This window comes from Homalodisca vitripennis, chromosome X, assembly GCF_021130785.1.
Source record: "Homalodisca vitripennis isolate AUS2020 chromosome X, UT_GWSS_2.1, whole genome shotgun sequence".
In the NCBI taxonomy this organism is placed as follows: domain Eukaryota; kingdom Metazoa; phylum Arthropoda; class Insecta; order Hemiptera; family Cicadellidae; genus Homalodisca; species Homalodisca vitripennis.
This window is the reverse complement of record NC_060215.1, coordinates 18563046-18635134: the sequence shown is the minus strand read 5'-3', so window position 1 is coordinate 18635134 and position 72089 is coordinate 18563046. Positions and strand designations below refer to the sequence as shown.

General features: G+C 32.7%; 2 protein-coding genes across 2 annotated transcripts; one reads left to right on the top strand and one right to left on the bottom strand.

Annotated features, from left to right (window-relative positions):
• The first annotated feature begins 29641 nt into the window (after positions 1-29641).
• Positions 29642-62359, top strand: LOC124368750 (ras-like protein family member 10B). The gene is made up of 3 exons (XM_046826094.1): positions 29642-29730; positions 51440-51569; positions 55342-62359. The coding sequence occupies exons 2-3, from the start codon at positions 51507-51509 to the stop codon at positions 55999-56001; spliced, it is 723 nt and encodes a 240-aa protein (XP_046682050.1). The 5' UTR covers positions 29642-29730; positions 51440-51506; the 3' UTR covers positions 56002-62359.
• Positions 43202-44375, bottom strand: LOC124368751 (piggyBac transposable element-derived protein 2-like). The gene is made up of 2 exons (XM_046826095.1): positions 44183-44375; positions 43202-43836 (listed from the first exon to the last, which is right to left on the bottom strand). Exons 1-2 carry the CDS (start codon positions 44266-44268, stop codon positions 43623-43625), a joined length of 300 nt encoding a protein of 99 aa, XP_046682051.1. The 5' UTR covers positions 44269-44375; the 3' UTR covers positions 43202-43622.
• Positions 62360-72089: the final 9730 nt, after the last annotated feature.

The following is a 72089-nucleotide window of genomic DNA, read 5'->3' as shown; positions in this document are numbered from 1 at the left end:
CGCTTTCATCGTATTTTTAAATTCAAATATTTCTGCAATATCTTTTGCTTTAAACCAAAATTCATTATTTTCGTCAACAAATGTTAAAATTTCTTTATTATTGAATTTGAGTAGATTCACAACTGACTCCATTTAGATAGAAAAGAAATTTAACTAGTAAGTTTTATTTCGAGAATAAAGGCCAGATTCATTAACGAAAATAGTGTCAGGATGAAGATTTTGAAAGGGTCTTTGGCATAGACTCTTGTAATTTATATATTTAAAGGCTATTTTCTCGTCATTATCAATATTATTTATGATAGCTTGTCTAGTATTTTCATATTGTAAAATTTCTGCAACATCTTTAGCCTTAAACCAGATCACATTGTTTTCGTCTACAATCGTTAAGATATTCGTGTTATCGAATGTAAGTTGATTATTTCTTAGATCTATGACTGACTCCATTTAGATAGAAAAAATTTAACAAGCTATTATTTGAGTGTAAAGGTTGAAAACAGTGTCTGGATGTAATTTTTGTAAGAGTCGCGATTCGATACCCTTGAAAATGTATATCTTCTAGTCTTTTCTTGAAAGTTTAAAGGTAGTCTATTCAATAGACCCCCTTGATTCATGTCCGTTGCTTCAACAATCTTAAGTAAATTGTAGTTTTACTCTCATTTTTCAATAAATTTCCTTCAGAGTCTTGAACAGTTAAGACGATTTTTTGAATTCTTTTCATATTTTTTCTAATTGGAATATAGTCTATTTCATTCGGTTTTTCACTGATTTTTGATCCATAAGCAACATTTGGAAAGAAAGTGTACAAAATTTCCGATTCTTTGTGAAGATGTTCGGTATGATTTTCAAAACTAGGTTCAACGAGATTACAATGTACTTCAATTACATCAAACGGTCTAAATTTTGGCGTTTTATTTCCTAAATATACCTGATTTGGCTCAATAGTTTCTTGAACAAACCCTAATAAATCTACTATAATTGCTGAAAACATTATTCTTACTGGTGATTTTATTTGAATTTTATTAGAGAGATAATTTTTTTGCATTTCAAACTTGTTTTCGTCAAAGTTTAAAGATTTATCTGATTGTTTGAATGTTTTTAGATAATTTTTAAGGGAATTTTTTATTTGATCGAAGGTATAATATCCTTTGTTTAAACCATAATATTTTGTTATGTTCTTCTCACTAAATCCTATACAATAAGGAGAACTTTCACTAATATTTATTACAAAATTGTCAGAATAAAAACCGCTTAAACCGATAAAATAATTTGATTCTTCCTCTAAGTGTATAGGATGTTCCAAGTTTAAAACTAATTTAGAGCTTTCTGAAGTCAACTTGAACAGCTTCATTTTAGCTATTTAAATGGAGAAATTTTTAAAGCAAAAAGATCAGATAAAACTTCAAACGTTTGAAGAAAATAAGAAAGATCAACCAATCAGATTGTTAATTGTTGGTTCAAGTGGATGTGGAAAAAACAACTTTATTATTGAATTTTATCTACAATAGGTTGATTCCTTATTCCAATTTGTATGTTTTTAGTAAATCTTTAGAACAAGACGCCTATAAAAAATTACAAGAAAGATTTGAAAATATTGAGAAAAACTTAAACAAAAAATATCACATTTTTATAATGCTTCTGAGGACATAGTTCCGTTAAGCGAATGTAAACCCAATTCGTTAATCGTTTTTGATGATTGTATTTTGGAAAATCAGGACGTTATTAAGGAATATTTCGTAATGTCTCGTCACAAAAACATATCTTGTATCTATCTTTCCCAATGCTTTTCAAAGGTTGATAAACAAGTTATTAGAAATAATTTGAATATGTTGTGTGTTTTTAAGCAAGATGATCACTATTCGAGAAAAATTTACAACAATTATGTGGGATCTGATATGAGTTTTAACCACTTTAATGAATTATGTGATAAAATTTGGAAAGAAGACTATGGATTTTTAACTATTAATCTAACTTTGAAGCCTAAAAATGGAAAATATTTGAATAAATTTTCTAACATAAATGCTGCTCAGTGGTCTGACAAATCTACTTGATAAAATATTTGTTACAATTATTTTTACATTATCTTTACTTTTTATTTACATTATGAAAATAACAGAAAAACGGTAAATCTGTTCACGTTCCACGTTTTACGTTCCACGTTTTCACGTTTCGTGTTCACGTTTCACGTTTCGTGTTCACGTTCCACGTTTCGTGTTCACGTTCCACGTTTCGTGTTCACGTTCTCGTTCACGTTTTACGTTCCACGTTCACGTTTTACGTTCCACGTTCACTTTTTACGTTCCACGTTCACGTTTTTACGTTCCACGTTCACGTTTTACGTTCCACGTTCACGTTTTTACGTTCCACGTTCACGTTTCAAAATTTTTCTAATTAAATGGTGAACGTAACTTCTGAAGAAGCGAAAAAACTTGATCAAATCGAAAAGAAATTAATCAAAGAATTTAAAGAACAGATTCGAATTGATGAAAAAGAACAAGAATTTATTCAAAAAATCAATCAACCTGTAACTTCTGCAATAAAAAATGTTGAGGGCAAAATTGAAAATGTTTTAAGCGATAATCAAAATTTAATGAATTTGGTTCCAGTTGTACGACAATTTGCTGATATTTCGATTCCAGAATCTGAAGTAGAAGAGTTTGAATTGCCAAAATTACCATCTTCAACACCATTTAGACCTCGAATCATTGAAGACTCTACCATAGTTGAACCAATAAGTCCTGGAACAACGGATATAATAATTGGTGAAATTGGTAAAAAATTTCTTCCTAGAGCAAAGGATGATAAATTTGGTTTGTATTGGGACAGAAAAAAGAAAAGTTTTATGATTGGAAATTGGCCCGTGAATTTTGAGCATAATGATATCATTATTAATGAAAAAACATATAAAGGAACTCAAGGTTTATGGAGATTATTAACAGGCACTGATGTTCCAAAAGACGGTTTATATTCTGAAGAAGACTTGAAAAAGTATACAGAAATTTTATGGAAATCTGATTCAATTTACAAAAATAATGATCCATCAACTAAGAAACCAAAGTCAAGTAAAGGTAAAAAATATCTCAATTTGATTAAACCAATTTGGGGAAAAAAACGAATCGAAGGATCAGGTGTAAGAAAATACAGTGATAATAAGATTGAATACAGATATATCAACGATTTGACAAAACTCGATGGAATTATTAATTATATTTATGCTCAAGAGAAGGCTGGAAATAACAATTTTTTGAATGAAAAGAAAGCGATTAAGGATTTTATTTCGAACAAACTTGATGAAATGATTGAAAAACCTGATGGAATTAAATATTTAAAACGAATTTTGCCGGCAATAAGTTCATCTATGATTGAGGGTAGTGGACTTTTGAATGATTTTATCAACAATTTACCTTTTGAATTACACGTACCAACTTATCAGTATCTGGGGCCTGGCACAAAACTCGAAAAAAGACTAAAAAGAGGAGATCCTGGTATAAATAAATTAGATCAAGCTGCTATGGAACACGATATTTTTTATGCAAAACATAGAGACACAAATTCCAGACATATAGCAGATAAAGTTTTGCAAGATAAGGCAATGGATAGATTTTTATCAAAAGATGCTAGTTTAGGTGAAAGATTTGTTGCGCTTCCAACAGCTGGAGCAATGTTTTTGAAGAGAAAACTAGGAATGGGAATCGAAGAGAACTTGAAATTTTAACTATATAAATGGAGGTGAACGTAAACTTCAGCAAAAATCAGAAAGAAAAAATAAAATCCGCTTTTAAGAAGAAAATACCCGATAGTATTCAATTTAAAATAGATCAACTAAAAAATGGCGAAGATAAGATATTTTTAACAAATAGACAATACAATAAACTCGAAAAACATAAGAAAAACAATAAAGGAACCAGAATAGAATTTTCTTATGATCAGTTGAAAGAACTTAAAAATGGTGGACTTTTGAAAGATTTATTAGATTTTGGAGAAAATATTCCAGTTGTTAAAAATGTTGTTCCTTATGTTCGTAAAGCTGCTCCAATCGTTAAAAAAGATGTGATTCCTATTGTTCGAAACATTTTAAATTGGTTAGATAAAGAGTTGGAAGATGTTACAGGATCTGGATTAGATGAAAAAAATTTGAATTACGTGAAATCAAACATTGAAAAAAAAATTTAAACCTTTAACATTCGGGGAATTGGAAGAAATCTGCAAAAATATTAAACATTTTAGAGGAATCTTCATGAGAGATACATTACCTGAAAAAGTTAAGAAATTTTAATGTGGAATTGTGAATTTAGACTCGATTATGGGAAGTGGAACACATTGGATTTGTTATTATAAAAATGATAAGAATGCATGTTATTTTGATTCGTATGGAAGAATTGAGGACAAACCACCTATAGAATTGATTAAATATTTGAAAAAATCAAGCGTCTACTACAATGATTCTCAGATTCAAGACTATAAAGATCCCCCAATTTGTGGTCATTTATGTGTTTTTGTTTTGAATGAACTGAGTACTGGTAAAGATTTTAAAGAAGTTGTTAACAAATTATTACTTAATAAATATGGATTCACAAAATATTTTTGACGTATTTGGAACACAAATTATTCAAAATGTAGATAATAGTTTGAATTTTGATAGTTTGAGAAATGAGTTTGATAACAAGTTAGAAAATTTATTACAAAACCTTCCAGATTCAGATATGTTTGCTGTCGAGATTGAAGATTTTAAAGCAGAATATGATAACAAACTTGCAAATTTCATGAGTTCAAATGAAGTTGCTGATAAAATAAAAGCATTGGAAAAAGAAGTTGATGATGGTGTAAAAAAATTATTTACCAATTTAATGTCTCATATCGAAAAAGCTGATAAAATTACTGAAGCGATCAAAGTTGAAAAGAATTATGTTAGTTTGGCAAATAAAAAAAGAATTGTCGGTGTTCGACCTGGTATTGACAAACATGATGTTGTTGTTAAAGAACAAATTTTAAAACCTCTAAAATTATCAGAAAACATCGATATTGTTGATTTACATGATCCGAATGTTAAAAATGCCTTAGATTTTAAAGGAAAAAGAATTAGCAGTGTTAGTAAAGGAATTAATCCATTTGATGTTGTTGTAATGATTCAATTAGAAGATCCTATTAAAATGTTTAATGAACTAAAACAAAATTATGAGAATCATAAACAGCATGTTAAAGATTTTACAACAGAAGTCTATGAAAAACTTGATGAAAGAAGTAAAAGATCAGTAGACGATGTTGGTGAAATTAATGAAAAACTTACTAAATTTAAAGAGTCTTTTGATAAGTTTAGTTTAGATGCTACGAAAACTTTTGAGAATATTGGTCATAAATTTGTTGAACACAATGATTCTTATGCTGTCAAATTTCAAAAATTAGAAGAAAAAATTAATAAGTTCGAGGAAGATCTTACTGAAATAGGTATTCTCGCAGGGTTTTATGCATGATAAAATTTCCTTATATAAATGGCGCTCATATACTGTGTGAGATGTAAAGAAAAAACTGCAACAAATGATATAAAATATTACGCAAATATCAATGGAGTTAAAAGAATTTCTGGAAAATGTGCTGAATGTAACGCTAAAAAGAGCCAATTTATAAAAACTTGAAATTTTTTCCTAATAAATAGAGATGGCGGGACATTACAGTGCTTTCGATCTTTTTATAATGCAACACGAAAGAGATTTGAAAAAAGAACATTGGGATGATATTTCTCAAAAATATGAATTATCCGAAGATATGATGAGATTATACGTAAACAAATTGAATTGGTATAACATTGCAAAATATCAAAATCTGTCCCCAGAGTTCATTCAAGAAAATATACATTATCAATTAAAAGATCATATGTCTGTTCTTTGTCTCTATCAACACTTGAGTATAAAATTTTTGGATGAAAATAAAGATACAGTTGATTGGAACAATATTATAGATAGCGGTTACTATCCTGTGCAAATTTTATTGAAATATGTGACCGAGATCGCAAAATTTAAGGAAGAGAATCCCGAATATGACGAAGTAGATCATTAAAAATGACTAAAATTTATATCTTTTCTTATAAAAACGTACATTAGATCGATGAAAAAAATGATATCTTTCTTATACATGATGTTTAAAATGTCTAAATTTTCTCTTATTAAATGGCGGACTACAGAAAATATGCTAGTGATATTGAAAGGGCGGAGTTTAAAAATTTCTATCCAATTAGTAATCAACATTTGAATGAACCGAATAAAAGAACTGAGTTTAATATTGATTTTGGAGATAACTTTTGCTCGTCTAACTTCCAGTTTTATATTTCTGGAACTTTAACAAAACAAGATGGTCAAGCATATCTTGGAACTGATAATGTTAGATTAATCGATAATTTTATACCGTTTTTATTTTCTAAGATTGAAGTAAGAAAACACAATAAATTGATAGAAGAAGTCGAAAACTGTGGTCAGTTAAGCACTATTAAAGGAACTATTTCGTATTCAAAAAGTGATGTATTTTCAAACAGTTTTGAATCAACTTTTAAATTTGGACAATTTGAAGCGGTCGGTGATTTAGCACATTTCGGCTTAGGATTCTTTGAAAATGTAAATTTTCCAATCTATAAAGGTGGATTTTACATTAGTTTCATAAGAGCTGAAGACGATGATGTGATTCTGAAGACTGCAACTGGAAATGTTATGCCTGTTGATGGCAAAATTACAATTAACGAGTTTTTCATTAGAGTTCCGATGATTTATTACAAAACCACGAGTAAAATTCAGTTGATTGATGAAATTACAAAATCTCAAAACATTATGTTAAATTTTCTAGATTGGCAATGTATTGAGCAAAAAGGTATTTCCGGAACAACTTATTCGTTCGATATCACAAATATTTATAGAAATATCTTCAATCCTAAGTTTGTTATTATAGGTTTTCAAACAGATAGACAGAATAATCAAGAGAAAAATCCTTCAAAGTTTGATAGTTTGAATGTAAAAAATATCAGAGTAAAATTGAACGGTTCTTATTATCCAGATGAATTACAAAATTTAAACATTTCAGGAGGTCTTTTCAGAATCATGTATCAGATGTATCAAGATTTTAAGAAAGTTTACTACAAAAATATGGAAATGTATTATAATCCTAAAGAATTTTTAGCGAATAGACCTATTTATGTCATTGATACAACAAAGAGTTTGACAAATATTTCTGCTTCAAAGAACGATATAATTATCAATATGGATTTTCAAAATGCTGTTACAAACGCGATTTGTTATGTGGTTGTGGTTTCTGAGAAATTTTTAGCCTATGATGTGATTAAGAACGATATTAGAGAAATTCAGTAGTTAATGATGTTCATATTGTTCTCTTTCATTCCTTCTAAAACTTTAAAAATATACTCTTTCGCTGATGAAAAATCACGATTTCTTCCGGAATAATCTTTGTAATCATAGACAAAATATCCTAAATAGTTAAATAATAAAATAAAATCATTTCTTTTTATCTCGGTAGTTGAAATATAAACATAAACATTTGCGCTGAAAAATTTATATCTCGGCAGAGTTAGTTCCATACCTTCCATTTATTCTTTTTGTAAAAATGGAAGAGTATAATGCCAACTGTTACAAGTGTTCTAATAGAGGAGAAATTATCGATAAAAGATATTTAGTTTGTAGAGGTTGTAATTTAATTTTGTACGAAAGACCTAAACCTAAGAAATTTCGAAATAAACTAACACATTTGAATAATCTGCTTACAAAATTGCAATATGGAGGTAAAAAACAAACACAATTTGTTACAGAATTTAGAAAACAGAATAAAAATTTTTACTTATCTCTTGGAAACCGTTGAAAAAATTATTTTCCTTTTCAAAGAATACATTAGGTTTGTAGGTTTAAATACACGCGTTTATTATGAGAAGATTTTACCTATAATCTTTCACTATTTGGACATTGAATTTGACTACGATTTTAAACCTGAAATCTTTGATGATTTTATAGTACATTTGGAGAAAGTAAATGAAGAACCTCGTGAAAAGAATGCGGTTTTACTCACATTCTCCCCGACTTCTCGAGTGATTGTTAGCAAATTTCATTTTTTCCGTTTATAGATTTTTCATTAAGATTTCTGGATTTTTTCATTAAAACAGCTTAAGAAATTAGAAGCCTACAATGAACAGTAAAACAGATATAGATTCGGTTATTTTTAGTTCGTGATTTACAGATTCGTTTATGGTTCAATGGACAGTATTTTACATTGATTTTCTGACTGTCCCAAAAGTGTCCTAGGACCGCCATATTCATATCTACTTATATATATATATATATATATTATATATATATATATATATATATATATACAAAAATATGTCATTCCATGCGAAATTGGTTCGACATGGTTTCTATTTTTCTCCGACTTGCTTAAATTTTAGTTCTTTATGTACTTTTCTTGTTACAATTATTACAGCTAAATAGGAAAATAATAATAATCGTTTCTAAACCCAAAAATGAAATCCTAAATATACTGAATGTTAATATACAAAATTTTTTGTTTTTATTATGATGACCCTAAATAGTCTCGAACACATAAGATTTAAGTAGATACTGGTGGAAATTAAAACTGCACCCTTTTTTTTTATTCAGGTTTATTAAATCAATTCAAATGTCAATTATTAACCTTGTATTCCACCAAATCAATGTTTTGAACAACACGTTAAAATTACTACTTCCTTTGGCATGGCACTTTCGATTTAATATGGGCTCACTGTCCTCTAAATACGTGTGTATAAAATATAAGGTAAAATAATATTCTTGAATAAATTTGAATGAAATAGATTAATAGGCTTCTTCTCAAAACTAATAAAATAATAATTATAAACTTCTTTCAAATAAAATTCTCAAACAAACTAAACAGTTCTCAACAGGAATTTTTCACAAGTTCCTACAGGATATGGTGCAGCACCTGCAGCTCTTAATTTTTACTACAATCCCTTTAATTTCAATGAAATTTTACGTTCGACTTTAAATAAATTACTCCTTTCCAATTTATATATATTATAGTCCTCACTCAACAGAATTGGATCGTTAATTTCAAAGTTTCAATTCCAATTTCAAATTAATTCACTTCTTAATTTTGCAAATTTCAAATTTAGAAAATTTTAATAATTCAGTCAAAAGTACTTAGCTCTTTGGTCGTGGAGGTCTTGGAGTTCGGTATTAAAATAATTTATACCGACGGATCCTACGCCCGACACTAGTTTTAAACTCGCACTAAAAGACTTTACTCTATCGCTTCTCAACTCGGAATGGTAGCAGAGCGTGGTTTCTCGGCCTGCACCGACTACGCTCCTGTTCCTGCAGGCCTGTTTAAATCTCTCTCAACGCAGGTTCGCCACCTAACAAAAGATTGAGTCCACTGTAAACTATTGTTTAGCATTCACTGCCAACAAGTCAGGTCTAGACCAGATTCCAAGCGCGTTGTGCCTGCCGCTGGATTACAATATAAATTTACCTTTTTATTCCCTATCCATTTACAATTCTAAAATAAGATTTTTGTCCTTTTTTTTGCTAATATTTTTAATTTGAAATTTTATGTATTAAATTTTTATTTTTATTTAAAGTATACCATGTAATTGGTATACTAAAATATATTTTGCGTTTTTTGTTCTTAAAGCAAACTTAAAAAAAGTCCGGTACGTGTCATTTTGTAATTTCTTTATACATTTTTCTATCAAGACAACTTAAAAAACCATATTTCAGTCATAGCTGTGCGTATACAACGGTCAATGTAATAATGTAAAGTTTATGCTACCGTATAAATGAACTAAAAGATAGTATGTATTCTTTTATCTGATTCGAAAATATTGTCGCTGCTTTGTTAATATTTATATTTTTCGTAATTGGACTGTTATTTATAGAATAATCGATTTTGTATCTTTAGTAAATTTATATTTATTATTGTATATTTGTGTTTAAAATAATATCTTATGACAATATGAGACATTATCGCTTTAAGAATGGTGAACAAAATAAAAATTCTACAATGACTCGGATACAAAAACTATTGTCGGGTGTACCAGATGAAGACCAGAGATTATACGTAGAGATGGAATTTCTGGAGTAATGAACATGCACCATTACGCTGCTCAAGGAATGTTATCTCAACAATATTGCAAGTTGAGAACACGAAGTTAGTACATCTCAAACACATAATGCAACTGAGCGAAAAATTTTAGGGTAAGGCCTATCTGAATTGTATCCTTCTGAATACCTTCTGAATGGTATCATAACATTCAGTATTTTAAAACACTACATATTTTGTAACTGTACAATACTACGAAACAAGGAGCAACACAAATCAAAAACAAATCGATGACGATAAGTTAAATTGTGCAAGACTATTGATTATATAACAATTCCAAACACCTGTTCGTTTTAGCAAATTAATTAACAAGTTTATGATAGCAGAACAAGACTATCCGCAGCAATAACTAAATTGTATGCTGCTCATGCAAGATGGTAGGAAGAACTCCATGGCCAATCTTCATGAAAGTGCTGCTGTCTCCCTCAGATATACAGTTTATAATACCAATAGAAGACTATCCGCAGCAATAACTAACTTGTATGCTGGTCATACAAGATGGTAGGAAGAACTCCATGTCCAATCTTCATGAAAGTGCTGCTGTCTTCCTCAGATATACAGTTTATAATATCAAAAGAAGACTATCCACAGCAATAACTAACTTGTAAGCTGCTCATACAAGATGGTAGGAAGAACTTCATGGCCAATCTTCAATAAAGTGCAGCTGTCTCCCTCAGATGTACAGTTTATAATACCAAAAGAAGACTATCCGCAGTAATAACTAACTTGTATGCTGCTCATACAAGATGGTAGGAAGAACTCCATGGCCAATCTTCATGAAAGTGCTGCTGTCTCCCTCAGATATACAGTTTATAATACCAATAGAAGACTATCCGCAGTAATAACTAACTTGTATGCTGGTCATACAAGATGGTAGGAAGAACTCCATGGCCAATCTTCATGAAAGTGCTGCTGTCTTCCTCAGATATACAGTGTATAATACCAAAAGAAGACTATCCACAGCAATAACTAACTTGTAAGCTGCTCATACAAGATGGTAGGAAGAACTTCCATGGCCATTGTTCATGAAAGTGCAGCTGTCTCCCTCAGATGTACAGTTTATAATACCAAAAGAAGACTATCCACAGCAATAACTAACTTGTATGCTGCTCATACAAGATGGTAGGAAGAACTTCATGGCCAATGTTCAATAAAGTGCTGCTGTCTCCCTCAGATGTACAGTTTATAATACCAAAAGAAGACTATCCGCAGTAATAACTAACTTGTATGCTGCTCATACAAGATGGTAGGAAGAACTCCATGGCCAATCTTCATGAAAGTGCTGCTGTCTTCCTCAGATATACAGTGTATAATACCAAAAGAAGACTATCCACAGCAATAACTAACTTGTAAGCTGCTCATACAAGATGGTAGGAAGAACTTCATGGCCAATCTTCAATAAAGTGCAGCTGTCTCCCTCAGATGTACAGTTTATAATACCAAAAGAAGACTATCCGTAGTAATAACTAACTTGTATGCTGCTCATACAAGATGGTAGGAAGAACTCCATGGCCAATCTTCATGAAAGTGCTGCTGTCTCCCTCAGATATACAGTTTATAATACCAATAGAAGACTATCCGCAGCAATAACTAACTTGTAAGCTGCTCATACAAGATGGTAGGAAGAACTTCATGGCCAATCTTCAATAAAGTGCAGCTGTCTCCCTCAGATGTACAGTTTATAATACCAAAAGAAGACTATCCGCAGTAATAACTAACTTGTATGCTGCTCATACAAGATGGTAGGAAGAACTCCATGCCAATCTTCATGAAAGTGCTGCTGTCTCCCTCAGATATACAGTTTATAATACCAATAGAAGACTATCCGCAGCAATAACTAACTTGTATGCTGGTCATACAAGATGGTAGGAAGAACTCCATGGCCAATCTTCATGAAAGTGCTGCTGTCTTCCTCAGATATACAGTGTATAATACCAAAAGAAGACTATCCACAGCAATAACTAACTTGTAAGCTGCTCATACAAGATGGTAGGAAGAACTTCATGGCCAATCTTCAATAAAGTGCAGCTGTCTCCCTCAGATGTACAGTTTATAATACCAAAAGAAGACTATCCGCAGTAATAACTAACTTGTATGCTGCTCATACAAGATGGTAGGAAGAACTCCATGGCCAATCTTCATGAAAGTGCTGCTGTCTCCCTCAGATATACAGTTTATAATACCAATAGAAGACTATCCGCAGCAATAACTAACTTGTATGCTGGTCATACAAGATGGTAGGAAGAACTCCATGGCCAATCTTCATGAAAGTGCTGCTGTCTTCCTCAGATATACAGTTTATAATATCAAAAGAAGACTATCCACAGCAATAACTAACTTGTAAGCTGCTCATACAAGATGGTAGGAAGAACTTCATGGCCATTCTTCATGAAAGTGCTGCTGTCTCCCTCAGATATACAGTGTATAATACCAAAAGAAGACTATCCGCAGCAATAACTAACTTGTATGCTGCTCATACAAGATGGTAGGAAGAACTTCGTGGCCATTCTTCATGAAAGTGTTGCTGTCTCCCTCAGATATACAGTTTATAATACTAAAAGAAGACTATCCGCAGCAATAACTAACTTGTATGCTGCTCATACAAGATGGTAGGAAGAACTTCATGGCCAATATTCTTGTTGATGTCTCACTATGATATAGAGACAGTAGAGATTTGAAAAGAATTATTCATTTTTTATAATTCGTAAAATTATAATTTATAAAATTCGCGTTTTTAAGATTGGCATGTTTCAGACTCTCATCATATATAAAAAATACGTTATTGTTTATGTGAAGTAATCAAGGTTTTATATTGTAAAAATTTGTAAAAAGTGTTGTATTGTTTTTAATGATTTTAATTTGATATAGTTTTTCTTTGTTTTGTTATGTGCACTAATAACTGATAATTTGATCTATTCGTAGTAGAGTACATTTGGGATTGCACGACTAGTTAGTGATGGTCTTCTGTTCGGTGTGAATATGTATATTTTGATTTACATCTTCAAAGCAAGAGGCTTCTTTGTTGTTGTTACTTTCTACCATGACAACGGTGACATTAAAGTGACTTTAATGTTTAAGATTGTTGTAATATTGCAATAATAATGTAATTTGAAACGTCATTTACATTTTAGATGTTTATTATCTCCCACGGTGTTGTCAATTAATTTTGTTTACTCGTTTATAGACACAATAATCTAGTTGCTGCAGTTTTGGTTTACATATTAAAAATTAATGTCCTGGAGTTATATTTGTAGAGATTTGTTAAAAAATTTGACGATTAAAAGTAAAAAAAGTTTTCGGCACATGTAACCCAATACGTGCGTAAGTAAAAGTGCCAAATAATGAGGTATAAGAAGAATGTTTGAGTTTTATTTGACCTGTGGAATCGCGAATGTGTGAAGAGGAAATTAAAGTATAAATTGCACAGATATTAACAATGATGCAATCTTTTTCAGATTAGGAATCAGTGTAAATAAACGTGAATTTAAATTTGATCCCCTTTAATACAGACTATAAAATCGATCTTGACGAATAAGTAAACGATCAATAATCCTATATATTTATATTTACCGCTATATTCCGAAGTAGTTGCGATTCGCTACTAAAAAAGTGCGATTGAAACATCACAAAAAGCACTGTAATAGGAAATCATCATACCTTTTTACTACATCTGGCCCAGTGATGAATAACGTGTGCTTGAAAAGCTATCACAGTTTCATGCTATTTTTACAGATGACCAAACGTTGGGCTTGAAAGCGTCGGCTGTTTTGTTAGCTGTAAAGATAACTGCTACTTATTTTAATTTGTGTGAAAGCTATTTAAGCTCAAGTAGTAGCTTGACGCTACAATTGGTTCACAGAGTGTCACTTAGTTAACGTAATTAGTTAGTTATGTCATTATGAGGCATTGCTAGTTACTAACCAGCTCACACAATCAATTTTCAGAAGACGATCCTTACTCAGAGCCTAAGAAACAAGTAGTGGTAGTTATAAGTTGTAGTACAACAATTTAATAGACAGCAATATCGTGCATTACCTGAATTTTATATTATTCACACATTTGTCCACCAAAGTTTTAAAAATGTCAAATCCAAAAAAAATTTTAAGACGAATGGACAATTTTTCGAAACAGAGTACTTTGATATTCATGATTCATGGTTTAGATCAATGTCCTGCGTGTCTACATATGCGTTTGTCAATAATGTTATATAAGAGATTCAAAGACTCGCAAAAGTATTATTCGAGGGCACTGATTAAAACAGATATTTTTCAAACCAGTACAATTTAACCTGTTAATTGATGCTTGTGATGTACCTAGAGGCGGATTTGAGAATCTGTAGCCCATGGGCTCTCGTAATTCCTCCCCCCCCTCCATAACCCCCCAGCCCACCATCTTTGTTCGACAGAATAATAGTCTATAAGAAAATATGTCAAACATTTAAACCCGTTGCCAATTGAAACCTCCATTTTGCGAGAAATAATTATATTATATTAGACGGTAAAATTTATATTACTGAAAAGTAAAAAATAACACTGCTTCCAGACTCAACTATAGATACTGGAATGACAGATTAAGAAGTACAGCAAAATCATTCTTTGAGTTTTAGAGCCTTTTGATTTATTAAGGCCTAATACCGTAAATATTTGTATGAAGTGTAAAGAATTTTTTATTTAGTCAAATTTGGCTAATTGGAGCTTAAATGCACGACTGAATACATATATTTCCTGCTAGTAACTGAAAGCATTTATATCTATGTGTTTTCTACCGCTGGCAATACCCAGATTAAGATACACAAATTGTTGTTAAAATGGATACCGGCAAAAAGTAACTCTGAAAATGTGTATATTACAACCTATGCCATGAATTTGAAATGAACATTTTTCCAAGTAAGTTTTCAGAAAGGTTTGAGAAAACCCACAACCGACTCAAAGTATGAGAATTTGACTAGAAAGTACAAAAATATTAAACATTTAATTATTTGTTCTCTCTACTTGATATATATATATATATATATATATATATATATATATATATATATATATATATATATATGTATGTGTATATTATAATAAATTTAAAACAAGTGTCAACTTGGATATGAATAAATAAACAATGACAGCTTTAAAATGAAAGATAACTCTTAAGACCATTAGTAGTTTAATGTAGATTGAATGAAAGAATATAAATTAATATTACGCTGAGAATTTATCCTTTTACCAAAATGAAAGAGACTTACAGATATTTGTCAGCTCAAAGATTATTCTCGACAACACAATACCTGTCACTTCTCGTCTAAATGTGGAACCCTGGGAAATAATTTCTACGTCACTCTGACTTCAGCATAGCATTCTCTAACAAAGAACAATAAGCGTCTCCCTTCTGTGACCAATGTTTGGTTAATGACAATCCAAAATGGTAGACCCTTGTCTGATACAGCCTCAGCAACAAAATGGACATGACAAATAAAAAATTAATTGATTTTACAACAAAAAACATTAAATTGAGAAAACTAGAGTAGATGCATTAAACCGTAGTGATCAATGCACTTAGCGCTTGGAAAACATATTTTCATTTCAATATTGATTGTACTATGGGTTTTGGGATATGAAGGCCAGTCAAAAGACTGAATTCCCCAGAAGAAGTTTAAATTCTCGCTGATTTATACGTTGCAGTATAACGTAAACAGGGTACAACTACGTGTAATAGTAAAATTAGATTTAATATCAAATAAATATAAAAATAATAAATAATTTATTTATTGTACGGAAACACAATAATAACACAATTAGAAAACTATAGCAGACGTATTACACAAAAATAATCACTATTAGCGCATGCAAAACATATGTTCGTTTTAATATTGGATATTTTAATATCCCTATGGGTCTTGGGAAGTTAAAGGCCCGTCAGGGGATTGAATTCCCCAGAATAAGAGTTCTTCCTGCAGGTTTATACAGTGCAAATTTCACATTGATTGTACTATGGGTTTTCGGAAATTAAAGGTTTTCGGAATTAACTCCCCAGAAGAATCGTTCACTTCTCGCTGGTTTATACATTGCAGTTTAACCTACACCGGGTACAGCTACAACCTATGTGTTACTTAAATCTGGGTATCTCTTTGGATGTTTTGGAGTGGCACACTAATAACCGCAAATATCCCAGATTAAAAGGATTGATCAACAGATCTTGTACACTGTGGAGGATAACTGTTGGAGAGGGTGGAGCTCCCTTAGTGTTTTATACAGTTGCTGGACAAGAGGGAGTACTGTACCCTGCCCAGTTTGACTGGAGAGGCTGTAACATCCCAGCTTCCAAGTTGACATTATTAAGATGATGCTGTGGGGAGTTGCGGGACATCACATATCCCGCCACACACACATATCACATATCAGTTTGCCGATGGGCGAACATCTCTTATCAGCACTCCGATTTGTTACGTTGCAACGTGTTTATATTTCCCCGCGAAATCCCGTGTTTACACTTTTGGTGAGAAAAAGTGACCGTGAATGGATGGATGCGATGAAGTCGTAGATAGAATGAAAACCGGAATTAAGTGTAGTTTCTGTGAAATGATATGTAATGTGCGTCACTTAGGTGTCCTGACTCGTAATAAAAATGGAAGTGAGTTAACTATGTAGTCGAATGTTCTTCCAACAGCAGTAAAATATCGATCTTGAGAATTCCAACACATCATCTATATTGGATAACAATCACATTATGTTAAAACACTTATATTGACTTTGATTTTGCTGATCCATTCTTATCTCTGAATGGATTGGACGCTGAGGGTGTAAATATGTTAGCAACTAAGTTTCTTGAACTTTTTCAAGATACTCTATCTAAGTACTCGATAAATAAGAACATACTTACTCTAAAGTTGTCAAACTTCAGTCGAGGATTACCGCTAAACTGACTAAATAAATGTGAGTCAGAGATAGAAAGAGTAAGTGGCTCGAAAATGAGTCTTTTAACACGATGCAAAAACCTCGTTATAGGCACTATTGAAATATCTTAAATAACTACTCGGTTAAATGTACTTTAGCAATAGAATAATTGAATCGAAAAATGGTAATAAATTGTTATGGGAAAATATTGCTGAGTATTATGAACATGAATAAAAACAGGTTCCTTTCTTATTGAACAGGTAATGGAAGATCCTATATGACAAAGTAAGTATAGACAAAAATTATATAAATAATGTAGGTAACGCACGAAATGTGTACTATGTCGATGTGAGTGAAAATTTTGCCATTGCTGAGCTTCCTGTGACTGTATTCGTAACAAATGACGAGGATTACGGGACAGAGATTACCTCTACTTCCAGCCGGAGCCGATATCCGAGGATGCCCTTGTTCGTGTTGTGCAAAGCCTTAGGGGCGGATCTGCTGTAGGGGAAGACGGAGTCCCGACTATTAAAAGTTTTCTTTACACCTTAAATCTTCCAACACTTTCTAATCAATAGTTCCTATGTCACAGGGAATTTTCTCAGCATCTTTTAAAGTGGGGAAAGTAATTATTATAATCTATATACGGGGTCCAAAATAAAAGTGTTTTAGCTTCAGGCTAATAACTTTAACGCCGACCTTTCGTTTGGAAAATTCTTGAAGTCCCTGTTTAAATTTTTTAATTCCCACGGTAAATTTCTGCGCACTATAGAATGAGCTATTTCATTTAGAACTGGGTTGAGCTTGCAGTATTATAACGTAAGATATGTCTATGATTAGTTTGGCAATTTTGAGACATTTTATACAATAATTCATTTTTTTAATTAACCAATTTTTTATAAATAACTGCCTAATACTCATTAGCGGAAATTTTGCTTCGCAATCGCTGGAAGGCTAGAGAGGGTATTTTGCGATCTCCGATCAAGTGATTTCGTTAAATTCTACTTTCAAAATATTTTGATTACTTTGCTCATTACGAATTTAGGTAACTTCATATCTCTCATTCTTTTGTTTGCCTCTAAATAAAGATACACTACTAAAATTGTGGTCATTAACTAGTAGTGTGTAGATTGTTGTACACTTTTATAACTCGTTTTTAATAAAAACATTTTAGTATACGAGTGCACAACATCGACTATTCCATCGGACTCACCTCACGCACAAATTTTATAGTCTATGTGGGGAAAATTCGTAATTTGTTAAATTTTTAAAGAAATAAAATCTCTTTCATCTAAATTTGACTATTGTGCCCACTATCGCTCCTCATCGTATCTCGACAGAAGGCAATCTCTACCAACCTTACCCATCCCGAATATCTCGTTATTTCAGAAGCAAAGGTCCTTTTAGGAGTGCAGTCAAGTATAAAATATTTTTGCGTAGACTCGTGTTACATTTAACTATTATTTATAAATACATTTTTACACACTCTGCTCCATTCATTGCCAATTTTCCCTTCACCTCAAACTGGGAGTAAGATTTTTGATTGTACGGTCTCCCAGTTATAGGAGTATGATATACCCTCGTTTGCTTTGAGCGTGGGCTAATTATTAATGTGCTTTGGTTATATCTCAGTTTCCTGTGCTATGTTGACATAAAAAGTAAGGAAAGTATACAACCGTTCGAATAAAAAGACTATGCTGGAGCTCACTAAATTCGTCAGTCCAAAACCCTAATTACAGCCTAATTGTTAAATGCATTACTCATAATAATAATATGATATATAATATATAATAATGCACTTACTATTAAAAATTCAATGGATAAAATATACCGATTTATACACAATAATGCTACTTACAATTATAATATATGGTTTTAGATGGGTCGACCAAATATATCCATTTAGATATGATACCAATTTGACATGATTACAGAGTGATGCAAATGCCCGGTCTATATAGACAGGGAACTGTAATAACGGAAAGGCGACTATCGTCACAACTGTGCCATCATAACTATTCGGAATGTAATCGTTTACGAGCAGTGGCTTGGAATGAAATTTATGCTCCCATTCCAGCGTGAAACCTTCATATGCTGCGGTATTTAACCACTAGAACAACGATTATTGACAAATTTATAAGTAACATGTCCATAATGTCAAATATTTTGAGCAATATTTATCAAATTTCACATCGTAACAAAATTGGTTTCCTCTTCAATAAAGAACATAAAGAAGATTTTAAATTCCGTTATTGCTTTAGTTTATTATTTCCTTAAAGTTTACTATCGGCTATGGATGGTTTCGAACGATAACAGGTATTTTATATTTTCCAAATTTAACTTTACAAAACAGAACTCTACTTTTCGAAGATTGGAATCTATTCTCTTCTTCGTGTGTTCAAAAACCTTAAGGCATAACCAAAATGCATAATAGCGATGAACTCGCCCAGGTCATGGTAACAACAGAACAAGTTAAACTTCAAAAAGTAAAGCATATATCTACTTTAGATGTACGAAATTTATAATGAACATGAAGCTACGAATGGGAAAAGAGAAGGCTAGAGATTATTCTTATCCTAGTCAAGCAGTGACTACTGTAGGGTTTCCAATCTACGAAAGTTACTACTATATGAAGGTCATACAACAACAATGAGTGCATTATTCAAAACTTCGTGTTTCTTCTAGCAGTTTACACTTTATATAATAAACAAATGTGTGAAGATAAAACATTTTTCGTTCGTTAACCTACATTTGTAAAATATATCTGCCTGTACACCAATATAAATAATGCTTTTAGTTTATACAATATGTTTGGTATCAACTAAGAGTCTTCTCAAGTGAACGAGATTTAACGTTAGGTTTGAAGTGAAAATAAATAGCAAAACTAACAAAAATATTACGAATCAAGTTTTCACCTAAAACTTTTGATATTTTAGATATTTCTTTAAAAGAATCCTTTAAAATTTTAGTAAATCAAAATGCAATGTTAAAGATTTAAAGCACAATAAGTTTAATGATTATTTAAAAGATAATTATAATTTCAATTTTAAAACATAAATATAAACATAAATAATCGTAATTATGTTGAAAGTATGAGAGCTGGAAATATTGAGATTGGTTATGGAGTTTAACATTGAGAAGATTAATTTAAATGAGTAAAGCGTTATTTTCTATTCAGACACTGATGAACGGAAACGCTGTGAGCACGATTAAGTCTCTTTCCCTTTATAAATATTTATAAATATCTTACAACCAAGCACAAATGTTCAAATATCAGATATTACATTAAGAATATTACGATGGAGTCCTATTATAAAAGAGTTTTCCCAATGTTAAACTTCCAAAAAATCTCAACACAGCTCTCACATCTCTTTTATCGTTGTAAATGGAAATATAAAATGAGCTAAGAGAAGAAATAGCATTTAAAAAAGCCACCCTGATTAGTCATAATAAATCACATGTGTCCTGTAAACAATCGAGTTTTAAACCTATTTATAATTGAAGGCAACCTGCAATAATGGATACGGTACGTTTATGTGATGTTCCATTAAATTACTGAGTTGTATCGACAAGTTGTGACGGAGAGAGCCTTTACATTCGTATGTACATTACCTATAACTTCGGCTTACCAGCCAAATTTTAAATATTTCTATTCCAGTTGTTAATATATTGTTTGAAATTTGTTAGTAAAACTAGTTCATATTGCCTTTAAATTGACACCATATTTCAGTTTGTATGTCACTTAACGCTATCCAGACGTATTTCAAATATTTCATTTAGATCGTGCAATATACAGGGTGTTTCAGAAATCTTGTCGGATATGTTAGGGGATCTTTCCTATTGTTATAGCAAGCATATTTTTGACTGTTAGACATGTTTAGTTATTTGGCTTAAAATGAAAAAAATGGCTCAAAGCACCAGCAGTTCATTAAGAATATAATAAGAGAATAACTTATCCGTGCCCTTTGGTGTTGTTGATATAATTGTTTCGCCTTGTTTCGGCACCACCGCCGTCAGCTAACTCGTGCCAAAATAATCACAATTTTAGACTGAAAAATATTCCATAATAACTACAAAATCGTTACAGAAACTTTGTTGACAAATAATCACGTTAATTGTTAGAACATCTCTGTTTACTGCAATTGATTTTATGAAAACCAGAACAAATTAAAACTAGAATAAATGAATGTATATTCATTAACAGCACATTGACTGTGTACTAGTTCCAAATAATTAGCTGTGCGTTGATCATGAAGCTACAAAAATAATGTACAGTATTTAACAGTAACAAGTGAAGACATCAAGGGGTTTTGTATGACAATAAACAAACATAGGTTTTATATAAACATTTATTCCTTTTACAAGACGAACACTGCCAGTAGCCTATATTTGATAATTAGTAAATTTCTTACTACTTTAATAGTTTCAATTTTTGCGCTCAGAATTGGCTGGAGTGACTACGTAGTCCACGTAGTATTATTACTAAGCTTTTTTTAAGCTTGCAACATTTAGTATATGTTTCACTGATTTACGATAACGATATGTCGTTGGATTTCTAAGAAACAATTCTAAAAACTTCATTCGTCTGAATTATTATAAAATGCTTATGCTTTGAGCTATTTTAAGTTAACATATTGAAATGACCACCATCTTCAAATGGATATTTGTGACATTTTCACTATATTATTTTTAAACAAGCACTAATAATGTTAACATCAATGAAAAATTTGGTTAGTGTATTTGGAAGTGCTTTAAATATGTTTTAATAAAGTAAAACACAGTCATGCGCACAGAATACCATAAATTTCAACATAAAACAATTGTTAAATGAATTAGTTATAACCATAAGGACGATCCCATACATGTGTTCTGAAACATTCTCCGTTTACCGCCTGTCTCCCTAAGGATTTTATTCAAAATATTATAATTAAAACTTAACTCCAATACAAACTTTCATATTAACAGAATTTGTCAACAACCACGGTTTGATTGAGTGTTTAAACTAAATTTCAAAGTGGTGGCCATATAAAATATTTAAACTAAAATATCTTTAAACGACCTCATCAGAGAAAGTGAGAAAGTAAAACATAAATCTAATTTAAGTATTGACAAAATAACTGATTTATTACAAGTTTAGTCCTACCATGCATGTCTAATCTTATATTTCTGCAAAGCAACAGTTCCGCATTGGGGCAAATTATAGATAATAAATTACGTTAAATGTGTTAATTTATTTATACTGCTCCATTGCAGAACTGTTACCTTGTAAATAAACTTGAGATTCGACATGTATGATCGTGTTAAACTTGCAATAAATCAGCTATTTGTTATTGAACTGAAATACTTAGTTTCATTGGATTGGTTGATAACTTTACTAAAATAAATTATTTTTGTACATACGTTTAATGATATATTAGATTCAATACTTTTATTAGCAACCATCTTTGAATCTAAAAATAGAATAAACAAATGTCCTCATTTACCAAGAGAAGTTTGAGCTAAGAAGCCCTCTCTCCCAACACATTACCTGGGAAGGAAAGGTTAAAGGTGACTTCCGAACCACCTTGCATTTGAAAATTTGACCAATCATTTTTCATTCTCACATCAATATACAGAGTTATTTAAGATTGTTTAAAATGTGGTGATGATTATGACTTTTTTAATAAAACCCACATACAGATAGACATCCAGAAAACGGAAAAGACCATTTGTTGTATTAAAATGTTTAATTTATTTCACATGAAAGAATATTATTCTAACATTTATGTAGAATTTTTGTTACACCCAGTTTGTTACATGTTTTGTAATTTTATTAGTTTGAAATATATTCCAATCAGGATTAAATTAAATGATTAGCATTTTATATAAAGTAAATAACACAAATTTTAAAATTCTGTTCGAATTACACGTCTGTTATTTGATTACAACGATTAATAAAGGATGCTAGACAAATGTTTTCTGTGCGGTGAACATTTTTCCTTGCGTTTGATGACGTAAGAGGGTGGAAGGTGCTTGTTTCTGACAACGTACACTCAACCCCCTTCCTTACACTCTTGTGTCACTGACTCAGTAATCACCCACAACACACGCAATACAAATACTTGCGCGTACTTAACTCTTGTGTCACTGACTCTGTAATCACCCTGCACACACGCACTACAAATACTTGCACGTACTTAACTCTTGTGTCACTGACTTAGTAATCACCCACAACACACGCAATACAAATACTTGCGCGTACTTAACTCTTGTGTCACTGACTCTGTAATCACCCTGCACACACGCACTACAAATACTTGCACTTACTTAACTCTTGTGTCACTGACTCAGTAATCACCCTGCACACACGCACTACAAATACTTGCACTTATTTAACTCTTGTGTCACTGACTCTGTAATCACCCTGCACACACGCACTACACATACTTGCACGTACTTAACTCTTGTGTCACTAAATCAGTAATCACTCTGCACACACGCAATACACATACTTGCACTTATTTAACTCTTGTGTCACTGACTCTGTAATCACCCTGCACACACGCACTACACATACTTGCACGTACTTAACTCTTGTGTCACTAAATCAGTAATCACTCTGCACACACGCACTACAAATACTTGCACTTATTTAACTCTTGTGTCACTGACTCAGTAATCACCCTGCACACACGCACTACAAATACTTGCACTTATTTAACTCTTGTGTCACTGACTCTGTAATCACCCTGCACACACGCACTACACATACTTGCACGCACTTAACTCTTGTGTCACTAAATCAGTAATCACTCTGCACACACGCAATACACATACTTGCACGTACTTAACTCTTGTGTCACTGACTCAGTAATCACTCTGCACACACGCACTACAAATACTTGCACGTACTTAACTCTTGTGTCACTGACTCAGTAATCACTCTGCACACACACGCAATACAAATACTTGCGCGTACTTAACTCTTGTGTCACTGACTCAGTAATCACTCTGCACACACGCACTACAAATACTTGCACGTACTTAACTCTTGTGTCACTGACTCAGTAATCACTCTGCACACACACGCAATACAAATACTTGCGCGTACTTAACTCTTGTGTCACTGACTCTGTAATCACCCTGCACACACGCACTACAAATACTTGCACGTACTTAACTCTTGCGTCACTGACTCAGTAATCACCCTGCACACACGCACTACAAATACTTGCACGTACTTAACTCTTGCGTCACTGACTCAGTAATCACCCTGCACACACGCACTACAAATACTTGCACTTACTTAACTCTTGTGTCACTGACTCTGTAATCACTCTGCACACACGCACTACACATACTTGCACGTACTTAACTCTTGCGTCACTGACTCAGTAATCACTCTGCACACACGCACTACAAATACTTGCACTTACTTAACTTATGTGTCACTGACTCAGTAATCACTCTGCACACACGCACTACAAATACTTGAACGTACTTAACTCTTGTGTCACTGACTCAGTAATCACTCTGCACACACGCACTACAAATACTTGCACTTACTTAACTTCACTATTTATATTTTTAAGTATTTTAATATTTTTGTACATTATATGGAACGCCGCGAAGGATAAAGTTAGATAGATGGGCATTTCTTCCGATAGTAAACACTTAGCTCAGAAATGTGCTAGAAATAATTTTTTCCGGGTTTGTGTTTTTGTTATGTCCCTGCTGAACCTATGAAATCTTTCCCGGAGTAGCCGCATAATATATATTGCAGAGCTTAAGGGAAATTCGGTGTATGGAATTACCGTGGACATCATCATTTAAACAAGGGAACCTTTGTTCTTCATTTCACATGATGAGATGATGGATGCCATCATTTGGAAAATCCATGTTTAAATCAGAGAAAATCCGGACAAATAATCCATTTATTATGACATGTCAAATATTTTGTACACAATATTTTGATTCTTCCATAACTATAAATGTATTTTGAACTGTAGGGAAAATTTCACTCTCAAACATGTCAGTGGTCCAGGTTACATAGTCTATTTAAACATAAAATAAAGGAAAGTTCCTATTAATATGTCTGGGCGATAGAGTTACACCTGAAGTTTCTGTTTGTAGCCCTGTGGAAGTTCTACTGCAGTATCGAGAAAGAATTATATGATTTTTTGCAAAACTTAATCTACGCTATTTCACACAAATTCAAAGTTACTTTAAATAAAATATCTCCCGCTACTGACCCTAGATCCAGCAACTTTCAGAAATCCCAGCGGCTGCTCATGACTTCATCAATGTAATAAACGCTTGAGGCACCAAAAGTCGTGTGAGACGAGTTATGAACTGATTTTGGAGTTTTTTTTTTAACTTTAAGGAAGATTACACCAATCTCTTGCAGCATTGGTTTTTAATTAAATTTCACACTGATTTCTAACATATCGTCCATAGCGTCATGGGTAGTAAACATAAAAAATAGTATCAATCGATACATCGATAATGGTAAGAAAACTTTGCTATTTCACTATGCAACATAGATAGTAATACTCTCAAGCTCATTACGGTCCCATGAAATATGTACAACAAAGTCAAAAATTGGTGGTAAGCCGATAATAATTATTAAGTTCTTATAACTCCCGAGTCACTTGGATTAAACAACAATTGCTTGGTAAATATTAAACACACGGGAAAGCACGGGAATTAGTTTAGAGCTAACGTATTAACAAGGGATCTTCTGTACTTATGTTGTTTGATAGAGGAAAAAGTGTACGCTTGTAAAAGAAACATATATTTAGTAATACTTAATATTTATTTCTCTTAATATTAATATTATTTTTTAACCTAATCTTACCAAGCCTTATCTTGAATACTATTTATACCATGCCAATAGTATTTTAATTCAAGAAAATGTACTATTATAAAATGTAAAATGCATTTATTGTACCACATGGCACAATGTAGCAGGTACGACGGTTATCTAGCGAATCAGTCAACGTCGAGGGTGGCGTGGCTAGGATGGATTGCCATTGAGCGATCCAGTCTTTTCAAGCAGCCCGCCTGCCCGGTCGTTGGTGGTGGTTCGGAAGTGACCTTTAAGCCATTCCCCGGGTAAAGTGCTAGGGTGGGCTTCTAAGCCGCATCCTCATCCGGTAAAAAGAAATTTGATTTAATTTAACTTTATTTTTATTTAGAAGGGAAGTGATTACTCAATGGTAATCCCTTTTCCCACTATATTATAGCTAGGGGAATAATGAATATAACTCCCGTGAACATCTGTTTGTAGCAACTCCCCTACGTTTGGCAGAATTAAAAATTGGTGGTAGTTGTCAACTATACTGAGTAACAACTCAGAACATTTTGGTAAAAGCGGTTACGTCATCATGGATTAGTTAGATCTCGGGAGTAGTTCACGACTTTCTGTTCTTTTAGATTCTTCCATTGGCCTACCCATTTTCAAGATCTACACGTACGTACATATTTAGGAATGACATATGCAAGGATTTCTTTTCTGGCGGTCTGTGGAAACCTGGGATTATACTTATTCATCAACGGCTCAAACCCCATAGAGAGTTCTGAATTAGGTATTTGGCGAAGAGAATTTTAAATGTTATTTTGAAATAATAGTCATAAGCACTTCAGAATCTACATAGAATAAGTAGGAGAAGCATAAATTGAGAAATACTTCAGTAACTAAGACGAAAAAGCATTTGCTTATATTTCCAACCATTACACGCCGTTATAAAAGGTTCATCATTTCCTCAGAGATGTCTCACTACAACTTCTCTGAACCGTCGATTTAAATGGATTCGTCGTTACGTGCATCGTTTTATGCAGCTGGGGGAAAGGAAAAATAGCTACACATTATATTGTCATTAGTATGTAGTTATTAAGCTATTGTTATAAAATGTAATTGACTTATATGTTAAAATTTTTATAGTTCAAATAAGTTTTTTTAACTTGCTATTTCATCCTTATTAATATTTTAGAATGGTATAATGAATTATTTTTAACATTCAACATTCTTTCAATTAACATGATACCAAATCTTAGAAAAGATTTCTTTCTACGCAATCAAGTAATCGTCATATTTTGTAATGTTTGAACCAGTGCTGGAAGTCATTGTATGAGAGCGGCTTGAAATTATGAGTCGCATTCCGTTTCCCCTCCTTAATGGTTTGAAAACTGGCTTCTTTCAGTCAAACTTTGATCTTGGGGAACAGCCAAAAGTCACATGGTGCTAAATCAGGAGAATAAGTTAGATGTTCCAACATAGAGATCTTCTTATCAACTAAAAACTGTTGAACGCATAAGGCACTAAGGGCTGGTGCATTGTCTTGGTGCAGAATCCACCAGTTGTTTTTCTACAGTTCTAAAGTTTTTTTTTTTAACTCTAACAGCAATTTTTTTTGTTCTCTTAGGACAAAAAGCTAATCAATGCACTTAGTCCTGTAAAAACCTTTGCGCTGCATCCGGAGTAACAGGACATTCAGGATGAGTAAGGTTATAGTACGGGCCACCTCCTATCGAGATCAATGAGGGGGAATTAGGGCATTACATCTCAAAGTCATGTCTCCAGGGAAGTAGGGGAGGCCAGCTTTGAATCAGCATCTCCAGTTAAAGGAGGCAGGGGGAGGCACACCCTTGTTGAGGCTAGTAAGAACCTCTGAAGTTAGGGAACAAACCCCACCAGTTGGTGGGGTTGAAGTTTCAACGGTCATCTCCCACAGTAGACTAGACCTATCGAATTGCTCATGAACCTCAGAATCTCGACATTTACTGTTAGTAATATGCCATTCCTGGACATCCATAAGGTTGCGCAGATTTAAGTGACACATCGGTTTCTTTTCTGTACCCAGTGGTGGGTTCAACTGAAAGTTATAAACCGGCCAAAGTGATCCCTGCTGGGTCCCTCTAACAGCAATAGTTGGGGTGGGTAAACGATGATCTTTTCTCAAAATTTTGTTATTTCTTTGGACGTTTCTGTCGGTAGTTGAAGTGCAAGCTTGACAGGGATGCTCGTCATCTTCCACCTTTCCTCGGCCGATCGAAAACACGCGTTTGCGACATAGTGGAGATGCGGAACACTTAATTCATAATATTCAAACATTTTGTAGCTGATTTAAGTGTAACCAGAAACATAATCACAACACTCTGCTCAATATTGGAACATATCGTTTTCCCGGCAAAAGATTTTCAGATGATACACTATAAACGACAGTTGTGACTAGACTGCTGGACTTATTGATTACTCGAGCGATGTCATTTTGATATCTACGGAGTTCTGAATATCTGAGGAGATAAGCAGTGTCTTGTTTACCCGCGTATCAGCTAGCCGGTTAGGGAGCTGACAATTGTCTCGTTTTTAAATTATCACCTCTCATATCTCAGATTACTGGCTATCCAAGATGTGCCTCATAGTGTGTCTTCCAATATATCTACATAATTTCACTATGTAAAATTTCACAGTATAACGAACACATTTAATCCACACATAAAACGCAAGAGTATAAATATTTACTGATTAATCACAAGTTCCAATAAAAACAATCATAAGGCCTTCTAATTCCGTAACAAATTCGAATCACTTGCAACTCTTTGGAAATGTAAATGTAACGGTTCATTTGGTTTGCTAATCCACCTAAGTGTTTTTACATCTCTCATCAGAATCAGCAATTCAAGTTCCGTTCGGATCTTAAAAACAATTCCCTTCAACCCGAATGAATCAATTGGAATATTTTTAATTTACTTACAGCAGCAAACCAATATAGTTTTATTAACTAATCATTATAACAATTAATAAATTTAATACTTTAATCTGTTAAGCATTTAAATCGTTGAAGAATGTCTTATTATAAAATAATTGTTTAAGTATTAAATATATATATATATATATATTTATATATATATATAATATATATATATATATTCTATGTTCAATGTGTTACTAAAGGCCTTTTATTTCCTCCTTTATATATACAGGGTGTGTAAAATGTCTGGAATCGCCTTATTTTTTTACCTTAGCTAATAACATTTCAAAAACCTTTCAAAAGTTTATGCTGTTATCATAAATACGTTTTTATACAATAACAAACACAAGCATACATTGGGGGGACGACCCGTGAGGAGTGTCATGTAAATTTCAAATGCAACCGTAGGTCAATATGCATTTCCTAAAGGTATATACTATCGAAGGTTATTTATTACTATACGTAATCCCACAAACCACACTTCAAAAGCTTCCATCATAACTTTATTCAAAATTGCGACATGTAAAAACAGATCGTTTCTAAGCTATTTAACGTCCCACCATTTTGTGATAAATAACTATTTTCAAGTACGGTTTTGCGGAATTATGTTCTAAAAAACTTTAAAATGCCTATTGAACTACCCATGCATTTAAAAGTTCTATGACATTGAAAATCAGTGTGATGGTTTTTGCATGAAAACAGTGTTAACTGTTTAATGTACCAGTATCTAAAACCGATCTTAGAACTTAGAATAAAGTATTGTTGGCTTACTTAATAATATGTACGTATATTTCCTAAATATTCTAAGAGTTAAGAACAGTATAACCTATTATTTTATATGTTTCTACAATATACGTACCAATATGAATGTGTTTTTTTTTTTTTCAGAGAAGGTCGTAAGCAGAAACGTAAGTTTCTGCAGACCCCGCAATATGGCGAGCGCCCTCTGGGAAGGCTTTCAGTGAAAATATAAGGTGTGTTTCATGCGCATTGTTACATTGGCATAACATAAAACTTCAAATGTTTATTCAATATTTCTTAATCCTTCTATTTTAGAGTCAATGCAATATATTACATCTTTGTGTATTTCGTACTGTTTCCTTAGTGTTAAAGTATATACTGTCACCGTTAATTTTGTAGGTTCTTCGTTTATTAGTAAGGGAATAAGTCTTAAACCTATTTAGGTTAATACACTTCACCCTTTCTTTAATAATTTAAAGAAATATTTTCCTTTATCTTCTTTTCATTATTTAATATTTTGTACATGGCATATCCAGCTTTTCATTTAATTTTTGTTGTTGCGGCTAGATGCAACTAAGCTTTCGCTCAGGCAGATTGGCATGTTGGTTATCTTGAAATATTATTACATTATTACTGTATTACTCAATTCATTTGTGTTTTATTTCTGTTTATAAGCTGCTCCATACATATTTAGGGCTATTTGAAGTAAAAAAGATTATACATAATCATATACTCGTATATTATATTATAATATAATAACAGTGTGTATGATATATATAAACAGCTGGAATCAACGTTATTTATGCACGCATTCATTAAAAATTCTGTTCTTTTAGCTTTATTTTGCATGCCCTCATGGGCCACTGACTTGTGCGAGGTTCCTTATGAAACAGAATAATGAGGCGAGTGCATTCGGTAAATGGTCTGATAAAAAGTCCATCGGTCACAGACAGGATTGGAACTTGCACGAATTTCAAACTCAGACTGAAAGTACAACGTCTTAGATCGCTCGGTCATCGGCACTCTTAATTTCTGCCTATTCTGCCTTTACTCAAGTATTAAAATAAAATTGACCTGAAATTTTTAGTACAGATCTTTTTTAATTTTGAATTACCTCCGGTTCACGTTCCTCTCAATGCAGCATCTGGAATGTGTCAGAAAACTGACTCCTGGAATATGGAATAATGTACGTCTGAAGAGATCCAAATATGTCGAAGAAGTCCAAAATGAACCGTTTTCATCGTTTCGATATCAGAGACACATAAATATGGAGTAATCTAGGTTAAAAGGTATCCGCGCACTAAGAGGAGGAGAACTGGAGCTAAAAGTAACATGCACATTTAATCGTTTCGATATCAGAGACACATAAATATAGAGTAATCTAGGTTAAAAGGTATCCGCGCACTAAGAGGAAGGGGAACTGGAGCTAAAATTAACATGCACATTGAATCAACCCTTCTCACCATAGCTAGGTTATGTGTGGAAATATCTGGCTAACGTATAGAACTATATGCCTGCAGCAATGTTCACCTTGCAATAAGTGATGTTGCAAGTTCAAGCAATAATAGTTCAAGCGGTACTGCAAGTATGTGTATTAACACGCGCTGTTACTCATGCGTGTAAATGTTACCACAAATGTTACACACACAACCATATATTACACGTTTATAGTAATATATTTAATGAGTACATTTACTTCATTAAATTTACACAATTTATAAATTTTAAAAAAATACTCCAATAATATATTTTTCATTTTTTTTAGGCCTGTTGATTTGATCCTTAAGGACGAAAGGCCTTTCGGAAATGGAAAATATACTAATGGAGTGTTTGTTTTAAAATGTATAAATAATTTCCAAGAAGAAAAGCGTGTCTAGAATGTAAATATATGCAATATTTAATTCTTTCAGTCAGTGGCGTAGCGAAGGGGGGGTCCGGGGGGTTCGGACCCCCCCCCCCGAAAGTTTAAGACATACTAAAAAATAAAGCATGGAGCAGGAGAAAAAAGGAGAGTTATCATTACTCTTGTCTACAAACATTAAATTGATTGATTTAATAGATTAAAGTGACCGTTGTTAAAAATATAATTGTCCTTTTGTTTAAACCATAAAATATCAAACGATAGGTTTGGGCTCGGCCTTTCGGAGAGTGTAGTGTAATCACGGTATTTCTATAGGGCGCGGTCACGTGACGTCGCAAAGTAACCTGAACCGTAACACGGCGAACAGTTGAAATTAGCGACCACTTCTTTCAAATTCGCCTTAGGGACGTAAAATGACTGCTTATAATTAAGTTACGACGTTGATTTAAGGTGTCATGAAACTGTAGACGTGTATATAATTATCGAAAAAAATATAAAACATCACTTTCGGTCGGAAAATACACTTGAAAAAACTCTACTGATTAGAACTTCAACTAATTTGGACTTCAGTTATAGAGGTAAACGTGGTGTTTTCGAGTGATTTAGGACGAAGATTTTTGTTATCATTAAACTTTACACTGTACCTATATAATTATCGTGACAAAAATCACTTCCGGTCGGTAAATACCGAAGAAAAGCTCTCTACAGATTCAAGTTTTAACGATTTTAGATTTCACTGGTTGAGTGGTTGAGGTAAAAGTGGTACTTAGAATTATGTTAATACCTAAAATCAATGTCCTAACAGGTAGTCGAGTACAGTTTAATAATAACAAAAAATCGTCGTCCTAACTCAATCAAAAATACCACGTTTACCTCAATAACTGAAGTCCGAAGTAGTTGAAGTTCTAATCATTAGAGTTTTTCAGGTGTATTTTATTTCCGACCGAAAGTGATTTTCTTTCCCGATAATTATATACTCGTCTACATCTATCAGTGAAATCCAAAGTAGCCGAACTTCTAATCAGTATATCAGAGTTTTTCCGGTGCATTTTCCGACCGTTAGTTTGATCTGTACCCGAGCAACGCTCGAAAATTGCCCTCCTTTTCTAAAGGGTTTTCGGCCGTCAGTAGCCCAATGTCCCCGAAGGGGTGTTTCATTTTCTCCACAGAATATAGTTGTGTCAATTATACGCTTGAGTGAAGCTCTGTTTTGTTCTTTTTCTTTCTTATCCAGTGAATCCAACTTCACTTTGGTGCCTTCTACTCGGTCAGAATCGAACTTCGTAAAGTTTCTGTACCTATACAAAAAAATTTGTGGTACTAGAGTTGCTGTGAGAGTTGAATTTACCTATTAGATCTTTCCACTTTCTACATGGCGTAGTTACTAAAGCTCCATATTTTTGGTATTTACCTTTTATCAGTGAACTCAATGGCAAATAACACACAAAACGTCCCCCGGATCCCCCGGATTCGGACCCCCCCCGAACGAAATTTCTGGCTACGCTACTGCTTTCAGTATATCATGCTGTATTTCTGTCAACTAATGTACTATATTTCATACATATTTTTACTTAATCTACCAAAGTGGCTATCATACATGTATTATGAATTTTCAGTAAATTTTTGTTTCCCCTTGACCAATGTCATGTGGGATATTAAGCAACATAAAATGTGCCAAATATGTATTTACGGCAAATTATGGGGCTTTAAATTCCCCTCTAACGTCTACTTCAATCTATGAGGTACTAAAATAAAGCAGAATTTTATTTTATTTTACAAAATGAACAGCGACTCTTTTGGTTCATGCTTTAGGAAAAGTATTGCAGCAAACGCATTCTAATACCTTTGGAAAATAATTATTATCATACAATTAAATGGCTATACTTAACTATAGATGATATAGATGGTACTTTACTTAGATGAGTAAGTTTACTATTTTTATAAACTAAAAACAGCATGAAAATATTAAATTTTAAGAATTAATTATCAACACATTAATTACTATTCAATCGTGACACAGAGGAATTTATACAAAAGTAAAAGTTATTATCAACGATGATCAATTAAACATTATAGTACACGTATTTATTTATGTCTATTTCTTAAGTAACTGGTAAATTTTAACCAGACTTTTTTTTAACTTGAATTCAAACACTATAAATCATCATACTCTTGTCATGACAAACCTCATGATGTTAACTTTTTCTAATAATTGTTAATAACATTTCAATTAAAACAATGTAATCTGAAATCTGGAAAGGTACTAATTTTCGTAGTTGTTTCAAAACATTGTATGTATAACTTTCTGCCATGACGTGAATTCTCCATACCATCCATTAATTGAAGGCTACTAGATACATACTTATCTTATTACATGTTTTCAGAGAGCTCAATCTTGACATACTTAATATGTGTTTGTCTTAGCGCAACGTAAGTTCATATGTAAATATTTGTAAAACAAAAAAATACAGCTTTATTAAATAGGTGATTTTATATGGTATAATACAAAATTCTATTCAAAAAAGGCGTAAAAATTAATTATTTCTATTTGTTGTAGAAAAATTCAATTGAAGAAAAACTCCGTATAAACGTCTAATAAATTACAGAACTATATATATATATATATATATATATATATATATATATATATATATTATACATTATATATATTATAGTAAATTCACCCTATATTTAAATTGTCTAGACTTATGTGTATATATATATATATATATATATATATATATATATATATATATAGCAATTTAAATATAAGCTGAATTACTCAAAACCAATACTAAACCATTTTTTGCATGTTTTGTTAAGGCAGTGGATTTAATTTAAGTATATAGAGTTACACAGTACGCGATTACCAACCCAAAACAAATGTTTCTGTATTTAACCCGAATGTAAGGTCTACATACAACCTATAAATAAACACAAACTAAACTTAATTAAAATAGATTCATCAAAGTCATCCAAAGGTATTGTAGAACGTATTAATAAAATCGTTTTTGTTAAATGGATGTAGTAAAATGACCTTTAATTTTATTATTAATAGTGTTAAATCTCTACATTGTTACTCTTCTTTCTGGAAGTAGAACTATGGTATATGTAAAATTTTACAGGTGTAATTAAAAGGTATTGAAAAACTTCTTAGTTATTATTTTACAGCCTGTTTTTGAGGTTATAAACAATGAGTTACTAAATGTTTTAGAATTGTTTCTGACAAATCAATAACAACATAACAAAACTGTAAAATGTTTGGATCAGTACTGATAATACGTGTATTTTTTAAATTATACATCACCTATAATTTCTCGACAGTTCATATTGAGAGCATAAAGGTGATTAATGTTTATATTGAGTATGTGGCGATAATACCAAAATTGCCGCTAGTATAAATTTAGGCTTTTTTGATATGTCATCATCGCGTCAACAACCTTTCTTTACCAAGCAATAGATTGAGGAAAGGGCTTTACTGATAAACAGTACTGAGTCCCCACCCTCCGGACACACCATAGCCAAGACACAGGTGCAACAACAGCCAACAAATGGCATGTGCTGTCAGACTGATGAGAGATACGATATTCAGCACAGCATCTACACTAACTGATTACATGCTGTACCTCTTCGTGTCGGTTTATCAAGTCAAGTTGATTACGTCACATAATAACTAATCTCACAGCATCTACACTAACTGATTACATGCTGTACCTCTTCGAGTCAGTTTATCAAGTTGATTACGTCATATAATAACTAATCTCACAGCATCTACACTAACTGATTACATGCTGTACCTTTTCGAGTCAGTTTATCAAGTTGATTAGGTCACATAATAACTAATCTCACAGCATCTACACTAACTGATTACATGCTGTACCTCTTCGTGTCAGTTTATCAAGTTGATTACCTCACATAATAATTAATCTCACAGCAATTGCACTAACTGATTAAATGCTGTACCTTTTCGAGTCAGTTTATCAAGCTGGTTACCTCACATAATAACTAATCTCTCAGCATCTACACTAACTGATTACATGCTGTACCTCTTCGAGTCAGTTTATCAAGTTGATTACGTCACATAATAACTAATCTCACAGCATCTACACTAACTGATTACACGCTGTACCTCTTCGAGTCAGTTTATCAAGTTGATTACGTCACATAATAACTAATCTCACAGCATCTACACTAACTGATTACATGCTGTACCTCTTCGAGTCAGTTTATCAAGCTGGTTACCTCACATAATAACTAATCTCACAGCAATTACACTAACTGATTACATGCTGTACCTCTTCGAGTCAGTTTATCAAGCTGGTTACCTCACATAATAACTAATCTCACAGCAATTACACAAACTGATTACATGCTGTACCTCTTCGAGTCAGTTTATCAAGCTGGTTACCTCACATAATAACTAATCTCACAGCAATTACACTAACTGATTACATGCTGTTCCTCTTCGAGTCAGTTTATCAAGCTGGTTACCTCATAATAATAACTACTCACACTTACACTCACATTAATTACACTAACTGATTACATGCTGTACCTCTTCGAGTCAGTTTATCAAGCTGGTTACCTCACATAATAACTAATCTCACAGCATCTACACTAACTGATTACATGCTGTACCTCTTCGAGTCAGTTTATCAAGTTTGATTACGTCACATAATAACTAATCTCACAGCATCTACACTAACTGATTACACGCTGTACCTTTTCGAGTCAGTTTATCAAGCTGGTTACCTCACATAATAATTAATCTCACAGCAATTGCACTAACTGATTACATGCTGTACCTCTTCGAGTCAGTTTATCAAGTTGATTACGTCACATAATAACTAATCTCACAGCATCTACACTAACTGATTACACGCTGTACCTCTTCGAGTCAGTTTATCAATTTGATTTACGTCACATAATAACTAATCTCACAGCATCTACACTAAACTGATTACATGCTGTACCTCTTCGAGTCAGTTTTATCAAGCTGGTTACCTCACATAATAATTAATCTCACAGCAATTGCACTAACTGATTAAATGCTGTACCTTTTCGAGTCAGTTTATCAAGCTGGTTACCTCACATAATAATTAATCTCACAGCAATTGCACTAACTGATTACATGCTGTACCTCTTCGAGTCAGTTTATCAAGTTGATTACGTCACATAATAACTAATCTCACAGCATTCCACACTAACTGATTACATGCTGTACCTCTTCGTGTCAGTTTATCAAGCTGGTTACCTCACATAATAACAACTAATCTCACAGCAATTACACTAACTGATTACATGCTGTACCTCTTCGAGTCAATTTATCAAGCTGGTTACCGCACATAATAACTAATCTCACAGCAATTACACTAACTGATTACATGCTGTACCTCTTCGAGTCAGTTTATCAAGCTGGTTACCTCACATAATAACTACTCTCTCCACATTAATTACACTAACTGATTACATGCTGTACCTCTTCGAGTCAGTTTATCAAGCTGGTTACCTCACATAATAACTAATCTCACAGCAATTACACCAAATGATTACATGCTGTACCTCTTTCGAGTCAGTTTATCAAGCTGGTTACCTCACATAATAACTAATCTCACAGCAATTACACTAACTGATTACATGCTGTACCTCTTCGAGTCAGTTTTATCAAGCTGGTTACCTCACATAATAACTACTCTCACATTAATTACACTAACTGATTACATGCTGTACCTCTTCGAGTCAGTTTATCAAGCTGGTTTACCTCACATAATAACTAATCTCACAGCATCTACACTAACTGATTACATGCTGTACCTCTTCGAGTCAGTTTTATCAAGTTGATTACGTCACATAATAACTAATCTCACAGCATCTACACTAACTGATTACACGCTGTACCTTTTCGAGTCAGTTTATCAAGCTGGTTACCTCACATAATAATTAATCTCACAGCAATTGCACTAACTGATTACATGCTGTACCTCTTCGAGTCAGTTTTATCAAGTTGATTACGTCACATAATAACTAATCTCACAGCATCCACACTAACTGATTACATGCTGTACCTCTTCGTGTCAGTTTATCAAGCTGGTTTACCACCTCACATAATAACTACTCTCACACATTAATTACACTAACTGATTACATGCTGTACCTCTTCGAGTCAGTTTATCAAGCTGGTTACCTCACATAATAACTAATCTCACAGCATCTACACTAACTGATTACATGCTGTACCTCTTCGAGTCAGTTATCAAGTTTGATTACGTCACATAATAACTAATCTCACAGCATCTACACTAACTGATTACACGCTGTACCTTTTCGAGTCAGTTTATCAAGCTGGTTACCTCACATAATAATTTAATCTCACAGCAATTGCACTAACTGATTACATGCTGTACCTCTTCGAGTCAGTTTATCAAGTTGATTACGTCACATAATAACTAATCTCACAGCATCTACACTAACTGATTACACGCTGTACCTCTTCGAGTCAGTTTATCAAGTTGATTACGTCACATAATAACTAAATCTCACAGCATCTACACTAACTGATTACATGCTGTACCTCTTCGAGTCAGTTTATCAAGCTGGTTACCTCACATAATAATTAATCTCACAGCAATTGCACTAACTGATTAAATGCTGTACCTTTTCGAGTCAGTTTATCAAGCTGGTTACCTCACATAATAATTAATCTCACAGCAATTGCACTAACTGATTACATGCTGTACCTCTTCGAGTCAGTTTATCAAGTTGATTACGTCACATAATAACTAATCTCACAGCATCCACACTAACTGATTACATGCTGTACCTCTTCGTGTCAGTTTATCAAGCTGGTTACCTCACATAATAACTAATCTCACAGCAATTACACTAACTGATTACATGCTGTACCTCTTCGAGTCAATTTATCAACCTGGTTACCTCACATAATAACTAATCTCACAGCAATTACACTAACTGATTACATGCTGTACCTCTTCGAGTTCAGTTTATCAAGCTGGTTACCTCACATAATAACTACTCTCACATTAATTACACTAACTGATTACATGCTGTACCTCTTCGAGTCAGTTTATCAAGCTGGTTACCTCACATAATAACTAATCTCACAGCAATTACACTAACTGATTACATGCTGTACCTCTTCGAGTCAGTTTATCAAGCTGGTTACCTCACATAATAACTAATCTCCCAGCAATTACACTAACTGATTACATGCTGTACCTCTTCGAGTCAGTTTATCAAGCTGGTTACCTCACATAATAACTACTCTCACAGCAATTACACCAAATGATTACATGCTGTACCTCTTCGAGTCAGTTTATCAAGCTGGTTACCTCACATAATAACTAATCTCACAGCAATTACACTAACTGATTACATGCTGTACCTCTTCGAGTCAGTTTATCAAGCTGGTTACCTCACATAATAACTACTCTCACATTAATTACACTAACTGATTACATGCTGTACCTCTTCGAGTCAGTTTATCAAGCTGGTTACCTCACATAATAACTAATCTCACAGCATCTACACTAACTGATTACATGCTGTACCTCTTCGAGTCAGTTTATCAAGTTGATTACGTCACATAATAACTAATCTCACAGCATCTACACTAACTGATTACACGCTGTACCTTTTCGAGTCAGTTTATCAAGCTGGTTACCTCACATAATAATTAATCTCACAGCAATTGCACTAACTGATTACATGCTGTACCTCTTCGAGTCAGTTTATCAAGTTGATTACGTCACATAATAACTAATCTCACAGCATCCACACTAACTGATTACATGCTGTACCTCTTCGTGTCAGTTTATCAAGCTGGTTACCTCACATAATTTTTAATCTCACAGCAATTACACTAACTGATTACATGCTGTACCTCTTCGAGTCAGTTTATCAAGCTGGTTACCTCACATAATAACTAATCTCACAGCAATTACACTAACTGATTACATGCTGTACCTCTTCGAGTCAGTTTATCAAGCTGGTTACCTCACATAATAACTACTCTCACAGCAATTACACTAACTGATTACATGCTGTACCTCTTCGAGTCAGTTTATCAAGCTGGTTACCTCACATAATAACTAATCTCACAGCAATTACACTAACTGATTACATGCTGTACCTCTTCGAGTCAGTTTATCAAGCTGGTTACCTCACATAATAACTAATCTCACAGCAATTACACTAACTGATTACATGCTGTACCTCTTCGAGTCAGTTTATCAAGCTGGTTACCTCACATAATAACTAATCTCACAGCATGTACACTAACTGATTACATGCTGTACCTCTTCGTGTCAGTTTATCAAGCTGGTTACCTCACATAATAAATAATATTTTGCCTTGTAAGGGATTGGGTCAGAATATCATGGGTTTATATCACTCACTGCGGATGTGTTGGAACAATAGTATTTTTATCAACTATGAATAGTTCTCTTAAAATGTGTTACACGTGTTGGTTTTCTTTCCACTACGAATATTATACTTGTGGATGTGTTACAATAATTATTATTCTCTCCACTATGAATCTTGAGCTGCACGAGTTTTTTCTTAACAAAATTTAGATTTCCCATATCGGGTAACTCGCACACTGTGGAAAGCATAAACTTTTTGGACGTAAAGTAATCAAATTGTGTGCGTTATTCAAACATCCTTCTTCACATCTTCGAAATGGGAGATTGTTAAGTAATTCATGTTTCAATTCAACCCATCTTGCCATTTCTCTTCCATATCTTATACCCAACTTTCTTCCTCACTCTTTTTTCTTTATGTTTTTGGTTTTATATCGGTATTTAACATTAATTTAAGGGTCCCTTAATATCCAAAATGTATTTTACATATACGATTTCTGATAACAGCCAGTAAGTAGACATAAAGGATTAGCCACTGGACGTGTTTTGCTCGAAATGTGGCCAGATTGTCTAGTTTGCTAGTATTTCTAGACCATTTAGGGTTAGTATGCTAAGCCATTTATTCCATCTACACCAAATATAAGGTATATACACTCTTTTACAAATAGCGATTAAGCTACTTGACCAAAAACGTCATCGGGGATACCTGGCCTCAGGAATTAAAAATTACACTAAAACAGTTTTGTTACAGCTTTCTCATGTGCCCTCAAATATAGTACCATGTAAGGTACGGTATTCTACTGAAATAAGCCCATAGGGTGGGGATAATTTGAGAATACAGCGGTTAAAATAATATATGAAATGAAATGAAATGAAATGAAATATGCCTTTATTCAAGAGGCGGAGTTAGGGCTATTTAGCCCTCTCTACCACTCAACCTCAACCATAATATACTCAATGTTGACTGAAGATTATATACCATTAATATTCTAACTTATCCAAATTGCGATACACTTTTGACTAGGCGTTGTATACTGCAAGGATATACCAAACATAAAAAAAAACATATACAAATAGATCAATGATTTTTACTCATATTATATTCCAATGCCTTATTTTGTGGCCTCTGAACTGGAACTTGGAATAAATTTTAAATCAGTTTTGCATAACTAGAGAATAGATCACTATACTGTTTATACTAAGTTATGTCATAACACTGTCACATGTTTACCACACCACATCAATAACAACGATATAAATCATGACATTGCATATGAAACGTGGTTTATTTTAAAAAATAAAATGATCTCAAAAATAAAAATAATATCTAAATTATACAACTTGGTAGTGTTAACCTGAGATTACTTAAGTAACAGCACAAAGAACCGTATAGTCACAAATTTTATTAAAACTTTAATGAAATTTTCTCGGAACTTAAATTATATAAAACAAAATAACACAATTTCCACTATGTATAGTTCTCCTAACCTACTAAACGTAATGGGTAAAATTGACTTTAATATTATTTTGAATGTTCTAAAAATGTTATTAGTATTTTATTTTAAATTATTCTCTTCTGCACCTGTTAATATAACAAGCCTAAAACACTATTATTTTTACTTTATTTTTTCAATTGAAAGTAACTATTTTCGTTTTCTTCTGATTTATAATTTATCAATGATAGGCTACATTTTGCTTTACATATAATAGTTATTATTCTACCCGATAGGATGTGTACAAGTTTGTTCTTTGATACTGTAAACATTTCTGTTTGTAAATTTAAACCTTAAAAATAATATTATAAAGGAGAACATAACTATGTGAATAATTTAATGCGAGAGAGCCGAGAAGTTACCGAGATACTTGCTAGAAGAGGCCGTTTCTCAGACTCAAGTGTCGGCCATAGAGCGCCGGCGCATTTTATCTCTCACGGAAATGCCCTCTTAACCCAGATATGCCTGAATTATTTTTTTTTAATTTTTTTTAATTCTACAGTTTTTTTATACTATAAATGTATTCTTCAACACATTTTAACAATAATTGTAAAAAATTTCATCGTCGTTTAGTAAATAATGGGTGGCCTATATATAGGACAGTAGGAAAAATATGAGTGAAATGCTAAAATATTCCAAAAATGCTTTTTATTTTAGAAGGGTTACATTTACATTGGATATATATGTTTTATGTACTTAATTCAACTGTGTTTTTAACAAAGATATATAAAAACAAGCTTAAATAAAATTTTTAGTAAGTGCATTTGTAGTTTATGGCTTTGTGTGGTAATCAATAAAACATTTAGTATGAAGACCAACATCACACTTTTGGCATCTGGTAGTGCACTTGGCATGGCAATGCCACATCTCGTTTGCTTTTCCTGAGGAACAACAAGGTGGTCCAATCTGTCAAACCTGGAGTCCACTTTTGATTGTTTCGATGGGCCGTCCAGCCTTTGACGCGCACCCTTTACCAAATGTTTTCTAGCAGGTTACAGGCAAGTCTGCGTCTGAAAGACAAGTGGTCAAGGTTCCCTCCCGCATGGCGGTGAAGTTGCCAGGCATTTTGTTCTGCACTGTCAATGCAGTCACAGATCAGAGGGAAATACCACTTCTTACCTCTGATTTGGATTCGGTACAGGCTCATATTTTGATCGCACCGGTCCCACTCCGCCCATTTTTTTGTTGTACTGGTGTATGAGGTTTGGTTGAGGGGATGAAAGCATGTTTCTTGGCTTTAAAGTGAAAAGCGTTTTACCTGATGTATGGGTTTGTACACCAACAGCATTTGAAACAACAGTGACAATACTGTTGTCATTCCATCTTGCAATAATTAAATTTTCATCACATACTTTTTCGTATTCAAAAGTTCCCCTTTCTTTCTTTTTCAAATCTTTACTATCAGTCAGTGGGCACTTTGCTATTCTGTTCTCTCTCACCGTACCAATAGCTCTTATATTCTTTTGGGACAGTTTCTCAAACAAAGGTAGACCAGAAAAAAAATTATCAAAATACAAGAAGTACGGGAAATCACCATTCTTCTTCAGAACATCACAGTACTGCAAAACAACACTGGCACCAAGGCCCAAGTGTTCATACTGAGGGTCCAAGGTGTGCTGCTCCCTTGGTAGGGGTCTTTCCAAACTACATAGCCATTGGGTGTAGCACCAACCCAAATTTTGTAACCATAGCGAATAGGTTTGTTTCTGATGAATTGTTTCAAACCATGCCTCCCAAAATATGGGACCATAGACTCATCAACTGAGTGGTGTTCCTCATGTGGTGCGTAATCAAAAAATGTTTTGTTCAATGCATCAAACAATGGACGTACTTTTGCATACTTGTCATCAGCATTGAGGTTGTCATTATCACAAAACATGCAAATTTGACATAATAAACTCAAATCTGTCTCTAGAAAATTGCATTTACAACTAATTCATTGCGAGTGTCCAAAAGCTGTTTCCCAAAAACATTCGTCTTCGAGGTAATGGAACATAACCACTCAACAACAATACTCCTATGAAACATTTCATTTCATCGACAGTTACATCACCTAAACGGTTATGTAATGCCGCATAACGATTTGTTTTCTCAACTAATAAATCTACAATATCATCATCGAAAATACAGAAAAACTGTTCCATTGGTGTTAATTTTTTGTTGTACTTCCTGTCTATTACTCCAAATAGTATCATCTAGTTTTAGGTCCTCTTTGACCCATTTGTACTGCTTTTTAGTGAATGGCTTACTAACCTTTTTTGCTGGTTTCTCTTCAGTGAAATTCTGAATTCGTCTTACTTTTTTATTTGGTGGCTGTGCTATGTCCATCTTCGCTGAACTAGAGGGTAAGGTTGGTTGTGATAAAGAAGGATCCTCTTCATCTTTGTTGTCACTCAGTTCAAATTCTTGGGAAACTTCAGCCGGGGCCAATAGTTGGTTTCTGGAAGATGATGGATTGAAGTCATGTCCTCATCCCCAGAATCCTCATCAGTGACATCATCATTTGCATTGATTGGTGGCTGAATATATACGCCAATTTCTTCATCAGGTGGCACTTGGATCTCTTCATCTTCTAGCATCGTCAAAATTTCATGAAGGTTCAAGTTCCTAAAAAAAAATTCAAAGTACGATAAATAACAAGGTTTTTCAGAATTTTTTATAAAATAACTGTAAAAAAATTGTATTGATGCTTAAAACAAAAAGTTTAACCCAATTACTAAGTCACGACTTGAAATACAAGGGTCGAAACTCATTTGAGAGTGGGAAGCATTATTGTTGTACATATGCCTACTGGACTACATGTAGGACGGGCCAATTCCAAACATAAACCTATAAACGGTCTGAATTTAGAACGGTCACATTTCAAGATAAATGTAATAACTAGTTAGTTCAGTTTATTAGGAAATGTACTTAAATAGGTTTAAAACTACGAAAATAATAGTATTGTACTTACTTTTCGCACATGGCGCAGAGCTCATGAAGTTGATTGGAAATCCTAAATTTGTAAACTAGTCTAAAGAAACAAACTAGTTGAAGCATTCACTTGATTGTTGCTCAGATGCATTCAGTAGCTCTTACTGAAGACAGCAACCACCCTGCCACCTGTTGGAAAAAGCTGAAACTACTTCAGAAGTAAGCTTTATGGAGAACACACTACAGTGTCCTAAATATAGGTCACTAGGCATATCTGGGTTAAGTTAGTAGTAAAAATAACACAAACAACTAAATTATACTTGTCCTCGTGCTTAAGCAGTTTTTCCAGTGGCTTTATTATCGTGTCTTTGACAGTACGAGTGAGGGAAGTTTTAAAATAGGTTTCATAATTTTTATTCCTCTAAACATAATTGATTATAAGGTTCTTTTATGTTTTATTTTAGTACAGAGAAAACTCTTATTAGTTAGCGAAATTATTAATCGCCCAACCCTTATTGATATTTTGTTAATACACTATTTCGGTGTTCATGAGTGTTTCGCGTCACACTATTATACAATACTAAGGTCTGGCTGTATTAGTCACCTACGTTATTTTTAGCCCCATTGTAATAATGTTTCAAATATTTTTATGGCATTATTTGTGTGTGTATAGTTTTTGAGGATATTCAGTTTTAAATAAATATCATTTCACACTAAACCCTTTAAAGTTATGGTTTAAATATTAAAAATAAAATTTAAAACTATTAACTTTTGAAAGCTTACTTATAAAAGATATCCGAATTTTATAGTATAAAAAGCGCAAGCATGTAAATACATTTTACCCCTCTTCATGTAGAGTAAATCTGTAGGTCATGTCAATAAAACCTTACACAAATCCTTTTGAATTTCCAGCCAATATACGTTTCAAATTACTGTATTATAGTATAATAGGATAACCTATCACATTTAATCTTATTTATGATGCTCTATAACTGCTGTTGCTTGTTTCGATATATAACGGAAAACATATTGCTATGAAACTTATCACAATATCATTAATACTTATAATACTGTATGTATGGGTAAGAGTAGAGTACTCGTACACAAGTCTCCATACGTTAGTAGACCTCCCGGTGAATGGGCCGTAACATGGGCTCTTATGGGAGGGAGAAATTCCCTCATGTGCGGGAGAAATTCCCTCCTAACACTCTTATCCTATCAAAATTTTCTAGATTCTATCGAATTATCGTGTTTTTCGTTAAAATCGGTGATTTGGGGTGTCAAAATCGGTGATTTGGTGGGTCCTCACACTCTTGTGCTCTTGAGGGAGAAACGAGGGACGGAGGGAATTCCAATATGGCAGCGCCCATGGCGCGCGTTGGCGGGAACAAAAAACAATATGGCGGCGCCCATGAGACGTGATAACAAAAAATCCAATATGGCGACGCCCATAACCCACGTGATCAAAAAAATCCAATATGGCGGCGCCCATGTAACCTTTTTTTCTGTCAACATAACCTCACTTTTTCTTGGCGGGAACCAAGAAACCAAGCACCAAGCAAAACCCCTAAGGTTTAAGAGCATATTCAAAGTTTAAAGACACGTTTTCTCTCTAATCCTTTTAAAATGTACCTCTCTTAAGTTTAATTAATTATTTGTTATTAAAGTTATATTAAACATTATATATTGCAAATAAACTAAGTGGTTTGCAGTATCTAAATCCTAATTTTATTACTGTTTTGTTTGTGCAATTAGTTTAATAAAACTGTTTTTAAATATTTCGTGTCTCGTTATCAGTTTATCTCAGTCACACACATTTCTCACGTGGGGCAAATAAAACAGGATGCGTAATTTCAGTTAGTTAAAATATGGCTTACATTTTGCAAAATATTATTTAGGTACATTATTTTCAGGGATAAAACCGAAACTTTTAATGTTTTATCAGATAAAAGGACAGTATATAACTAATCAACAAAAGATAGCATCAAATTATAAAAAACCCTGCAGTATTTATCGTATTGTTCGCTTTTTTCTGGTCGTTGATACACAGATAACCACAAAATGGCTCTACTCCAATATCATCTCACCTGTATAAGCGGACTTATATTATTAGTACTTTTAGTTTCAAACGTGTTGGATAAAGTTGGCTCTCCACATAGAAACTAAATTTTTCGAAATTTTACCAGTGTCAACAATGTTTTCATGCTGTGTGATCCGGAAAAAGTAAATTATATTCATATTTTAAATTGTTTAACTACATTTTAAAGCATAACTTAGTGGAGGGTATTAGATACAGTATAATGTATATTGCAACATACTTTACATTACAATATATTACAAACTGAAGAATAGCAACCATTAGAATTCAAGGGGTGTTACAACGTGACATGTTTACGACCATTATTTCATGTGTTTTACGACCCTCCAACAATTTACAAGAGTTTTTACGCAAAGAATGATAATAAATATTGTTTGTGAGTAAAAATATGTGCATGTTTTAAATACCACGTTTGATTGCTAATCGTATTCAACACATCTTTTTATGTTGTAGATATTTATCGGATCTTAGGGTCTTATCAAACAGAATAAGGGGATACAGTATGAGATTAATTGTAGCAGTACCGTTGACTGCATTACTCAATAATTCAGTATCCCAGGGTAAATTTCCATTCTTAGAGCCTTAAACATTCAAAAGTTATACCGGTATTTAAGAAGGACCCCAAGAATTCATCAGAAATTATAGACCGATATCCATTCTTCCTGCATTAACTGAATTCCATGAAATTCATGGCATATTGATTAAATTCCTTGAGAAGCATCAGATTATTTCGCCAACTAAATTCGGAATTTTAAGGAATGAATCTACTAATGATACCATAAATGCCTTCTTTGTTGCTGCAATCACGGCTCTGGATCGGGGGGAATGTACGTCTGGGATCTTTGGCGATCTGAGTCGAGCTTTTGACACTGTAAACCATCACCTTCTTCTAAGAAAATTGGAGGCCTATGGTGCGAGGAGTTTCATTGCAATGGTTTCACTCCTATCTCTCTAGTAGAACCCAATGTGTTGAGGTGGTGAATTCTTTGGGCAAATCATGTTCTAGTTTAATTACTATAACCTCTGGCGCTCCTCAAGGCTCTATAATAGGTCCTCTTTTGTTTCATCCACATGCAAATGATCTTAACACCCACTTAAAGGATCACTTGGTGCAATACGCTGATGATTCAAGTGTTGATGTGCGATCAAATACTACTCAATTAGTCAATTACTTGATGTTTCTCTACAATGAGTATTACTGAATCTGGGTTTGTAGTTCAAAAGACACAGTCTGTCTCTAAACTTTATTATTATTAGATTAAACAAGCATGCTTTATATTGGACCACATAGAACTTCGACTGAGATTCTAAACTCTTCCACTGTGTATAATGGGGCTGCAGGTTTTGAATCTGATTGCATTCTTTTCTTAGGGATGCACATAGATAATGACTTTACCTGGAAAATTCACATTGATCTGCTGTTTGCTTAACAGTTTCATTTTTTCTCTTAGATATTTATCTGGATACTGAAATAAATCTATTCTTAAAATGGTTTATTATTGTTATTTTTTCCACTGATATCATATGGTATTCTCTTCTGGGGAATTTCATCGTCATCACTTTCAACCGGGTTTTTATACTGCGGAAAATGGTTGTGAAGGTGAGTTGTGGTATTGGGAACTGGCATACTTGCCAAGAAGTATTCCCTCGTGAAAATTTCCTTACCCTTCCATCCTTGTTCATATACTCGTTGTGTGTGTGTTTACTTTTAAAAACCTGTCATCCTTTCCAGTACATATGCATCTTTATTCCAAATGATTCAAAACCTGTCTTATGGTTCCAAAGCATCTCTATGAATTCTTTAAAAAAACAACACATATCTTGGGACAAAATATTCTAATGCTCAACCAAACTATATATAAACTAGTGAAAATCTCTAAATATTTAAAACAAGAATAAATAATTATCTCATGAACAGAGTATGTTGCACCTTAGATAAATTCTTCAGAGGCTTGTCTCTGACGGTGTAAAGTTTATTATTTGTATTTTAGAGACATGTTAAGTTATTTTTTGGGATCAAAATAAATTTGAAACAACAAATATAAATAATATTATATTTAATATAGATTTTATAAATATTATACGTATATGAATATTACAATGTTGCATGCAGTGTTGATGATCAATAAAAAACATCTTTTTATTTGATTTCATTTGACTGATAAAAAGTGCAACGGTCACAGACAGGATTTGAACCTGCGCTATCTCTAACTGAGTCCCAAAGTCAAACGACTCATCATCTTGTTCTATTAATTTTTCCTCCGTTTATAGGACCACTACGTGGTATTTATAACATACTCATATCTTTGTTTTAAGTAAATAGATTAATACCACGGATATAAGTACAACTGACCTTTAAGTTTCATTATAATATTAATTACTTGACTTTTATTATTTGTGTTCTACTTGCGTTCACTGTAAAATCCCAAACAGACTTTAAATCAAACATGTAAAAACATTCTTTACAAAATCCACAGAATGCATCTATTCCTCCTTATTTGTACAAGACATAAACCGATACAACGGACTATCGAAGGAACCTGAGAACATATCAAAAGTCTTTAAAAAGATTTTATTGGGAGTCAGAACCACACAAATTTTGTCCTGTCGGGTTCTTAATAATTGGAATTTAAGATGTCCAGTTTTGGTTGACAATAAATTCATTAAATTTTGGAAAATTTAAATAGAAACCACTAATAAATAAACAGGAAATATTATCAATACATATAAATTGTAATGTCTTCTATTTAAGAATAAACATATTTTAAGGACGGAGATAAGCACAAAATAAATGTAAGACAACGTAGGACGGTATAAGACTTTTATTTGTCTGAACATACTTCCGTTAGTAACGGCAATTTGTTCTAAATTGGATAAGGAATCGACCAAGGATTCAGCGATATAATATAATTTCCTACCAGGTATTGAAACCGCCTGCCATCCCACAACATATTTTACTCAGGATTGTTTGTGCTAGAAATTCTGCTTGTAACTATTCACTATTTCTTAGAGAACGTATTTCTTGACGTTTTCTAAAAATTGTATTAATACAAAATGTGAAAGATTTCCTTTATTACGGTTGTCAATCAGCATTCGTTAGGTCTAATAGTTATTTATTTTACTTTGCATGGTTACTTTTTAATATCTAATTTTCTTGAAATACATACATTTGTTTCCTTGATAAATATATATCTTATTGATAAATAATTTAATAAGACCTATTCTGAAATAGGTTTCTTCATTTTTAAACTTTGTTGCTTCAGGATCTCATTATCATTTTTTATTTTAAAGACATTAACTGAAAGTTGTCAGAAAGTACATTTCACCGTATCCGAGTTAAAGTTCGAATCCATGGTCAAACAAGCCTTAACTTACTATTATGCAAATCACTTAGTGGATTTAGGCCAAAACATACACTCTATTTTCATTATGTATTATCTTATTTTTTATCTTTAATTTCTACCACTGTCCTTCTGAAGTGTCTGTATTGTTAAACCTCATAATTGCGGTTCTTCTATTGGAGAAGATCCCGAAGTCAAAAAAATCTTGTATAACTTTTTTCCTGGGAGAGGTAACGAGTATAAACATGCCGTCATCGCTAAACCTATCTTACAAGAACATTCTTGCAACCATCCGATATCGGGATCATTGTAAAAGGAATAAAGTAATAAAGCTAAACAACGGCAACCTAATCTAGCATAGGGTACAGATGGCCTCTTAATGGAGGGAAACCTGATTACGAGGTTTAGAGTTCATCTTCTAGAACAGTTCTTAGCGAAAGTCTACGAGATTACCGTACAGCAGTTCAAGCAAGTCCCGTGCTATTTAGCCTGCACCAATATAGTACTGACTAGGTATTATGTCGATCAACGGACAGTGAAACTATCTGATAGCTAAGCTCCCTTTATTGACCCTTACTGGAAAGAACTTACACGAAAGTTCTTATGTGAATGCCTTATAACTATCAGTTCTATTACATCTCAGCTGGCTTCCTGTGTACACCGATTTTGAGTACAGGAGACACGTTGACGAATGAGTAGTTTCTTGGAACCGAACCAGCTTCTATCATATGTAATTGTTTATAAGCCAGTAAGAAATGGTTCAGAGAAAAGCTCTGTTGCCGGTTTATCTATAAGGCACCAACTCATAGTTCACGTACTGACAATTGAGTATAAGTAAAGGCTTTTTAAAAGAGGTCATCTATCTTATTACCGGATACGGTCATTTCATGAAACACTTGCACATTTAGTACTTACTAAAGAAGATCCTAGGAGTAGGAAACTACTAAACACATTATCTCGGATTTTGAGAGGCTTGACGGTATGAAGAAAACCGTATTTGGAACCTCACTGGTGATAAATTGGGTAGTATTGGACAGAAATGGATAGCTCGTCGAAGATACACTTGCCAGAAGACTAATAATAAATTCTAGGGTGTGGAATGAGCGTAGATTGTCGTGTTGGAAACTTGGAATCCTTATGCTGCCTTTTAGATATAGTTTGGCTTACTTTACAAAGAAAACTAAATATTTATTTCCAACATTTACATACATGTTTACAATAAATGAAAACTTAGGAAGTCACTGACCAAAATCAAGTAGCTGGTCAGTGTAACAGATAAACAATACATAAATAAACAGTTTATAGCTTATAGCTTGCTCTCATTAAAAAAAACTAAAAAGTTAACAGACTGCTTTCCGCGAAGTCTGCACAAGAATACAAATAAAACTACAACCAATATAAAGACGTATAGCACACTTTTATACATCATAGAGTGATTATTATAAACTAATTAGACATTGTAAAGAATAAATCACTGTTTTGAAAGAAATACAAATATACAATCTTGTATACTAAAATCATAAATAATTTTCCAAAAAATTTATAAAGAATAAAAACTGTTTTGAAAAAAAAATACAAATATACAATCTTATGTACTAAAATCATAAATTTAACGAAAAATGTAAAAACAAATATATAAAAATGACTGAAAATTTAATTAATGTATCACATAAAATAACTTACAAATATTAGAAAATTCACATGCATACACATACTTGCATACGATAGAACATCCACCCACTCTAAAACAAACATTCACACACACAAACTACTATGATTATGATAGTTCAACTACTTCAAAAACAAAGAGTAGTCAATGAATGTTTTACAGTGGCTTAATATTTACTTTACGTTGCAGGCTATGGACTGTGGTGCTATCTGGGAAGCTAAGATTACTGCACTCAACGTGGCACACTGGTAATGCGATGGATCTTGTCAAAGTGATCTTACTTGGAGCCCCCGGCGTGGGAAAAACCTCGATCATACAGGTAAAACAATGTGGTTGACTCAATAATATATATATATATATATATATATATATATATATATATATATATATATATATATATATATATATCGTTAGGTGTAGTGCAATCGCTGGAAACACTACTTTGTCGAGATTTGTTATTTATTCATTTGCTTTCCTTGTATTAGTATTTTACTTCCTTCGTGGTAACCGGTGAGCGACAGAGATAGTAGGATGTATTACAGTAAGTACTCCGAGAGTACGAGTGATATCAGACAACAATAAATACACATCCTCTCTCTGCGCCAAGAGGACTCCAGAAATAAGAATATTGTTTTTCCTTGTGTGCTAGCAACGCTTTCCTTAGAGCCTGGAGCTCCTCAGTATTGTCCGCTTTCAACGCCTGACTTCTTCATATGTATGGCCTGATTTCGTATTCAACTCCACCTTCAGGTCCTTAACTCTAGGTTAATACCTTTAAAGGTCATTTTCTACAGTTTCGAGTTTAGTCATTGTGTCCTTCAAATTATTGCCACTTGCCTAATGCAACTGCCTCCAGGACCAGATCTGTCGGTATGTTCACCTACGCTTTTGTTGTTCGACCTAGAAGAGCTCTCTGAGACATAAGTTTTGCAACTCCCAGTCTCCCTCGTTACGAGCTATTTCTTAATACACTATCATTCTTCACTGTGTCACTCTCGCATTTATTCTACTACCAAATAAACATTTTCGATTAGGTCAACAAAAGTGGTTAAAAAGAGAATAATTCGATATAAGAAAAGAACCATCTAAAAAAGTATTACTACAGTTGAACAAGACTAAACATGGCATAAGGTTATCAGAGCTGGGCGATAAGCACTAGGAACTTTATCGGAGCATCGATAAGCATAAGAACACCGATAACGACTGAAAGTATTTTACTCATGTTGCTTAACCATTGTACAGTTTGTTCATTACAACATTTATGTCGATACTTGTTTATATGTCATAATATATCCAGCCAAATATACATAAAAGACTTATCGTACCAAAAAAGCATCAAGTCGTATCTAACTTGTACATTTTCGCTATACTCTGCGTCGAAACACCTTCCACAAATACACTCTTGAAATGCTTTGGTCTCACTGTAAGGAACCATACTCAGTCAACATAATGGTGTTAAACCGAAAATAAATTTATGCTTTATAATCTCACTTAGCGTAAACTTTCTATTGAGGTCACCACTTGTGGTTTAAAAATCTGTATTTTTCACAGATTAGATTAGTGTTTTACAAAACCTTTTTCACTGACAATCTTTGGCTTTAGTTACGTTTTGGCTAAAAACTAAATCAGAGATTTATTTAATACAGTGATTGCTGAGAATTCTCTCCAAATTAAACCGAAACACCGCTTTCTACGTATTCCAATGGAGGCTAAATTCAACTAAATTTTTCATTTCATTTCCAGTGCACTTCAATCACTGTGATCACTTCAATAATGATTATTATTGTTAAACTACCTGGAAGTACCTTTATACCTTCTAATTAGACCAAATAAAAGTACTACTTCAACTCTTTGATTTGAAATAAACAGATTTTTCTCTAACCTTAGGTTTACAGGAAAGAGTAATTTCCAAAGCTAAAATATATATAAACTCAATGGAAAAATAGGTAATTATCTGAGAAACCCAGACACAATTTTATCTAAATATATACATGAATATATTTTTTAGCAACGGTGAAAACCGCAAAATAATGATGATCACCAATATTTTTTATGAATAACTGTTTTCCGTTTAATCAAGTCCTTTATAACGAGTTTTAGGGAGTTGGGAGTTATTCCAAGGTCCCAAACTCCCAGGCAAGAATAAAAAACTAGCTTTTGTCTCCCTAAACATTAGTGCAAATGCGCGCGCACTCACACATATGTCCCGGTAGATCTATAACTTTTTGTAATTCTATGTTAATGGAAATTGAGTGTGTGTGTTTTTGTTTGTGTGTGTACATATGTATGTTTTAAACGATATCTCAGAACCATTTGGAGCAAATAACATGGAACTTGTCATTTATATTAAGATGATTAAAGGGAAAGTTAAAACATTTAATAATCTTTATCAAGTTTTATTAAACAATGGGGCCATTTAAAAGTATTCCATTTTTACATAAAAAAATGTTATTCCTACTTAGAATTGTAAGATTAATTATTTGTTTAGAATCTCATTCCAAAACTATCAATAGCCAGTTTTGTTTAAATCAGATAATAAATAAAATAATTACATCAATTGTAGCTAGTTAATGTTCATGCTTTCTTGCATGTAGAAATTATATTCTTAAGTATAAGTCCTAATTGTTAGTTTTTATTGGTTTTTGCATTACAACAGTGTTTTGAAATAAAATGAAAGAGTTATACACATAAGAAATTTAATTTATGAATCAAATTTCCATTATGATTTAAAGTAACAAGAACTGCTCAATGTGACGCCCTCTTTCAACAATGTAAGCTTCAGTTCGGTGGTGTAAGGAATTTCTTCGTCTTTCCAAGATCCCAGGAGGAGGTCTGTAGTTGCTATAGCGTCTTCCTTGCACCTGCCACTGAAATTATTTATATCTACAAATTCTACTTGTTGAGATTGTAGTTATCATTAACTAAAGTAGCACTAATTTTTAAAATATATCTTAGAAATGACATTAGCAATACAATTATTTCACTAGTTTACAGTTGTTTTGATTATTAAGTTGAAAAGAACTGTTAAAGTTGCGAATACCAATAAATAACGAATAAGTAGGACTTGAACTTAACAATATACTTTCCAAATTTAAGAAAATATAAACACTCACAAACTGAAATTGATGTAAATAGTTTATTTCTTAATTAGTTTTAGTATTGTTAACTTTGTAATTCAATTTCCCATGAATAATTTTTCTTTTAAATTTTATACGTTTAACGGTTTTTAGGCTGACAAAGTTTATAAAATCTAAGATACCACCATTTATAAATGGAAAGTGGTAACAGATATTTGGATTTTTGTACTAAACGAAGTAAGAAGGGCATATGTTCGTATGAACATTTTGCTGTTTTTTGTGTTTACTATCATCCTGAAGTTGTGCCATCCTCTCGGGAAACACCCTGTATTATATGAGGTTTCTAGGCCACGTTTGGAACAGGTAGAAACCCAATTCAAAACCCCTTTCTAAAGAACCACGAAAAATCCACCGATTTTAATATAAATTACATTACCTGCTTCCATGAAAAATTCTTTTTAAATCTTCTAAATGAACCGATATTCTTAATTGCATAAAAATTCTATTTAGATTCAATAACAATTTAGTTACAAATGATGGATAGTATATTGTAACATTCGTAGGAATTTGTAAATGTTTAAATTATAAGTTAAACACATGGTAATGTATCTGTAAAACCATTTCCCCAGGATTCTATAAATGTTCAAAAATAATACATGACCAATAAATAATACATTCTAATAAAAAGTATATAAATATGTTCATTATAGTAAATATTTACATCTTTTAAACTTATGTATAACGTGACACGAATACTAATTATATAATATATAGTGGTATTTAATGTAAGCACTAAAAATGCATAAAAAATCAATGAACTGCAAATAAATAAACCATGTAACATGGTGTGTCCTTCATACTGATTTGTGTAATTATAACTACCCTCTAAACGTTAGTGCAGTGTTTTCATATCTTAATAAAATCACAACTTTTGTGTAGTAAGTATGTTTACTGAGCCTTAATATATTCTGATACTGTCTAGACTATATTCAGTAATTGTTTGTTACATTGCAGCAGTTCGTGTGGAACGACTTCTCGGACGAATACGTGTCGACGAGCCGTAAGCATACATACTACCCTTCCGTGATCATCAACGACCACCTATACGAGCTGAAGATATCCGATCTGCCGGCGATAACTTACTTCCCCGTCAACTCGTACTACGAGTGGACGGATTTCAGATTCTACGGGCTTCGCAGTGCGACGGCCTACATTCTCGTGTTCGACCTATCTAACGTTGATACATTCCAGTACATCAGGACACTGCGTGAGCAGATCGCGGAGAGTCGCGACATCCGCAACGTCCCACTGCTGGTCGTCGGCAACAAACAAGACTTACTGGGGACTCCAAACGGCTCGGACCCCGCGGACAGCACGGCCGGGGCCGGTAACCACCCGCATACCGCAGGGGTGTTGGCGGTGACAGGGAGCAACAGCGTCGAGAAACGGCGGGACATCCAGAACCTGGTGAAGAAGCACTGGAAGTGTGGCTACGTCGAGTGCAGTGCGAGATACAACTGGAGAGTGGTCGCCGTCTTCAAGGAGTTGATGAAGACGGTGGACTCGATGGAGGGGGGCGGAGGCTTGTCCACCCAAGGCTACAAGGAGGTGTGCTCTCCCATGATAGACAACATCCACGATGCCCTCGATAGAAACAAGTGTGTGATTTTGTGAAAGTGCGAGACCCGGGAGGCTGAGGGAAAGACAAGATGGAGGAGACGCAGCCGGTCCCTTGGGAGCACCTCTCCCTCGTCCTTGCACAATTCCAAACAGCCCTGGGTTAAAGAAAATTCTACAGAAGTCAAACTCTAATTCTAGATCAAACAACAATAGAGACTCATCCGAACTAGTAATAGAAACTGTTGATTGTGTGACTAGACCTATTTTAGCGGGTTAATTGTTAAACTCCTGTAATGTTAGGTATTTGAAATTCTTACCCCATGTTGTTATTGCAGATAACTGTGACTTCATTCCAAAAAGTGTCAATGAGCCGTGAGAGTAACCGCTTATGCCAAATTGTTACTTGAAGCGATGTGTTTTTAAATTTATCATTACATTGATATTTTGTATGCGATCCCTTAAATTCTTTTATAAGATATATCTATTTAAACGATAAAACGCTACCCTCAATTTCCTACAAAGTGCTACTCTTTCAGTGGTAGGACGTTTTAAGTTATACGTTTTAAGAACTTTCTCCACTGACAATAAAAATAATCAGGAGTTTGATGCTGATGACAAAATATCCAATACATCTAACCCAATAAAAAATAAATACAAAACTACAACACTATACGAACAGAGTTCAGATATTTAAGTATTATGTAATAATATTTAAAACATTTTAATAAATATTATATTTATATTTAGAAATATTTTAAAACATTAATATTAATTAGAAAGGTTCCAATGCAATGTATAAACATTTATATTTCCTTCTAAAAATAACCCAAGTTTTCTTTCGTTAAATATTGAAGTACGTAATGCTTTATAGTTTGGTGTGAAGGTACATTTACTTAGTTTTTGTAATCCATAATATAAAAAGTAATTGAAGACCGAGATATAGCTCATGCTACTATTATTGAGATATTTAGCAGAAAAAGAAATTTCTATGAACACAACACTATATGAACAGAGTTCAGATATTTAAGTATAATATAATAATATTTAAAACATTTTAATATATATTATATTTATATTTAGAAATATTTTAAAACATTAATATTAATTAGAAAGGTTCCAATGCAATGTATAAACATTTATATTTCCTTCTAAAAATAACCCAAGTTTTCTTTCGTTAAATATTGAAGTACGTAATGCTTCATAGTTTGGTGTGAAGGTACATTTACTTAGTTTTTGTAAGCCATAATATAAAAAGTAATTGAAGGCCGAGAAATAACTCATGCTACTATTATTGAGATATTTATAGCAGAAAAAGAAATTTCTATGAACCCATGTAAACCTCAATTTCTAAATTATTTATTTCAACATACTTCATGAACAGACATGCATTGACAAAACTACCTTTTATATTATCATCACTACGATTTAAAATTATCAATATTTGAGAAGAAAGGCTTCAGAAAAACCGTGTATGTACGAAATAGTACGTAAAATCTTGAATTTTCAATTTCAGGTAATGAAGTAGCACAAACTGTCCAAAATGTGCGATTTTCAGCTCCCGCAGCGATAGAGAGAGAGCTATTTCAAATATTTAGCTGAGTTAGCAATGTTTCGACGCATTGTGTAATAAAATATATGATTAGAGCTTAAAATTTCTTGTCACCCTTATAGAAGACCACGGTCTCAAATTCCCTCAATATAAACTTCGTTAGATAGTATGTATCATAGAAATGGAACATTTCGATACAGATAATTTTGTTATCTAAATTGAAGCCGCTTTATACAAGTTACGAGAGAACATTTTTTTCCAAGTTGATATAATCAGATAAACTTCAGTTAGTAACAAGTATACACAAGAACTGATTGTATAAAAATACTTTTCTTGTAATTATATACAACTGCTGAAGTTGGGTGTATAAGGGTACGTTATTTAATATTGTAAGTAGCGGCAAAACCAGATGTACCAAGGGAAGACCCTTGTTATTGTAAGTAGCGGCAAAACCAGATGTACCAAGGAAAGACCCTTGTTATTGTAATTAGTGGCAAAACCAGATGTATGAGGGAACGTTCCTTGTTATTGTAAGTAGCGGCAAAACCAGATGTACCAAGGAAAGACCCTTGTTATTGTAAGTAATGGCAAAACCAGAAATATGAGGTAACGTTCCTTGTTATTGTAAGTAGTGGCAAAACCAGATGTACCAAGGAAAGACCCTTGTTATTGTAAGTAGTGGCAAAACCAGAAATATGAGGTAACGTTCCTTGTTATTGTAAGTAGTGGCAAAACCAGATGTACCAAGGAAAGACCCTTGTTATTGTAAGTAGTGGCAAAACCAGAAATATGAGGTAACGTTCCTTGTTATTGTAAGTAGTGGCAAAACCAGATGTACCAAGGAAAGACCCTTGTTATTGTAAGTAGTGGCAAAACCAGAAATATGAGGTAACGTTTCCTTGTTATTGTAAGTAGTGGCAAAACCAGATGCATGAGGGCACGTTCCTTGCTATTGTGAATAGCGTGTATAACATATGTGAAAGAGCACGTTTCTTATTAATCAAAGTAATAGCCAAAATTTAATGTACGATTGGACTATTTTGTTATAGTGACGGCCAAAATAAGATGTATGCAGAAAATTTTGATGTTACAATATAAAGATATTGTAACATCAAAAACACCATTATGTTTATCAAAATTGAGGTTTATTGTTTAAACGGAACAAGGAATTATTTAATGTATAAAAAATAAATGTTCAATTAATAAAATGATCTACTCTGAATATTATCATTATGTTATAATTATGTAATTAAGTTATAAAGTGTTCTTGTGAAAAAATACAAATATTTATAAAATTATACAAATATTTCATATATAGGGTTGATAAGGCTCATAAACTTTAGAAAAATGAATAAGCAATGCAAGAAATCAGCTTATTTTATGCAATAAATATAGTTTGAATCATTCATATGCAATATTGTTATTAGCGTTGCATTTTACTTGTTATACCTTGTACATAATTTTACTACCTAAATTTCTAAAAATTGATAATGTAATAAATCACCTTTGTGTTCCATCTTGTTTGGTTTAAATTACCAAGTTTTCAAAGGTTGTGATTTTACTGCTTCTTTCTATAAGTATTAAAGTATAAGTTACAGATAGTTTGATAGCTTAGTAAATATTTTTTATAATATTTATATTATTAGTTGTATGGATATTTAATTACCTATACCAATTATTCTCCATGTGGAAGTCTCTTCGTTCTAAGCCAAATACTAGGTATTTTTTATGCATTCGTTTATTGTTTAATTACATGTGTTGGAAAATTTTATTTATACTTCGGATTAATGTTTCTATGTTTTATGGCAAATTCCGGCTGACTGTTACATATTACTGTAGTAGAGAATTTCAGTTAATTAAACAACTTGCAAATATTACTATTTCGATACTAAAATATTTGAAAGGGAACTATTACAACTCAAACTAACCATACATAACTAATACAGTTATAGTTTTAGTTATTGTTTATTGTCGTCTAACCTTAACAGACATTCAGCATAAATTTGACTTATTTCTAGTTTTCCGCAATTGATTTAAATGTTGTTATAGAGAGGTAAATTAAGATTAAAGAGAGTGGAAGAGAAAATTTTATTATTAATTTGTTGTTTAATTTTTTTTTATAAATGAAAATGAAGTCTTCCTCTTATTACGTAAAGTTGTAATCTCACTACGGTTGTTATGCGTTTTGTGTTCCTTTAACTCAGCCAGTAATAACGTATGGCTGTTACGTTTATAAGAGTTTTAGTAAAGAATTTCTTCCTATTATGTGGGGGTAATTCATAGTACCACACGGTGACACATAACAGAACACATTATTTTCTAACAGGACTATATCACTTTAACTATAACATCATGCAAAGGTACGTACCGTGCATTTACTTATACATTGTTCACCACTAGGTATAAAATGAATTACTACAAAATAAAACATTTAATTTTATGTAAAATAATGTTTAGCTCATATATCACACGTGTAGCTATAAATATTTTAATGTAGTTTACTTCGTATGTTAAAAGGTCGTTAATACTGACTTGTAATTGAAATATCATCAGAAGTTAATGTTAGTACTATATACACTTTAGTGGTAAATTGACTTTACAAAGTATTGAAATGTAAAGTAAAAAGAACATTATCGCCGAACTTCTTGGAATTAATTATATCATGAGGTTTAAAGTGCAAGCACAGGTAGATTAGACAGATAGTCAGTACCGTGTTCATTCTTAATAATAAAAAAAATACCTAACAACTGTATTTCAATACATATACAACTATCATTATTGTCATGTTATACTGTAATATGTGATATTTATTTTTAAGTTATTGGTACAAACGTAGTTAGTAACATAACCATAAAGTTGCAACTAACAAACGCCATTCTGCTTCTATGGTCTACAGTTACAGTCTATGTATCTTTCGTGTTCTGTATTATACAGAAGCAAATATTATAAGTTGGTTCTTTGTTCATCAAAATCAATAATGTTATAATGTTATTGTACCAAATCATGTGTGAATTTTGTAACGCTATTTTAGGTGATGCTACTGCAAATTGTGTTGCATTAATTCTTAAGGTGAGTTAAATACTAAAACCAGAACAATAAACTTGTGGTCACTGTCATGTTAGTGATGTATACAATAAATAAAACTAATTAAATATATATTAGACGTTCGGAAGCCCGGCCTACAAAATTGTGTGCTTGGTTAGTTGTTTAGTCATTTTTCATTCTTGAAAACACCTTTATACCCCAATAACACTAGGGATAAACATCGCAATCTAGCACTAGATATTACAGTAATGTTAGTGTACAAATTCACTTCCTCACATACACGTAAAATATCGATGAGTTATTTTTATAAAAATGTAGCAAGACCATTGCACCCCACTGAAATGTCAACGTACGCAGAGATTATGCTGTCATAGTGAAATAAACTTACATTAAACTAATGACGTTAAATTGATTTTTTTTATTTTACAACTATTGGGTATTATGCTGGATGTACTCTAAACAATAAATTCCTGCAGTTAAAGTCCGTGCCCTGAGATAAAAAAATAAAGTGCCATTCTTGATTACTGCAGTTACGATTTTTAGTCCTATAGCGAAATTTATATAAAATATAAATAATTTTCACACCTTTGCTTAAAGGTTGTTATTTACAAAGTAAGTTTTGAAAGTATAACATGATGTAGGACATTTACCATAGTTATATGTTATAAAAGGCACAACACAACGTTTTGAGTATTGGAATCTATACTCTTCGTCACGTGGAGTGTATTTTAATACGTATAAAAACATAGAACAGAAAGAAGAAGAAGAGAAGGTTAAGAAAAGGATTCACACATTCCCGAAAGCTGCTTGGCGTCCTGCCCAGGCGTTGTCACTGCACAGGGTGAAAGTCCCGAGCACAAGTCACAAGCACTTTTCTTGTCGGTATTTCACATCCGCCTGTGCTGGTGTGACCTGTGATTGTGCTCTTGATTTCTAGTCCTCGTCACTTGAGCTCGGGACTTGCATCCTGTAAAGCGATAACGCCTGGACTGAACTCCAAGCAGCTTTCGAGGATGTTTGAACCTTTTCTTTATCTTGTTTTTTCATTTCTGTTCTTTAATTTTGTTTGCATCAGTACCGCCTCCCTCCACCTGACGAAGAGGACAGATTCCATTCCTCGACACATTGTGCTATACCTTTTGTAATATATAATGATGGCAAATGTCTAAACTCCAATTAATTTTCTTTGTTTTATAACATGTGCATGGTTCAAAGAACTGCATATGTTGTTAAACAATACAAGCGATCTTGTAACTGCTATTGTGAAATCCAGTGAAACTGTACTGATGTTTAATTTTCAATCAATAAATTATCTTAAAATTTCTATTGATTTATTATTACTTCTATTAACGATAAACTGTTTCCAATCATGTATAATATTGATATATCGCAACAATAAAATGTTGTCAACTTTGACTTCCTAAATTGCCACAGTGTATATGAGGAGGTGTATAGTGTATTAAAGCCCTTACTTGTTTATATCTTTTTCCATGGTTTAATGATACTCCATACAATTTGTAGAAAAGTTAACACATTCCAACACTTATTTTCCAGAAATTATTTGAAAGAATGATACATCCATAAAGTTTTTCTTTGCTGTGGTATTTATACTATTATATGTATGAAAACTTTGTAAAACGCACATTTGTTTAGCAATACGCTGGTTGTTAAAGCATTTTGTCCTTAATGTCAAGGCGCAAAATGTGCCTGATTATAGTTGTGTATTGTTTTTTATATATTCTGTAATAATAACATTGTAAGAGCAATAATAATTGTTTACTAGTTGTATTACTGTACATTTTATCTATTATAAATACATTTTATAATACTGTTTTAGTACGTCTATAAATTCCTTCAATCACTTTCAATGCATGATGGTAAAATTATTATAGGGTGTAAATATTTTGAAACTTTCTATATGTGGTTGGTTATAATCGTAATAGAACTAACTCATTACGTTTGATATAAACAATTATAAATCATCGCAATTGAATTAGAACAATACATTTAGAATACAATGTTCTCCTTCTATCTCCTCAACTCCATCTCAAATTTGTAAATAGCTATCAGAGAGTTATATTATCCCGCTTTAAACTTATAATAAAAGTTTTGAAGGGATTAAAAAAAATTGAATTAATGATGATCTTCACATGCCTAAACAAATTTTAAGTTACAAAAAGTTCTTCCTTGTTAATTTAGTTTATAATACCTATCCTAACATTATTCTACAGTTGCTATTTATACGAGCTAGTATTCCACATCTTATGTACATATCCCTATAAACACACTAAATATACACATATATAGTGTGTTTATAGGGATATATAAATATATATGTGTGTGTGTGTGTGTGTGTGTGTGTGTGTGTGTGTGTGTGTGTGTGTGTGTGTGTGTGTGTGTGTGTGTGTGTGTGTGTGTGTGTGTGTGTGTGTGTGTGTGTTGTGTGTGTGTGTGTGTGTGTGTGTGTGTGTGTGTGTGTGTGTGTGTGTGTGTGTGTGTGTGTGTGTGTGTGTGTGTGTGTGTGTGTGTGTGTGTGTGTGTGTGTGTGTGTGTGTACATATATAATTGATGATAATCTAGAATGTGGTTTGGAACTGGGTACAATTAAAAACGATAATATTCTTTTTAACTAATACAAAACTAAATACTTATTCAATGTTGTAAGGAAACGTTTGGTACAATTCATAAATATTTTTTCTGAATATGGTGTATGGTAAAGGGGAAGTTTATTTTGTGATGCTACTTTATTTGCTATTTTTTTTGCTTAGATTTCTTTAGCTCGGCAATATAACTATTTCATAACAGTCTCCTAAGCTCCTAAGAAGTGATCGGGTTTCCATTTATCATGCAACAAAGTTCTTGTCCAACTAAGGGGCCAAAAATCAGGTGGCGTTTAGGTAAATTGCCTAAGGGTTTCAATGCCGTAGGCAGGATTCTAGTGCCTCATCTATATGGGTGGACTCGCAATAACTAACAAACGGATTACCGAAAAAATTGTTATTTTATACAGAACATTGGCCACGTTACAGAGGATAAACAATAGTTGCCGAGAATCCAAAATATCTCTTAAAAATCACACTTGGGTATTTTTAAATGGAACCTTACATATAAAGAAACATTAATCTTTATCCTATTATGTGTTGTCTAAAGCAGTTACCATGCAAAAGAAACAAATAAGAGAAAAAGAAACCTTGTGTAAACATATTATTTTACAAATTTCTTTATGCAGTGATTAGGGTTACCTTCTCATCAACAATCTGAGTTTATTGCGAACCATCCATATTGTACCTAACGTCTGTGAACTATAAAAGAAATTATAAGAAGGAATACATTGTTAATTTATAAAATCTGTTGGAAAATTAAAGAAAGAGGATTTCAGATATCAAAATAGTTAGTTTGTTTTCATCATGGATGATTTTACAAAAAAAGGCATATTTTGAATACAATGCATAGACAATTTTAAATTAACCCCTGTATAATAAATCTCTTTTAAGAAACAGGAACAATTACTTGAGCTAAGTTACGTAAATACTGCTGTTATCGCCTGTTCTTCTCCTATGTTTGAATGGTTAAATCGGTTATTACGAATCAGCGGTACAACTATTCTTACAGCTTCTTTTGTTGTTTCGTTCTAAACACAATTCATTGTCTTGTAGCTAATCAGAAACCTCAACTGTTATTGGAAATATAAACCGAAGATATTGTCCATATTTATAAAAAGTAAAAAAATACTATGCAATTTGACGAATCGATTTAATTTGATTAGTAGACATTCAAATAATGTATTAGGTTATTTATACCAACGCCTGCTTCACAATGTTCAAATTACATTTCTTTTTAACTGCAATTAAATAAATTTAATTAAATTAATTATCAATTTAACTCATAAGGATCATTACTAATAAATTTCAATAATGATTGGTTTAATAAAATCGTAAGGTACAGTTTCATACCATATGCCTTGAGAGTCAATTTATTCCAATTATCTTTCATGAAAGTCTGAATGTGGTTCGTTTAATACAGTACTTCTCAGTGATGACCCCCATTAGCGCAAGGATCAACGTAATTGGATAAGAACCAGAATTCTAGATTAATAAAGGAAGAAAAATTACATTAATAAATTACTCGCATTATTGATGGTTTTCATTGATCTTACAATCTAACTTAGAGATAATTTATTATAGTATAGAATTCATTAGCTGCTTTACATGACAATGCAACTTGAAAATATAGAAGCTATAAATAACTTACCGTTGGCAGAAATGAACCGCTCTTACCAATCATCTCTATTCAGACCAATTCTTATAATATTAAACTAATTAATAAAATTGTTATCAGCCACCTACTGAACATCGTGTGAACTGACGAGTGCTCTATTAAACATTTTTAATCCATTGAAAACATTGTTTTTGGTCGAGAATTGCATGGCGACCTGAATTTTTTTGTGGTTTGAAGACAATGTTCTTAAAAAATGATCTCAATACAGAAGTAGAGTATTTCCTTTAGCAAATTCCTTTATTTTCATTTAAATATTACTCTTTTCACTACGATAGTTTAGCTACTAATATAGATTTTAACAAAATGTATAACATTTTGTACGTTTTTATTCTTTATTAAATAGCTTTTTTACTACGATTAATATTGTATTACTCATATTGACTGCACATGATTACCGATTATAATAATTTATTATTTTTGTTGCTGTTGTTATCTTCATATTCCATGCATTTGAACACAGGCTTAGCCTGATGGGCACTCGTGTTAAATTTGACACATAATGCATATTATACCGAAAACAGTAGCGGTTTATGTACACTAATAAATGAATCTTAACCTTCTAGGGGGTGATAATACTGATTTATTTTTACACTCTGGCGTAAGATATTGACATCTTGTGTGAGAACAAATATCTCTCTCTCTCTCTCTCTCTCTCTCTCTCTCTCTCTCTCTCTCTCTCCCTCCCTCTCCCTCTCCCTGTCCCTCTCTCTCTCTCCCTCTCCCCCCCCTCTCTCCCCCCCCCTCACTCTCTCTCTCCCTCTCTCTCTCTTCAGTTTATGAATATGAGAGCGCTTTCTATTGCTTGAAAAAAATACATTCAGGTTGTTTTCCAAGGATAACAAATTGCTTGATAGATATTGTCAAAACAACCAGGCTGTTAAACGCAACATTGTGGTTGACTTGCTTTCCTGATCGCCATAACTCCCTGCAAAAAACTGGATTTATCCAACCCCCGATTATTGAAACACCACGGGAGTTGTAGCCATCCGCCAACGAGCCCAAGGCTGCCATTATCTAATAACAGAGTAGAAATATTAGTATATAAATAGTAAAAATATACGAATCAGTTTATTCAACTCCTCATAGTTACATACATTTACCAAGAAATTAATTTAACAATTAAACCTACATAAATATATACATATATATATGTGTGTGTGTTTATATATATATATATATATATATATATATATATATATATTGGTAATATATAAACTTACATACAGGGTGTTCTGAAAAAAGGTGCCCATAAGTCAGGGCGTGATTCCTCACATCAAAATAAGAAAAAAGGTCTAATTAACATAGGTCCGAAAATGCTTAGTTACCAAGTTATACAGGGTGAAAGATTTCGTCTGAATTTCAGTTCCCCTGCTGCAACGAAGCCCTACGGGTATTTGTTGGCTGTTAATTAAGATGTACAATTTAGCGTTCTTTATGTAAAATGAACTGAAAAATTGAATAAACTAAACCGTTTCCAGCCCTGTAGCTACAGTAATTTTTAAGATATGTGACGAAATACGCGAAACTTGGTCCCGAAAAAAACAAGTTACATTTAGGTTTGAAGCAGATTTACTATGTTAAAATGTACAATAAACACAAAATTACATTATCTTTACTGATGAAGCAAATTTTCAAGAATGGCTATTCTTAACACCCACAATACTCACATGTGGGCAATTGAAAATCCACGTGCTATTTCAGAGAACCGTCACCATAATAACCAGATAAGTGTAATTTAAAAAATGTGGATTTCTGCACCTTTGGATAAGCCATTGGCATAGCTGAACACGAGGAAAGTAATCTCGAGGCAAAAGAGCCTGGATCCTATTGATAGTGATAAGAATGCAACTGCTGCTCGTGTAAAATCTTCCAGACAATTGAATTACTAACACCGAAATCCAAGGCTAGTTCTCTAGTACTTCTTCCAGGATGATTCTCTATTTCGTCCAACACGCCCTCACCTCCAATTCAGCTGTACACGTTGTACGTGGCCGTCCTGATCTACCAACTTTTCCAGATTTTAAGGTTCCTGTCTCGCTTAGCCTTCTATGAATGGAAGAAAAACATTTTATGAGTCGGTAACTGTCTATGAGGAAAATGTTCCTGATAGAGTCGTCTAGCCTGACGACTGTTGCAATGTGCAAGACCGTACATTAAATGCATTGTCTGCCATTTCACCATTAGTGTACATAATATTATATTATTACCTGCCATGATGAATAAGATATTATTAGCTATCAAAAATTAACTTCAACGGCACTCGCACTAACTTGTATTAAAGTACAGATCAACACACGCACTTAATGAAACAATGGAAAAATAGCTGCTTGTAATGTTTATTTAAATTATTATAAACAATGTTACATTGTTAAAATAACATATGTTTTAAATAGAAATTATTTTGTTTCTCAAATCAAATATTTTAATAAAACAGCTGTTTTAATTTCAATATTACATTTGTAGAGAGCTTAACAGATTTTGTCTATTTTTCATGCGTTTTGTATGTAATTAAGGATTATTTTTTAAAGTTTGCGTTTGTCTATTATAGACTTATTTTACATCTTTCTCTTCGAAATTAAATTTTCTACAAGTACCGTGAAAAAATATTTTGTGTTTATTGTACATTTTAACATAGTAAATCTGCTTCAAAAACCTAAATGTAAACTTGTTTTTTCGGGACCAAGTTTCGCGTATTTCGTCACATATCTTAAAAAATTACTGTAGCTACAGGTCTGGAAACGGTTTTATTCAATTTTTCAGTTCATTTTACATAAAGTACGCTAAATTGTACATCTTAATTAACAGCCAACAAATACCCGTAGGGCTTCGTTGCAGCAGGGGAACTGAAATTCAGACGAAATCTTTCACCCTGTATAAACTTGGTAACTAAGCATTTTCGGACCTATGTTAATTAGACCTTTTTTTCTTATTTTGATGTGAGGAATCACGCCCTGACTTATGGGCACCTTTTTTCAGAACACCCTGTATATAAGTAGATATATATGTCAGTTTCTAGCGCACTTTTTGGAAGCAAACAGAAATTCAATGTAAATTTGTGTTCCATGTACCATAAATAAATCTGAGAAATCAAACAGTAAACATCAATAAAAAAATAACGAATCTATAGCTGTTTTACTGTTCATTTTTTGTTTCTAATTAATTCTTAAGCGGTTTTAATGAAAAATCTTCTAAATCTTTTGAAAAATCTTTTTCCAACAATTCAATTGTACTACATTCTTTATAGCCTTCTTTCAGGTAACAATCAAGTGTAATTTATAATTTTACTCAATTCTTTAATTTTCATCTGAAAGGCTTACAAAATCTCCTACGTAAATGTACTTTCAAATCTTCCAGTCTTGCTATAATTTTAAGACTGAATTTCTACAAATTCATGATGTTATACTTCTTTTCAAGTCTTCTAAATCAAATAATTTCTTGTATTCTTTTAATTTTTAATCGCCAACCTCACTCAACTCTTTGTAACAGTGCCATTTAATACGAAAAAAAATTAATAATTCTACAAAAACATTGGGTAAGTGATAAGGTAAAAATCGACATTATACTTCCAAACTACGCCAAAAAACCCATGTTCTGGAGCCAATCGTCCCTAATGTTCTAGATAACAATGACACTTTTTAAAACACATATTCTGTCAAACCTATTTGACAAGTGCATCAAAAATTCAAAGCCACTTTACCACAGAACATTCTAGAACAAGCACACCAATTGGTTTCAAAGAGCAGAATTCCACATGGACTTCAACATCAGATAACTCAGCCAAAAACCTCTAAATTTGAAATCAACATATGGAAAAAATTATTTATTTTATGTCGTATTTATTATTATTTATTCACTGTTTATTTACTTTCGTTTGTATTATGTTCTTTTATATTTTTATACAATTTATGCACCTGAAGACGGTTTTTTTTACCGTCATATAGTGCAAATTTAACGGTTTTATTTCCTAAAAAAAACATTTGTATTACATATATCAATACATGGTTAATTGAAATAAAAGAGTAAACGTTACACGCTTAAATAAATATAAGAACTATATTCGTACTATTTTGGTTTTGCGTTTTATAACACCAATTAAACATATTTTACGTAAATTCAAAATTAATTATACTGGTTGGTACAAATTGGTTTTATTCTTTTTCTGTGGAAAAAAAATAATCTTGTGCGTAAAAACAACTTTAAATTCCATGGGCACACAAACATTAGTCATTTAAAACCAATGTATTGTATACTGTTATATAGGTAAATTATTTTTCCTGATTACTTGTTTGTATTTTGTGTTTTCATTGATAGAGAAATTTTACTTCACGCGCAAGAGTTGCCTTTTTGTTATTCTATAGGACAGGAAGCTACAGTAAGTCACCATCTCCTCCACTTACATCTGTCTTCTTCGTGGCTGCTGATAAATGAGTGTGGGGTTGGAATAATGTCCTTCCATCACATGGAACATTCAGCATAAGAAGAGATAGTGATCACTGTATCAGCCATGCCACCAAGAGAAGAGATAGTGAGCACTGTATCAGACATTCCATAAAAAGAAGGGATAGTGACCACTGTATCAACATGCCACAAAGAGAAGGGATAGTAACCACTGTATCAGACATTCCATAAAAAGAAGGGATAGTGACCACTGTATCAACATGCCACAAAGAGAAGGGATAGTAACTACTGTATCAGACATTCCATAAAAAGAAGGGATAGTGACCACTGTATCAACATGCCACAAAGAGAAGGGATAGTAACCACTGTATCAGACATTCCATAAAAAGAAGGGATAGTGACCACTGTATCAACATGCCACAAAGAGAAGGGATAGTAACCACTGTATCAGACATTCCATAAAAAGAAGGGATAGTGACCACTGTATCAACATGCCACAAAGAGAAGGGATAGTAACTACTGTATCAGACATTCCATAAAAAGAAGGGATAGTGACCACTGTATCAACATGCCACAAAGATAAGGGATAGTGACCACTGTATCAGACATGCTACCAAGAGGAGGTATAGTGACCACTGTATCAGACATGCTACCAAGAGGAGGGATAGTGACCACGTATCAACATGCCACAAAGAGAAGAGATAGTGACCACTGTATCAGACATGCTAGCAAGAGAAGGAATAGTGACCACTGTATCAACCATGCCGCCTTGGGAAAAAGTTTCAGTTTCACTTTCTACTTGTAGCTTTATCAGAGGAACAATATAAAAGAGCAAATATGATTATTTCCCTACTAGTTATATTACTTTAATCAATCTATGAATCAATAAAAAACTTACATTAGTGTGTAGACCCTATAGTCTAAATAGCGTAAAAGGTAGATTTTGTAAATTGCTATTTTTGGAATAAACAGAAGATATTTTCTCTTTTCACTGTTGCAGCATTAAGTTTTTCCTTTAAATTCAGTTACCAAAGATTTTATTACAGTATTAATCTATGCGTTTTAGATGTTCATCAAGAACTTTTTATTAATTAGAAAAAGTAAGTTTGTTTTTAATCTATACAGGTTGCGGCCTAATCACTGTTTTGACTTATATTATCAATCAATCAGAATATTTTGTCTTAATTTATGATAAATTTGTTATTATTGCAGGTGGTAGAAAAACCGTTTTTAAGGAGTGATTAGAGGCATAATCTTTTCCTTTGCAGTAAATGTAAGAACAGTTCGTTAAATACCTGAATATGAAGATAACATAACCATAAATTTTGTTCAATTTTAATAACAATATTTTTCATGCTAGTAATTCCCTCAAACACAAACAATAACGTGTGTGTAATTACAGAAACTGTATACGTATCAATTGTTGTGGTGACAGATTTGTTTTTCATTAAGGGAAGGAGGTGATCAGGCCCATTTATCTATGCACAAATAAAGGGAAAAGATGTATTTTTGTTTCGAGAATCATGTCCATGTTTACAAGATGGTCCAGTGTTTTTTTAAAAAACTATATAAAAAAGAGAAAATGTTGGTACTAGTTTTATTACGTACATATAATATAATGGTTTTGTAATCACTTAAAAGTAATATTATAAATCGCTTCTGATACAACGTATATTTTATTATTAGACTGCTATAATTTGTAATTGTACCTAAAAAGCATTTATATATAATTGATTACAATAATGTAGTTCAAAGTAATTCTATTACATATAAATAGTCACCAATTAGTTAGCAATTTACGATTAAAATCCATATATACATATTTTAAGAACTGGTAGCAAGTACTTAATTTTTGACGGTACGAGATCTCTAATTTTTACCTCACAACCTAAACTTATAACTTTATATAAAATATACGACAAGCTTGCATTCAGAGACAATAATAAAATATGCATAATTTGTAATTAATACTAAAGTAATTGTATGATTGTGAATATATGGGTAATTTTGTTTTTAATTTTGTTATGGGTAACCTTGGAGTAAAGTTTACACTTTTTTCTTAAACTTAGAGAATACATTGTATAAAAGTTTTCCAAAACAATTTTTACACCTATTTTCATTCAATTTAATTAGTATATTCACAATATAGGTCATTGCTAGTTTTAAATGAAGGGCAGTTTAGTTATTTACCAACGCAGTAGGTATAGGAGGCTTCAAATAAATTATTCTTTGATATTTGTTTGTAAATAGCGAACTTAAAATATCTCAGAGGATTTGTTTTCATTGTTCTGTGGCAGGTGGATTCAGTGTTAATAACCATTCTTCATAGTTGTGTTAAACTTTCCTCTGGACAAGAAAACAAAACTGCAGGAAACAACAGATGCTGATTAATCTATCATTGGCAACACTGAATACAAAAAGAAACACAATAATATACAGTTTTGTCTCTTTCCGTCAAGTGAGTACAAAACTTTTTTTAGTGAGTACAACGCCTTTAGTCAAACATGCAATGCCCAATTAATGATATGAATATTGCTCATTTTTTAGACAATCTCTAATTTTTATAAGTACATAATTTTCCGTAATCGGTGTTATGACTCGAATTTTTATTTGAGGTAGTCTCTTACAAACACAAAACAAACACCCAAATAATCACTAAACTCTCACACTTAAGTTAATACTATTTTGCAGTCAAATTGCTTACTCTCATCACATGAACAATTAAAAATTTGCCTAATCAGAAAGGCATGGATAGATAGGTCATTATTGGCCAAAAGGTAACAGGATTCCCAGGAAATTTTGGAAAGAAGAAATTGATATTCACGATGGATGGTGTTAGTTGCAGAGGATGTAACAAATATTAATGTGCGAC

What these genes read in the sequence shown, in the direction of transcription:
- LOC124368750 (XM_046826094.1), top strand. Translation starts at nt 51,507, where the DNA reads ATGGATCTTGTCAAAGTGATCTTACTTGGAGCCCCCGGCGTGGGAAAA. An exon ending in GAAAAACCTCGATCATACAG is followed by an intron (nt 51,570 to 55,341) that starts GTAAAACAATGT and finishes GTTACATTGCAG; the next exon opens with CAGTTCGTGTGGAACGACTT.
- LOC124368751 (XM_046826095.1), bottom strand. Translation starts at nt 44,268, where the DNA reads ATGCTTCAACTAGTTTGTTTCTTTAGACTAGTTTACAAATTTAGGATT. An exon ending in CTCTGCGCCATGTGCGAAAA is followed by an intron (nt 43,837 to 44,182) that starts GTAAGTACAATA and finishes ATTTTTTTTTAG; the next exon opens with GAACTTGAACCTTCATGAAA.